This window comes from Suncus etruscus, chromosome 5, assembly GCF_024139225.1.
Source record: "Suncus etruscus isolate mSunEtr1 chromosome 5, mSunEtr1.pri.cur, whole genome shotgun sequence".
Classification (NCBI taxonomy): domain Eukaryota; kingdom Metazoa; phylum Chordata; class Mammalia; order Eulipotyphla; family Soricidae; genus Suncus; species Suncus etruscus.
The window spans coordinates 107,990,389-108,062,477 of record NC_064852.1 but is presented as its reverse complement, the minus strand read 5'-3'; the positions used below and the strand labels follow the sequence as shown (position 1 = coordinate 108,062,477).

At 37.4% G+C, this 72,089-nt stretch overlaps 1 protein-coding gene and 1 non-coding gene across 2 annotated transcripts; both read left to right on the top strand.

Moving 5' to 3' along the window:
• Nucleotides 1-16,552: 16,552 nt before the first annotated feature.
• HAS2 (hyaluronan synthase 2) lies at nucleotides 16,553-45,019 on the top strand. The gene is made up of 4 exons (XM_049773429.1): nucleotides 16,553-16,581; nucleotides 31,477-32,103; nucleotides 42,823-42,924; nucleotides 44,090-45,019. The coding sequence occupies exons 2-4, from the start codon at nucleotides 31,477-31,479 to the stop codon at nucleotides 45,017-45,019; spliced, it is 1,659 nt and encodes a 552-aa protein (XP_049629386.1). The 5' UTR covers nucleotides 16,553-16,581.
• A 19,719-nt stretch (nucleotides 45,020-64,738) lies between these two features.
• On the top strand, nucleotides 64,739-64,846 carry LOC126009890 (U6 spliceosomal RNA). Its single transcript, XR_007496065.1, has one exon. It is a non-coding gene; the product is annotated as a U6 spliceosomal RNA (small nuclear RNA).
• The last annotated feature ends 7,243 nt before the right edge of the window (nucleotides 64,847-72,089 follow it).

Below are 72,089 nucleotides of genomic sequence, written 5' to 3'. Positions count from 1 at the left end.
TTTTATAAAGAATATAAATTTGAAACTTACATTGCAAGATAAGTAGTTGGTTTTTGATGGAAGCACCATATTTTTAATTTATTTAAAAACTGTAGTTACAAGTTTGTTCAGAATAGTTTTTTTTTAATCAAAGTTTTAAAGTTGTTCATGATTGAGTTTTACTCATACAAAGTTCAACACCCTTCAGCAGTGCATATTTCCTGCCACCAAAGTCTCCAGTGTTCCTTCTAACCTCCAATGTCCTCTCCCTTGCCTTTCTCTGTGACATTTTTCTATTTTTTCTTCTCCTCTTTCTCTCTTTTCTCTCTCTCTCCTCTTTCTCTCTCTCCTTCCCTCCCTCCCTCCTTCCCTCCCTCCCCCCCTTGTTTCTCTCTTCCATTGTTTCCATTTAGGCACTGTGGTTTGCAATATTGTTGCTGAAGGTGTGTTATACATATTCCTCTATCTCTTTTCAGTACTTAGTTCTTGTCTTAGGGTGATCATTCCCAACTATCATTGTCAAAGTGATCCTTTCTCTGCCCAAACTGTACTCCTCCACTCTTTTTTGGCAAGATTCCGATGAATTGGCCCTCTTGGCATTGTCCCTTTCGGCTCTGGATATTATTCTCACAGTGTTTTTTAAATAATTCCACAAATAATTGAGATTATTTTATGTCTATCTCTCTTCCCCTGACTCATTTACCTCAGCATAATAGTTTCCATATCCATCCATGTATAAGACAATTTCATGACTGCATTTTCTTAACAGCTGCATAATACTCCACTGTGTAAATGTGTCACAGTTTTCTGTTCACAGGCACTGGGGTGTTTCCAGATTCTGGATTTTGTAAATAGAGCTATTATGAACATAGGAGTGCAGAGGGCTTTCCTGCATTGTGGTTTTGGGCTCCTAGGGTATAATCCTAGGAGTGGCATTTCTTGCTCACATGGAAGCTCAATTTCAAAAAGGCTGGACCAGCCAACATTCCCACCAGCAATGAATAAGAGTTCCTTTTCCCCAGATCCATTCCAGTACAGGTTGTTTTTGTTCTTTGTGATGTGTGCCATTCTCTGTGGTGTGAGATGATATCTCATTGTTGTTTTGATTTGCATCTCCCTGATGCAAATAGTAGTAATGTAAAGCATTTTTCATGTGTCTTTTGGCCTTTTGTGTTTCTTTGAGGAAATGTCTGTTCATTTCTTCTCCATAATTTTTGGATGGGGTTAGATTTTTTTCTTGCTAACCTCTACCAGTGCCTTCTATCTTAGATATTAATCCCTTATCAGATGGATATAGGTGAATGTTTTTTCCCATTCCATGAGTAGTCTTTGCTTCTTAGTCACTGTTCCTTTCAGATGCAGAAGTTTCTTACTTTTATGTAGTCCTATTTGTTTATCTTTGCTTTCACTTCCTTGGCCTATCATGTTTTATTCTTGAAGATGCTTTTAGCTTCAACGTCACGGAGTTGTGCTCTGCCTGTTTTCTTCTATGTACCTTATGGTTTCAGTTCTGATATCGAGGTATTCATTCCATTTTGATTTGACTTTTGTGCATGGTGTAAAGGAGAAGTCTGAGTTTACTTTTTTTTTTGCATGCAGCTGGCTGTTGGGGTGCTGAATCCACTCCAAACAAATGTTAGGGCTAATCTGGGTAGAAGAGTCAGAGCCAGGATTGTCCACATCAAGACATTTAATGAAAGAGTCTAGAGCAAGTGACATACAGAGAGTCATAGAAAGCAAATGAACACCACACAATTCTGGGACACAGGAGCAATAGCAATAGCAGGAGGAGGGCTCAGTGGCAGTTACGCAAGCAGAGAGGCAGGCTCTCTCTGGACTTGATTCACTGAGGCATCAGACTGGCAGGTAGGGTAAATAGACAGGCTCTAGCTTTATATACCCAAGTCCCAGCTGCCCTCCAACAGCAGTTACAGGGGCCTCTCATAACTGACATATTTAGGGGGTAAATATTTAAGTTAAATATTTAAATTAAAGTTAGTAATATCTTTTAATATTTTCAAAATTTGAATAATAATGATAATGTATACAGCCTCTTCTCTTTAGTTTAAAAGCAGGCATGGAATGATTTATCCTCATTGATTGTTTTGCTGGTGGTGGAGAACAAACCATGAACTTCATGAATATAAATCACTCTACCAGTGAGCTATATCCCAGTTCTAATATATCTTAGTTGACTTTATTCTTAATAAACCTACCAAAGAATTGTACTAGAAGGCCTAGGCAAAAATCCTTGATTTCTAATAGCTGATTCATTAAGCATAAACCAGGGCAGATCACTTGACCTCTCTCGAAGCAAGAGCGGATGAAAACAGATGCTCCATCTAAGTTTACTTCCTTTAGTAATTTAGTATTAAAAAAAATTCAATACTCTTAAGTGAGAACCTTAAGTTTTATTTTTGATTCTTTGTACAAATAGGATTTTGTATAATGTAGATAAATTTGGTGAGTACCAATTGAGAAGTGCTGGGGAAACAAATACATTACTTCATATGGGCAAAGCACACATTTTATGTTTCACACTGAGCAACAACCCCAACATCTGAAGAGAATTTCCTTTACAAATTAAAACAATATTTACCACATTTGTGTCTTGTCTTCAAGAATAGCAATTTTGAAAAAATTATTTGAATTCTGATCACAATATAGAGTTGAATTTGAATTCTTATACAATCTAGCTAGAGTAGGAAGCCTTCCAGGTCAATACAACTTGAGCAATTCCTTTGCAAATGAGGAAATGGTCACAGATACTAGTTGTATTTTAACTTCATTGTGCATTAACTCACATCAGTAAATAAGATTAACTACATAACTAGTCATCAGGGCTTTAAGTGAATAATTTTTATTTATAACCCACATGAACATCTAGGATACAATTTTAAAATCATCCCACTTTACATGAGGGAAAAAATTTACATGAGCCTTATATTAAGCAATTTTTCCAAGAGCACAATATTAATAAGTGATAGACAACCAAAACAGGTAGATCAAGTCTAAGTCCAAGCCTTTCCACTAATACTTATGTTTCACCTGTGACAGAAATCATTATGTCATCTGAAAACTTATTGATTATATAAACTTATATGAGATGGTAACTAGTGATAGGTTATTGCATTGCTCTTGGCACAGAAGATTGAACTGTGTGGAAAAAAATATGAATTTGAAGCTAACTTTGCTAAATTTTATAAAAATATATTTATCAAGGTAAGGAGAATTAATTTTAAATTAAATATAATTTTTATTTTAATCATAGTGGCTTACATATCATTGACAATAATATTTTAGGTACATATTAACATAAAATCAAGGGAATTCCCATCACCGAATTGTCCTCCCTCCACCTACCTCCGTTCCCGTCCTTCTTTCCATAACCTCTTCCCTGACCCCTGGGACTGCTAGAATAAGTGGTCCCCTCTGTGCCTAGCTTACTACTTAGTGGTCTTACACCTATTTGGTCTCGGTACCTCTCTTATCCCCACTCCCGAATTGGTAGGTGGGACTAGATAGTTGAAGTTATGCAGTTTTGTTTGAAGAAGAGAAAAGTAATAACCTGGAGAAAAAAAAAGAAAAAAGAATCAGATACTCTGGAAATGGGCAGAGTCCTTCTAGAGGCTCTCACCCTAGGTTTGAGAGATGAAGGGGAAAAAGAAGGTGAAACACCACAACAGTACATAAAGAACTGCCAAATAAAATATCCAGTGAGCATTCCAAAAAAAACACAAAGAAAACAAAACAAAACAAAAGGGTAAGCACCATATAAAAGCCATGGTATTGAGATAAAAAAATATGGCAGAGCACATAAGAAAAGAAAAGAAGAAAATAAATAAATATAAATGGAGACATCCACTTCAATAGCCAAACCACAACAATGCAATTAACAAAAAATAGATAAGTAAATAATAATAAAAATTGTTTTGTGCTTTTTTTCCCTCCTGCAGATGCACAGTAAATATTGGGGTCATTCGAAAAGGAATTTCCTTTGCCTAAGAGATACAGGGTTTCTCCACTCTTGAAGTTTATTGTCATGGGACTAACTATAGACTCCTTTCAGGTTCATTTACTCTCCCCTTGGTGCTTTTGTGGTGTATGGAAGACTTCTGCTCCGTCCTGGGTCATAACATCAGACCTCTGTATCTAGAGGTCTCGGTATCTGCACGAGTCAAGGAGTTGAACTTATGATTATGTCTTTCTTTGTGGTTCTAGAAGTTCTGTTCCCTCAGTGTCATTTTAATCTGTCTTCTGTGGTTGGCGGTCCTGGTCTTTGTGCTTATCCTAGGATGGGCCTGGTATAGCGTCTTCCGTTATGTTTCCAGAGGTCCCCTTCCATTGCAATAGTCTCAGACAGATCTCTGGAACTAGGGATCATAGTTGTTATGCAGGTGGTAGCTCACATCCTAGACTAGGGCTTTTTTATTGGTCCCAGGATGCATACAGTCTGGCCATGGTTCTGTCAGCCAGTCATCTGTAAATCGCGATCTTGGTATTTGGATAGATCAAAGGGTGACAAGTCTTCTGATTTTGTCTTATCATTAGCTGCTGAGGTAGGATAGCTTGCTCTTAGGTCAAGTTGTTCCCATTTTCCTTGTTGTCAGGGTATCATTTTAGGGCTGGCATTTGTTGGTGTCCAAGCACTGTTAAGGATGTCTCGGTTGGGATTGTTTCCTGTGGCTATTGTGAAGAAGTGTGTCATTTCTATGTCTGTGGTCCAGGGTTCAAGACTGGACAGTTGGTGTCTAATCACCTGGAGCATAAGTTGGGTCCACGTGACATATTTTCAAGGTGGGAGATACCCCTGTATTGTAAACAAGTATGAGTTCTTATCCCTAATAAATAAGAGCTCGTTTCTATACCTAAGATTTCCCCCTTTTTTTAGTGTGCCTTTGCAGGGAGAAATGGTGCTACATTATATTGCTGGTGCATTTGAGGGTGGAGAGAGAAGAAAACAAAAACATGTCACACACCCAAAAACGATAAAAATAGAAATAAAAAAATATGTGCTCACATATATATGACAAGAAAAAAGATTTTTAAGAAATGAAGTAAAAAATTGATTAAAGGAACAAGGTGATGCAAGAAAGTATCTTGCATTTGGGGAAAAGCAGGTAAAGAGGCAGTGTAATACAAGTCTTATACTTATGATGGTAGTATAGGTTTCCCCACTGTCTTTTAAGGCAACCAACTACCCTGCTAAATCATGCTGCGTGGTCCTCCTTACCAACCCTTCCTAACGTGGACTGTTACTTGAAACCGGACTTAGCTCTACAAGTATCCCCCAATGCATGAACTCTTCCTAAGAACTCCTTATTGCAAATCTTTTGCCAATCTCAAGAAGGTCAGGTTGGGAGATGGAAAGGTGCCCGGGAATCCACACACCACAAGAAGGAGAATAATTTTATTGACTACTGGAATAAGTTGGCCCATAAATATTAGGAATTAAGACATAACAAGTTAAACATGCTGCAGAGATCCTTAGGAATCTGGAACTAAAGTTTGTTAAAAAAATAGAATAAGGTAATTTAAGTTTAAGGAGAAAATCATAATTTAATTTTTTTGTGTAAAGCAAAATAGTAAATTGATTTATTTATCCCTTGAATAGAAATAATCAAATTGGGACTACATAATAATTTTGGAGAAAGCTTTCAAAATATCCACATTCCCAGGAATCATCACTTTAAAATCTGTTATGTAGGTGTGAATTTTTGACATGGAATCTATATTTTATGTAATCAATTTAGGTTCAACAACAGATAAATGTAATTATGTAATCAACTTAGGTTCAACAACAGATAAATGGATTCTGAAGATGTCTATATACATAATGATATCCTATGCAACTGCAGGGGAAAATGAAAGTATGCAATTTGCTGCAACCTGGTTGGAATTAGAAGATACCATGTTTAGTGAAGTAAGGCAAAAGATGAAGGACAAATACAGAGTGATCTGACATATCTTGTTATATAGAATAGCTGACTGAAGGAATGCAATGCTTTAAAGAAGGAATGTCTAGATAACCCTTCCAGAGTATATGAAGGAGAACAGAGAAGGCAAGAAATCAAGGGACAAAGGAAGACAAGAAAGGCAAGTAATGGGGAAACTGATGCTGAGGCTTTGCTTAAACAATTGTGTGGTAGAGTTCTAAAGCTATATATCCAAAATACAGCATCAATAACACTGAAAATATGAGATCCAAAGTACAACCACTAAATTTTATAATGGGCTTGTGAAAGTGGCAATTTGGGGCCAAAAGAAGGAATATGGGGACACTGGTAGAGGGAAGCAGACACTGGTGGTAGAACTGGTGTTAGAACTGAATTATAAATAACTTTGCAAGTTACAGTTCCTTAAAAATGAAAAATAATTTTTAAGTAGACTGTCTTCCTTAGTCTACACTTTAAGAAATTTCTACACTTTCTTTCACCCCTGATTGATGGAGCCAGTTAGCTTTTCCAAACAAACAATAAGGTTCCTTCCCAATTGCTTAAAAAAAAAATAACACATTAGGTGTGAACAAATAACAGGTGTTCTCTGTAAGAAGTGAGTCAACGACAAAAAAAATAAATTCTGGTTCTTGTCCTGAGCATAACATACAGACGGAACCATTAGGCATGCAGTCCTCAGCTCATTCTTTAAAATTCATAAAAATTTTAAAATTTATAAAAAGTGTTCAAGTATGAGGATAATATAATAGGAGAATAGGAGAGAGTGTTAATATACTTCAGGGAAAATGTAACCACTTAGGGAAAATGTAATGCTGAATAATTGCTTGCTTTCATCCTTGTTCTCTCATCCATAGTCGGCAGGATATGACTAATGCTATGTACAGAGTCACACTTTAAAATGGCAATTTTAGGATCAGACTAACAGTGACAGTACCAGCCTTCACAGACTATTGGAATGGTAAATCTGCTAATTGGGTCCTGGAGTTAACACCTTTCTTGGATGAAGGTAGGAAGTTTCACTTTACTAATTCAATTTCCGGTTTTTCCTCTCAAGGATTTTAGTCATTTGAAGGTCCATATTTGAAGGTGACTTTCTTACCTGGGAAGTTAGGATAGATTTGGATTTCAGGACCTAAAGTCAGGTTTCATTCAATGCCCAAAAAAAGAGGAAGTGAGTAGATTTTTGAAAAATCTTAAATTCTCAGTTTCCTATTAAATTTGTGTAGCTTTTTCGAAAATGTCTGATTATTAGTATTTCATTTGAAATTTTCTTTCCCCAAAATTTAGGCGCTAAAAAATATAGGGTGAATCATTAAAAAAAAATGAAAGGTTTGCTTAACATTTTTGTTTTTTGTATTATTAAACTATTTAATAAATTGTAGTTTTTTTCTAATTTATTAATAAAAATCTAGGATTATTTAGATTACTTTACCTGCCTAATTTATTAATAAAAATCTAGGATTATTTAGATTACTTTACCTGTAATCTGTGTGAGTAGGATTGAGTAAAAGCAACAGTTAAGACACCTGAAATTCTGGAAGCATAATTACTTTCTTACCAACTAAAATAAATCACATTAAGTATTAAGAACTTAACAGAAAAGTCTAATTACCAATTCTAGTAAGAAATAGATTAATTTCCATAAATTAAACATATATTTTGAAATTTTAAAAGCTGGAGTTTTATAAGCTTTTCAGAGTAAGCTAAGCATATTCTCTAAGAAATGTTCTTGAATAATGTGGTCAATCAATCTATTTTCACTATTAGCAATTGGTTTTGTGGGCAAATGATTGTCAAAATTTCTTTGGATAATGATGATTATTAAAATATTAAGTGACAATTAGATAACTAATTTCTTTAGGTTACTAACTCCTTGAGTGACACTTTAGGCTGCAATAATGTGTCATGAAAAATACAAACCCACATTGACAGAAGTTGTTGATATTTTAAATCAAGAATAGTTTTTTTTTCTGTAATCTGGGTCAGAGAAACACAAGTGATAAATTTGTTCATTAGGCTATCTAAAATAAACCCTCACCTCTAATCTGAATTACACAAAAGTAAGGAGGAAGATAATTGTTAAAACTAAATAGTATATTAATTTGAAAGTAATAGTATCACATAATCAAAGAAGTCAGTGATTTATGCTCCAAAAAGCATGGTTTGTTTAAAAAAAATACATGGTTGTGTTTAGGTTATCTTATCAAATCATAATATTTAACCTATGATATTTTTGAGTAGGCACATAAAAGGCTTACCTATATAATATCTTTTTTGTTTGTTTTTGTTTTGGGGGGCCACACTGGTGATGCTCAAGGGTTACTCCTGGCTATGCACTCTGAAATCACTCCTGGCTTGGGGAACCATATGGGACACTGGGGGATCCAACTGTGGTCCGTCCTAGGTTAGTATGTGCAAAGCAAACACCCCACAACTTGTGCCACCACTTCAGCTCCCCTATATAATATCTTAAAATTTGTTTTTGCCTATTGAAAGGTATTTGGAAGACTATTATATAGTAATGATGTTTGCATTTTGACACTTCCCTTTCAATTAGATATGCATACTTCTAAAATCTTAAAATCTAGTTTGAGATAATCAGTGATTAGTAAATAAACGAATAGTCTACTATAGTAAAATCTTAAAAAAATTGGAAATTGAGCTTCTATACGATCCAGCTATACCACTCCTAGGAATATACCCAAGGAACACAAAAATACAATACAAAAATACCTTCCTTACTCCTATATTCATTGCAGTGCTATTTACAATAGCCAGACTCTGGAAACAACCAAGATGCCCTTCAACAGATGAGTGGCTGAAGAAACTGTGGTACATATACACAATGGATAATACTATGCAGCCATCAGGAGAGATGAAGTCATGAAATTTTCCTATACATGGATGTACATGGAATCTATTATGCTGAGTGAAGTAAGTCAGAGGGAGAGAGAAAGATGCAGAATGGTTTCACTCATCTATGGGCTTTAAGAAAAATGAAAGACATTTTTAACAGTATCTCAGAGACAAGAGAGATGAGGGCTGGTAGGTGCAGCTCAGGACATGAAGCTCATCACATAGAGTGATCAGTGCAGTTGGAGAGATGACTACACTGAAAACTATCATAACAATGTGAATGAATGAAGGAAGTAGAAAGCCTGTCTCGAGTACAGGTGTAGGGGGGTGGGGAGGAGGGAGATCTGGGAAATTGGTGGAGGGAATGTTGCACTGGTGAAGGGGAGTTTTCTTTACAGGACTGTAATCATACAACTATAATTATGTTTGTAATCACGGTGTTAAAAAAAACATTGTTTATGCAGTGCTCCTTTGACTCTAAACCTTTAAGAGACCACTAGTAAAAGTATCTGGAACTGAAAAAAAAAATGGTTTACATTAGTGTTAACATATATGCTTTTAGTTACACTAGCATTCTGGGGGATAAAGGAGGGAGAAAGGGAAAAAATAAGAAATAAAATTCTACTTCTTTCAGTATCAATGCATTATTATTTTATAATGACTTATATGTGCCTTAGTATCTCCTATCTTGAAAGTTAGTGTTAACAATGGAATATTAAGCAGCCATCAGGAGAGATGAAGTCATGAAATTTTCCTATACATGGATGTACATGAAATCTATTAGGCTGAGTGAAATAAGTCAAAGAGTCAGAAGGAGTGAGATAGACACATCTATCTCTCATCACATCACTCATCTATGGATTTAAAAAAAAAAGTAAAGACATTATTGTAATAATTCCAGAGACAATAGAGAGAAGGGACAAAAGGAGCAGCCCACAATATGAAGCTCACCACAAAGAGTGGTGAAAGCTGTTAGGGAAATAACTACACTTAACAACTAGCATGACAAAGTTAATGAATGAGAGAAGTAGAATTCCTATCTCTAATACAGGCAGGGAACGGGGGAGGAGGAAGATTGTGGGCATCGGTGGTGGGAATGTTGCACTGAGGAAGGGGGGTGTTCTGTTTATGACTGAAATCCAACTACAATCATGCTTGTAATTATGGTGCTTAAATAAAGATCTTATAATAATTATAAAAAAAGAAATTTAGTGTTAAAACACAAATTCTTCACAAAATTTTTCTGAACTTATTTTAGAGTCTTCAGAGGTCAATCTTAGAATTAAGTGAACCTAGTCCAATCTCTATGTAATACTAGAAGTTTGGGGGCATGTGATGGGAATGACACACCAGTTCCAGTTGTGCTCAGAGATTAATCCTGGCTCTGTTCTTGGAGCTTACTCTTGATGGTGCTCAAGGAGCTTATGGGGTCCCACAGATGTAACTAGGTCAACTGCTAATGTAGCAAGGCAAATGTTCATTGTCTTAAACTATCTCCAATCTTGATACTGAAATTTTTATCATTAATTTTATACAGTATTATGGTATTATTTTGGCTTTGAAGCTATATCAAGGAGCTCCCATGACTTAGTCCTGTTTTTGTGCTCAAGAATCACCCCTGGTGAACCTTCATATCACCTGCATGCAAGATACAAACTTCTAGCCCACTGATATTAGAACACTATATAAATCGTTGCTAAAATATTTAAGTTTATAACAGACCAACACAGGGGCCAGAGTGGGTAGAGGGTAGGGCACTTGCCTTGCAAATGGCCAATGTGGTTTTTTTATTCTCTGGCAACGTACATGGTCCCACAAACCCCATCAGGTATAGAATCAACAATAGGCCTCAATACCAATGGACATATTTCAAAACCAAAATAATTAATGGGATAAATACATAAAATAAAACAGACCAAAACATTTTATTTGCATTTGCTTTGGGCCTTCCTAGTGGTACTCACGTGTTCCAGTGGTCATTTGTTTAATCAGCAGGAAATTCAAGATGAAGTTCAAAGTGGTACTGTTGGTGCTTTGTGGTGCAAGAGAGCATCACACTGGTAGGGTTCAGGTGTCCCACTGTTACATTAAGTGCTATTGAGGGCAGGGGAAATGTGATGAGAGATCAAACTAGGGTTGGCGATTTGCCTGAACCAGACCTACGCATCATAGTGCAAGATTTAATAGCCCAATACTTTAAGATCCAGTACTGCAAATTACCTTACTCAAGTTTTGTTATAGCAAAGAATAATATGTCTAAGTACACTCTCAACATACTTGACTTACCATTCTATCTCTATTTTAAGCCAGTTTATTTTTATTGAATCAACTCCCCTTTCCTTCTCATGGTGATGGGGGTCACAGTGCTCACCAGGAGTTCTAAAATTCAGTTGTGGGCTTGCACACACCTGTACTGAAGATTACCCACTTTGTTGTGGTGCTGAGGATCATAATTCAAGTTGTCCTTGGAATTACAGTTAACATGTGGGGCAGTGCCTGGAATCAAAACCTCCAGATTTAAATCCAGATCCCTTTAAAGCCAATTCAAAATGAATGTTGAAGGAGGTATGAAAATCCAGATATCTACTACTAAATCAGATGGCAAAAGAGCTAAATAATATAACATCACAAAAATATGTTAAATTTTCATATGCTTGATTTTGCCACTAACTTAAATGAATTAGTAAATACTTCAGGGTGGGAGAGATAGCATGGAGGTCAGGCGTTTGCCTTGCATGCAGAAGGTCAGTGGTTCGAATCCCAGCATCTCATATGGTCCCCGAGCCTGTCAGTAGCGATTTCTGAGCATAGAGCCAGGAGTAACCCCTGAGCACTGCCAGGTATGACCCAAAAACCAAAAAATAAATAAATACTTCAATTCTTTTTTAGCTGATTTTAATTTCTAATATGGAAAACTATAATAGACATAACTTATATTAAACATGGTTATTAAGTTCTCAATAATTAGGAGTTCAAAATCCAGTTTCACAAACAAAATAGCTTTAGGTATCATTAGGTATGCATGCACAATAAAAAAAAAAAGATAAACTTTACACAAAACTTAGAACACATATCAAAAATTATTAGAATATTTGTGGGCATGATTTTATTTTGGGGGGTGTTTGTTTGCTAACTTGGGTGACACTTGATAATATTCAGTGGTTATTCCTGACTCTCAGGAATTACACTTTTAGGTGCTTGAGTCTGGGGTCACTTGACTGCAAAGTAAGCACCCTCCCTACTGTACTATGTCTGATAATTTCTTTGTCCTTCCTCCTTTTCCTTCCCTTCCTTCCTTCCTTCCTTCCTTCCTTCCTTCCTTCCTTCCTTCCTTCCTTCCTTCCTTCCTTCCTTCCTTCCTTCCTTCCTTCCTTCCTTTCTTTCTTTCTTTCTTTCTTTCTCTCTTCTTCTCTCTTCTTTCTCTTCTTTCTTTCTCTTCTTTCTTCTTCTTTCTTTCTTCTTTCTTTCTTTCTTTCTTTCTTTCTTTCTTTCTTTCTTTCTTTCTTTCTTTCTTTCTTTCTTTCTTTCTTTCTTTCTTTCTTTCTTTCTTTCTTTCTTTCTTTCTTTCTTTCTTTCTTTCTTTCTCTCTTCTTTCTTTCTTTCTTTCTTTCTTTCTTTCTTTCTTTCTTTTTCTTTCTTTCTTTCTTTCTTTCTTTCTTTCTTTCTTTCTTTCTTTCTTTCTTTATTTCTTTCTTCTTTCTTTCTTTCTCTTTCTTTCTTTCTTTCTTTCTTTCTTTCTTTCTTTCTTTCTTTCTTTCTTTCTTCTTTCTTTCTTCCTTCTTTCTTCTTTCTTTCTTTCTTTCTTTCTTTCTTTCTTTCTTTCTTTCTTTCTTTCTTTCTTTCTTTCTTTCCTTCCTTCCTTCCTTCCTTCCTTCCTTCCTTCCTTCCTTCCTTCCTTTCTTTCTTTTTTTTTGTCACACCCGACAATGCTCAGGGGTTACTTTTTGGTTCTGCACTCATAAGTCACTCCTAGCAGGTTTTGGGGACCATATGGAATGCTGGGATTCGAACCACACTGTCTGTTCTGGATTGGCTGCTTGCAAGGCAAATGTTCTGCCACTGTGCTATTTCTCCAGGCCCTACTCTGCTCAATTTCTTAGAATATTTGTTTGGTGCTGTGAAAAGGAGGAGCTAAGACACAGGATTCTGCTAATTCACATAAACACAAGTGAATTGCTTACTTCTGAAGCTCTTAGTTTTATTGTAATGCACAGTTGAAAAAACAATAAGTATACATTATTAAAGTGATACTTTATCAAAATATCATATCAAAATATGTTATAGCAGCTCATATTTAAATTAAAACTAAAAATTATGTTTAATAATATATAAATTATATTTATACTATTATCTAATGGTATTTAACTATTTCATGGCATAGTTTCATTTTGAAACTGATCTTAAATATTCTAATTTGTGTTCCTGGATCAGTACTAAATGACTGGTAATAGTAATGTATGCCAGGAACACCAAAAATAATTAGGGTTAAATGTAAAATTTTTATCCATAAGCTCATAGAGTAAGACAGCTTATGAAACTCAATTAGGAGACAGTAGAAATTAAAGTCAAATGAGGGAACCAATGATGAAACTTTAATTTTATCTTATCATGAGTATAAAAAGGCAGCTTACTTATATTTTTGGAATATCCACAATGGTTATTTGAGGAAACATTGGGGTACATTAGGATTCTCTTCTGTAGCCTTAGACTTCAGGCACTGCATATTTCTTGAAATCACTTAGCACAACTCACTGCTAAAGATGGAGATTGAATCTGAAGTGTCTCATTCTGGATTCCTCCCCTCAGAAAATCTGATAGTTGTGCTAGCCTATTCTTTTCAGGATAAGAGAGCTGACAAGGAAAGGAATGTTGCATATGTTCATACACACGTATAACTTTATATTAATCTATATAGAATATTTAAGAAGAAAAATTAATTTATAGATTATGAATTACAATGCAAAAGGACAAAGCAAAACTGTGCTTTTATTTACTAAAGAAACAGTTTTGCTCAATGTTCTCATTGTTTGAATTTTTAGCAATGAAATGTTACTGTTATATTTGGCCATCCTGCATTTTACATAACATGTCATGCAATTTAATATTGTGTAAAATACGTTTAATATAATATATGTAATGTATGTAACATAATATAATGCATAGAATATTATTAATGTTGTTCAGAGGTGAGGTTAAATATCTAGACAGTGGCACAGCAAGATACTTGGCACTCCACAATTCCCATCCTAGGCCTCTATCAATTTAATCGACATTGTGTGAGATTACATAGTGAGACAATATATTTTAAATTACAATTTAGCATTTTAAAGGACCTTAAAATTAAATCACTGTATGGGAGTGTGTTTAAGTGGGATGAACTTGTACTCTGAAATTTAAACCAGTTCCTTTAGAGTTGAACCGTCCAGAGTATAGTTCATACAAAGGCTGAAGTCCAAAATGTTTATTCAGGGAGGTGTGTTTGTGTGTGGGGTCACCCATGAGCAATATGAACTTATCAGAAAAGGTAATATCTGGATTGGCCTAGGTGACCAGAAAGGTCACTCACTGTCTTTTGCTGGTCAGTTCCTGGGGACCAGACTGGCAGACTATCATATATACTGCAGTAAGATTCTTGACCTTCATCACACCCCACCCCCTCAAGCCTAACCCCTCCACCAAAGGAGGGAGGGAGGGACGGAGGAAGGAAGGAAGGAAGGAAGGAAGGAAGGAAGGAAGGAAGGAAGGAAGGAAGGAAGGAAGGAAGGAAGGAAGGGAGGAAGGAAGGAAGGAAGGAAGGAAGGAAGGAAGGAAGGAAGGAAGGAAGGAAGGAAGAAAGGGAGGGAGGGAGGGAGGGAGGGAGGGAGGGAGGGAGGGAGGGAGGGAGGGAAGGAAAAAAGAAAGGCAAAAAGAAGGGAGAGAAAATGACAGGAAAAAGGAGGAAGGATGAAAAAAAGAAGGAAAGAAAAAGTAAAGCAAAGAAAGAAAGAGAAAAAAGAAGAAAAGAGAAAAGAAGAAGAGTGGTGGGAGGGAGGGGGAAAAAAGAAAATCTCTTATTCCCTAGTAAGATACTTGGGAATCTGCGAAAACCAAATTTCCTGTTCATCTGTAATCTTACCCTCATTTTCTTCTAAACAGTGCCACCTACTGTCCATTTTTGATCATACTTTCGCGGAGAAAAAGAAAGGGTGGCGAAATTAACCTGGAGACCACTCTTCCCAGCTTTGAGATATTCAAAGAAAGATGAGAAAAGATTATTTCAAAGGAAAAATAAAACGAGACACGTTTTTTAACTCGGCATTGTCGCAGAAGACTCGCCCGAAGCAAAGCCAAGTAAGCCATGCCCGAAAGAATGACCCTTTTCAAAGCGCGCTATTTTGGAGTCCTGCAAAAAATAGTTCTTTTTTGCTTTCTTTTGCATTGACCACGGCATTTCTTGCGCACTTTCAGTTAGAGTACCTTCTAGAGTACCCCAACCCTCTCGGGTTGGGGCGACTTTTCTTCACAACCCCAAGGCTTTGTTTTGACACTGGTACATTAGCTCTGAAACTTTCGAGTTGGAGGGGTGAAAGGGGTAATCAGTGGTTGAGCAAACGCTGCTCCAGGTGTGTACACACACACACACACACACACACACACACACACACACACACACACACGACTAATACACATGTGCATGCACGTGCAAGCACGCATGCACAGAAGACCCCACGCGCGCGCACAGGCACAAGAACACGCGCGCGTTCCGCAGCTCCCCAAGGAAGCTCGCAGCCTCCGGGCATCATTTGGCCTTAAAAAAAATGATTTGAAACACTTTGGGGTAGCTTATCGCGAAGAGCCAAACTAGATGCCCTGACCCGAGGTCCAGATGTCTACACCGCCGGGCTTCCAGGCTCAGACGCTGAAGCAAAGGAGGGGATCAGGTGGTGGCCCCTCCAGAGCGCGCAGTCTTCCCAGCACACGTTTGCAATCAAATTAATCGAAGTCATTGGAGTTGAGGACCGACCGACTGGGCGCTCAGCGAGGGCTTTGAAAGGCTAAAAGTCTCCCCCTCTCTCCCCCTCCCCGCCTACCGCCCGCCTGCCCGCGCTCGCAAGTTCCCTCCCCTCCGGGTCCCCCAGTCCGCACCTCCCTCTCCACTCCCCTCACCCTCACTCCTCCTCCGCCCTATTAAAACACCCACCAGCTCACTTGTTAAGACCCCCTTAAGTTGGAGGAGGCAGCAAAGGCAACCACAGTGAGGAAGGAGAAGTCAGAGAAGTCTGGAAAGAATTACCCCGTCCTGGCTTCTAGCAGCCGGTGGAACCAGGGACTTGAACCAACCCAGCCCAAGACTTTCTCCCGATTCAGCGCTGGCCGATCCTGCTGAGTTTTCATCCGGCTTTTTTGTGATGCGATAGAGAGACCAGCCTGTGCGATATCTGGGAGGGGGACTGGAGGGAAAAATGAGAGATGATAATATAATATAATATATAAGTAATACAATTAATTTATTTTAAATACAATTTTTCTTTAAAAATTAGAAGTCTGAAGTACAACGGAATTATTGAAAAGTGGTGAAATTTCTTCTTTTTCTTTTTTTTTTTTAAGTGGGGGAAGGACCAACCGTTCGATTCCTCCTCCTCCCCTCCATTCTTTTTAAATGTTGTTTTTAAATTTTTTATTTTTTTTGGCCGGTCGTCTCAAATTCATCTGATCCTCTTATTACCTCAATTTGGAAACTGCCCGCCACCGACCCTCCGGGACCACACAGACAGGCTGAGGACAACTTTATGACCAAAAACTGAGCAAGGTAAGTTTCATTGCCGCCGTTTGATGAATGCTAAAGCCTCTTAAAAGAGGCTCTTGGAATCAGCCCGGGGAGGAAAAATTATCCACCTAACTTAAAAATATTATTATTATTAATCGTGATTATTATTAAATTATTAATCAATCAGCTCTCGAAAGAGAAGTTTAGATCTAACAGTCCTTTTAACAGAATTAAAATCAAGAGGGTATTTCAGATCTTTGCCAGGCAGCACAGCAGCTCCCAGTCTTTCTGATGCCAGCAGCGCTCGCCAGAAACCCGTTGCTTTTCTGTGAACACAGGTAAACTCCTCCTGGGAAAGTCTGCACGTCCCGGGATGTACTTTTCCATTCTGCATCACCCAGAGCCAGGAAGCTAGAATTTCCACGGTGCAAGGGGAAGTGCTTTCGGCACCGCATCCCTCTTCCCCCTTCCCTTCCCCTGCCTTCTCATTCTCCCCAGTCCAACTCCCTCCCCCCCCCAGGTGGGCATAACTCACTCCCACCCACCCCCTGCAACCGTCCTGCGCGTTTTACTCCTCTGGGTAGCTCGCTTCTGGTGGAAAGCAAGGAGTTAAAAAAAAAAAAATACAACCCACAGCCTGGACCTCAGAGAAGGAGGATCCTGAGCTACCCCCTCGCCTCTCTCAGTCTGACTCCCACCCCTCTTTTGCAAAGAGGCCTCCCGCTTTTGCACACCCTGCACCCCATCAAAGTGTCAGGCAAAGTCTGGGCGTCCTCAGCTCAGCTCCGGAAGCCTTTCTGGGTCCCCGGGGTAGGGGATTGGTGGTGGGGGTCCCCGACGCAGGCGGTGGCCTCCTCAGACACTGCATGGATGGAGGCAGCGCGCGGTGGGTCGGTGCGAGCTTGCAAGGGACCGCGCGTCCCAGTCCCGGGGGCCGCTTCCAACGTGGCGCGGGGCTCGCGGGTGCCGTGGAGGGGGTGAGAGAGCGGGAGGCGCTGCCGGACCTGGAGGGCTGCTGGCTGCGGGGGAAGCCTCGGAGCCCCGGGGAAAGTGGAAGTGGGAGGCGAGCCAGAGGCTGGGCGGGAGCGGAGACGCGACACCTTGGGCCGCATTCGTCACGCCACTTCCACGCCCAGCCACGAACCAGGGCGCAGACCGGGAAAGCCGGTGCACCCCAAAGGCGGATCTGAAAGGAGGGTTTGTGTGCGGGCGAGACCTGGGACCTGAGAGAGGCTTTTTCTTTAGCCAAGGAAATGCAGCCGAGGGGAAAGGGCGTTGAGAGGATAATTAGGGCTGGAAAGGGCTGGAAGCTTAACTAGCCCTAGGTTCGATTGCAAGGCTTAGGTGCCAGTTTTCACCAGCGCCTCTCCACCCCCACCTCACCCTCAACCCAACCCCCCCCTCAACCCCCCCCCCAAACCACGCCTGTGCCGGTTTCTTGGACCTTGGGCCAGCCTGCAGATGCAGCTGCAGCAGAGCTCCGAAAGTGTGGCGCTGGCCTCGAGGCCAGCCTGTCCCTCCCCGCCCCACCCCTGGGGACCGTTGCTGGCCGCTGTTTCCCCAACTCTGCCCAGAAACTCAGATTCTAACCCACGTGGCTGGCCTGGGATTGCCTCTGACGTCACACCGGGGGCGGTGTGACGCCATAGAGCGGGACGCCCTAATTGGTCTTGAAGGTTGCCCAAACTGGAGGCCTCAGTATTTAGGGCATCTCCACTCAGTCAGAAGGAAGCAAAGGGAGTGAGTTTTGAGCAAGGAGGAGAGAGGCAACTGACAAAAATGTTTCTGCCTACTGCAGAGCAAAATCCGTGAATGGTTTTGCTCCATTTCTCAGCCATTTTCTGCTTATGAAGGCATGTAATGAACCCCTGAAGACATTCAACAAGATTATGAATGTTTAGTTACTTTACAGCTTTTGAAGATCTACTCATTCAAACATGCTAATGTTAACAGCTTCACAATTTAAATGTGGGTTTATATAAAGTTGACTAGTGCAAATAATTATTTCTCTAGGTAGTTTTCTGTTTGAAGAGTTGGAAGTAACACATTCTTGATTTTTTTTTTTTTGTTTCAATGTGTATAAACTGACTACAGCATTGCATCAGTTAATATACGTATTCTGCATTTTCTCCTAGAGGCTTAATACAATTATTCATGTAGCAGCGGTACTGTTTTTTTAACTACTCATACTCCCATTAAAGATTTTTCCGGGCATTTTAACTATAATAGTTTCGATGAAAGTTTAGTTATTTTTAAATACCTTTTTTAAAGGTTTGACTATGTAGTCTAAGCATTTGCAATATTTTGACAAGTTCAAAATTCTACTTAAAAATTCTAGATTATATCATTATTATATTATATTATATATCATTATTATATTATGACTAATAAACTTTTTAAAATGTACCTGAATCGGGTTAACAGAAAAACGTATTCTATTTATATATATATTGAAAACTATGTATCAATTGTTGCTTTTTATTGGACTTAAAATGGATTCTTATTTTACCAGAATATCATTATTATCATATGCTTATATAATTTAAGGATTTAATTCAGTAACGAACATCTAATTTGAATGCATGTGTATTGCTCTCCACAAAGCTAAGACAGTATTTAGTCAGCTGACTTCCTATAAAATAGGAATTGTGCAAGAAATGAATGAGAAAGTCTTATTAGAAAGTTAAGATCTCTACTCAGCATTTTTATTAGTTGTATAAAATGTAGTCCCACACTTTGAATTTCATAAATAGTTCAACATACATGATTTTCTTATTTCATATTTATTTCAAAATGGTTATTTTAATTAAGTTTTTAATTCATTTTTAGCCACCCGCTACTGTGCTCAGGGGCTGCTTATAGAATAAAGTATGGTTGTCTCAGCAGTGCTTACGGGACCGGGTAATACTGGGGATAAGTAAGGTTTCTGCATGTAAAACCTGCATTTCAGTCCTTTGAATCATCTCCGAAGCCCCAGTTTTTTTTTTTTTGTTTTTTTTTTTGGTTTTTGGGCCACACCCAGTAACGCTCAGGGGTTACTCCTGGCTATGTGCTCAGAAGTTGCTCCTGGCTTGGGGGACCATATGGGACACCGGGGGATCGAACCGCGGTCCGTCCAAGGTTAGCGCAGGCAAGGCAGGCACCTTACCTTTAGCGCCACCGCCCGGCCCCAGAAGCCCCAGTTTTTAATAACATGCTTCCTATGGATTAATTCATTGTAACTTGTCATTGTGGGGAAGGAAAATTCTTATCTATAGAGGAATACACTGTTCTCTTTAAACCAGTAATATTATTGGATTACTTTTTTTTTTTTTTTTTTTTTTTTTTTTTTTTGGTTTTTGGGCCATAACTGGTGACACTCAGGGGTTACTCCTGGCTATGTGCTCAGAAATAGCTCCTGGCTTGGAGGACCCTATGGGGGGATCGAACCACATCTGTCCTAGGTTAGCACATGCAAGTCAAACACCCTACTGCTTGACCATGGCTCCTGCCCCTGGATTACATTTTTAATTCAGGGGCATGTAATTAAAATATTATTATCTTCCTGAATTTTACATGAAGTCAATGTAATGAGTTATTATAATTAGAAAATAGGATCTAAGCCCCATTATCCCTTTCTGGTTGCTATGATGATGATGATGATGATGATGATGATGATGATGATGATGATGATGATTTTTGGCCACACCCAGTGACGCTCATGGGTTACTCCTGACTATGTGCTCAGAAATCCCTCCTGGTTTGGGGGGACCATATGGGACGCCGGGGGTGGGTGTCTTAGGCTAGCATGCACAAGGCAGACACCTTACTATATGCGCCACCACTCGGCCCCTGCTCTTATTGTACTGCTGCTTATCTAGACTGTGTTTTACTAAAAGTCTGCAGTAAGACAAAGACATTCAGAGCAAACGATCTGACCACTGACTGGAGGGACAGCTCCCTGTAGAAGAATCTTTTTCATCATATTAACTGGTCCTAAATCCTTTCCTTTCTAACAACAATCTATATAGTGTCCTATAGAAATACATTGCCTTGCAAGCAGCCAGCCCAGGACCTAAGGTGGTTGGTTCGAATCCCGGCATCCCATATGGTCCCCCATGCCAGCCAGGAGCTATTTCTAAGCAGATAGCCAGGAGTAACCCCTGAGCGCCGCCGGGTGTGGCCCAAAAACAAACAAACAAACAAAAAACAAAAACAAACAGAAATACATATGAATTATAGAGTCCTGAATGGTGTTGGATGAAGGTGGATGGAGGGTTGAGGCCTTTCTTCTCCAGCCCACACACCTGCATCCTCTTCCAGCCAGCGGGTCTCAGGGTTCAAGGTAGAGGTGAGGAAATGATCCACAACAGTCAGACTTCATTCAGGAGACACAAAGTTTTATTAATAATAGGCCACACGTATGGCTTCTATTCTAACCTTTTAAGCTGACTCCATAAGCCACCCTGAATTTAAACCTGTTGCTCTCACCCCTTCAAGCTGCCTCTTCCTCCAGCAGCTTTCTGCTGCATTTGTCTCTTTCCTCCACCCCTCAGGCAACCCTTTAGTTACCTTCTGTAGACCCTTCCCAGAAGAGGGCTGGTCAGCCTCTCAGGTGATTTTAGCATTTTGGCCTGGAAGGGGTTATAGTGTCCCACTGCCTATACCTTGAGTTAATCATTTATATCTTGAATGTTATTCATGTAGAGTTCCTTATACTGCTTCTTCCATAATATAGAAGAGGTTACTGCCATCTGAGTTCAAATAAATTGACCAAGTTTTACATTGTTAGTTTACTAAAACTCTTATGAATGTCTTTTGCATGTGCACATTTGCATTATATAATATCAAAATGACTAAGATGCATTACTCTTTTTAAGTAGATTAATCTTACTGAAAATTAAAATGTCTTTTTGAGTTGAGTTTAAGGCAGAAAATAATGTCTTAAGAAAATCACATTGAGGGCTGGTGTGATAGTGCAGTGGTAGGGCATTTGCCTTGCACGCGGCTGACCCAGGATGGCATCCCATATGGTCCCCCAAGCCAGAAGTGATTTCTTAGCATATAGCCAGGAGTAACCCCTGAGTATCACTAAGTGTGCCGCCCATAACCCCCCCCAAAAAAAAAAAACAAAAAATGAAAATCACATTGATGCTGTTTTTTGTGATATGCCTGAGCTGTCTCAGCTACTAACAAATAAATTTTCTGTATATTACTTCTAACATTCTTTTCTCTGTTCCTCTAGTCTAATGCTTTATAGATCAGTCTTGCTTTGGGAAGATTTAGCAATTCAAAACATTAGTTTTAGGAAGGGTTGTAAATTGAACTAGTGAGCATTGTCCCCTTGACATAGACTGTGCTGCAGTGGAATAAAACACAATTTGAAAATGTATAATAACTTTATTTTTATTTTGGAGAGGATGGAAATGGGCCACACTCAGTGCTTAAGGCTGACTACTGGCTCTGGGATCTCTTAATTTTAATTGAGGTATCCTAGCTAACAGAAGTACAGTATTAAAGTTTTTATATTATAGTTGCAGAGCACTGTGCCATTCCCTCTACCAGTGTTTACATATCTACACCATTGTCTTATGGTCTCCCTCTCAACCCCTTTGTTCCCAGTTCTGTTGATCAATGTCTTCACATTTTGCATGAGCTGAAATTAAAGAGAAATCACAAGTGATGGAGGAAGATCATAAAGAGATTTGGAATTATCAATAAATGTGATTACATATGACTTCCAACTATGCAAATTTTGCCCGAGTCGAAAAGAAAACATGCAGCCCTAAAGTTTCACACCAAGACTTTGTGTTTTTTTACTAAGCTTCCCTATTTGCCACACCTTACTGAAGTTTAGGACATTGAAGTTCAGGATTCAAGAGGTGTACTGGGAGAATTGTTATCAGAGGAGTAATTGACCATTTCTGATGGTGCAAATGAAGAAAACTTGGAAATCTAGAAGTTCTGCATCCTGGCACAGTTAAGGTGACTAGCTCTTGAAAGGCCTTTCAAATTTTCAAGGATTGCAACAATTAGATGGGATAGGAAAAACAAACAAACAAACAAACAAACAAACAAAAGTTTCAGCTTCAAAGCCAGCACAGGAAAGGTTAGAAGGAGAATGTGAGGATCATATGCTACAATATGCCTCAGAAGGTGTGAGCCTTCATTTAAAGACTTTGAAGGATTACCCCTTCCCAAAGCTGAGGCATTATGCTTGAAGGATCTATAGCAATCAGTGCATATCCACCATCAACTATTTTTACATTTTTAACCCAATAAATGCCAAACTTAGTTGAAGTTAGAATTAATTAGAAGTAAAAAATTCTATTGAGTGGATTGCATCCTATTTTGATTAACATTAAAGCCATGGGAGTCAAACTGAATTTTATTGGTCTCTAGGTGAGTTGCATGTACTAAAGAATCAAGCAATTTCTTAATTCACTATTAACGGACAAGTGACCAGAATATTTGTTATTATTATCAAAAAATAGTTTTGTCTACTTTGCTATGGTCTTCTCCATACAACTGGAGGCTGTATCCTCCCATGCAACATGAGTTTTATAGGTAAGGGAATTCTGTAATCAAGGATCAGTTCTGCTATCAATTAGATATTATCTTGAGCAATGCATTGCCTCAACAAATATTCTTTAAATATTTCCTATTCTCCTTTTGCCTTTATAAGTATTGCCCAAGAAATAACTTAGATTAGTTTTGGGTAGATTTGTTTGGATTACTTTCAGGCAGTATTCAAGTCTTATACCTGTCTCTGTGCTTAGGGACCATTTAGGTGGGACTCATATATTATTCAGTAATAATAATCAAATTTTGGTCAACCGCTTATTGACCAAACAACAAGTTGTTGACCAAGCTCAAGTGATCTACTAGAGCTACTGTATAATCTCTCTAAACACCAATTTTAAAATCTAATTATGAAGAAAAATACAATTAAATTATTTTTAATATATTTTGAGTTTAGGGCCAAGCCTAGTGGTGGACAGGAGCTACTCCCAACTTTACTTGACATTGCATATTCACCAATGGTGATTGAACCCAGGTTCTTGTATGCAAAATGTATGTTCACTCTAGCTCTCTCACTCTCAGTCTCTTTATTTTTAAACTTAGGTTACTCTTCTTTTATACTAAAGGATAGAAGCTATTAACAACAATGACAAGATATTATTCAATTACTGGGCTAGAGAGATAGATTGAGAGAGAAAGGAAAATGGATACAGTGTACTTACCTAACTTCAGTATCCCTGTAAAATAATATTGTCTACATTTTGCATTTTAGGAAATAAGACTCAGAGAGTGGACAACAAAATAAAATTCCTCTCAGCACTCACCCTCTGCAGGTTAACATAATGAAGAGTTTCCTCATATTGCAACCTATATTCATATTTCTATACAGCTTTCAGTGGCAGCAGTGTGAACTTTAATAAAGTCTCAATCCTAGCACTCAGCTTTTGAGGTTGAGAAGTATTAATTGTCCAAGAACAAATAGACATTCACAGGACCCTCCGTTGGTTTGTCTAAAGTCAGAAATCTAACTGATATAGACTTCCTCATAGACTATATTTTTCTGCTGGGCCAGTTACTCCTTATTTCCAGGTAATCAACAGTGTAATAATCAAGAGAATCAGATTGATTTAGGTAGTTTAGATATTTTCTGGTAGGATAGTAACTAGCTGTGAAATAATATTACAGAGCTCTGTTAAGAATTCCATTTGGTGGGCCGGAGAGAAAGCATGGAGGTAGGGAATTTGCCTTGCTTGCAGGATGGTGGTTCGAATCCCGGCATCCCATATGGTCTCTCAAGCCTGCCAGGAGCGATTTCTGAGTGTAGAATCAAAAGTAATCCCTGAAAGCTTCCGGGTGTGACCCAAACCCCCCCAAAAGAGAATTCCTTTTGGATATTTAAATGAGTTCCCTCTTTCATTTTATAATCTGTGAAATCAATATGGTTAGCAACCTATACATTAGGAAACTGAAAAAGATAAGTATTATGTAATTTCTTTGTTACCCAGCCATTAAAGAAGGGAGATCTAGGATGCCAGGAGTATAGTTCAGCAGTAGAGCACTTACAATCATATGTATAAGACTCTGTGTTTCAGAATGGTCTTACTCATCTATGGGTTTTAAGAAAAATGAAAGACATTCTTGTAATAACAACTTTCAGACACAAAAGAGAAAAGAGCTGGAAGTTACAGCTCACCTCATGAAGCTCACCACAAACAGGGATGAGTTTAGTTAGAGAAATAACTACGTTTTGAACTATCCTAATAATGAGAATGTACGAGGGAAATGGAAAGCCTGTCTAGAGTACAGTTGGCGGTTGGGTGGGGAGGAGGGAGATTTGGGACATTTGATGGGAATGTTGCACTGGTGATGGGTGGTGTTCTTTACATGACTGAAACCCAAACACAGTCATGTATGTAATAAAGTTGTTTAAATAAAAAAATTAAAAAAACATTAAATAAAAAGACTGCGTTTGATCCTTGGAAAGGAAAGGAAAGAGGAAAGGAGAGGAGAGGAATGGAAAGGGGAAAGGAGAGGAGAGGAAAGGAGAGGAGAAGAGAGGGAGGGGAGGGGAGGAGAGGGGAGAGGAGAGCAGAGGAAAAGAGAGGGGAGGGGAGGGAGAGGGAGAGGGAGAGGAGAGGGACAGGAGAGGAGGGGAGGGGAGAGGAGAGGAGAGGACAGGGAGAGGGAGAGGAGAGGAGAGGAGGGGAGGGGAGGGGAAAGGAGAGGAGAGCAGAGGAGGGGAGGGGAGGGGAGAGGAGAGGAGAGGAGAGGAGAGGAGAGGAGAGGAGAGGAGAGGAGAGGAGAGGAGAGGAGAGGAGAGGAAAAAGAAGGATTTAAATTAAATCTGAATCCGCAGACCAATATATAGTAAGGAAATACTCTCAAAAGTCTCTAGATCTAAAATAAAGAGCAGTATATAAATTAATACATTAATCTCATCTTATGAGAACTGCAGCATTCCAAATGATTAAAGATGATCTCATTGTTCTTCTTTCCCACACTTGACCTCAGAATTTATAAAGTTGCTCAGATTGCAGTTTATTATTTCTAAAAATGCTTTCAATGATAAGTTGCCTTTTCTAGTGTGGTTAGCCTAGAGCTTTACTGTCTTAGAGAGTTTGTCTGTTACTCCCTTTCCACCACCCATATTTAGGTTTAGGTAACTGAACAATAAATTATGGGAATTGTTTATAATGAAAGGAAAGAAAAAGCTTCTGGATGAAGAGTACCATTAAGGATGCAGAATATGGGCTCAGTCCTTTCAGCAAAGATAGCATAGCAGCAGTGCTGTCAGTCTGCATTGATTGCCTGTGTCCCAGTGTACTTATTAATTCATTCAAAATGTACCAAACCCTGCATTGGGGGAAAGGAATGCACCAGTTGACTGAGACACACGAGTCCCTGTGACCTCAGAGTATAAGTAGAGCTACTTAGAATCCTGCAGGCTTAGGGGAGAGAGTGACAGGAAATTAGGAGAAAGCAGGATGGAATAATTGACTGGAAAGCTCTGGCCTGTCATAGGAGGCATCTTTTGACCTCATTCCTGCAGCCTTTCCCAGATGCTGACTCATTTAAATTCAATCTCAGCTTCTCCCACATTTGAAACAGAAAGATCATGTTAAGAAAGTTCTGGACACTCAGCTATAACTGCTGTTCTGTGACAGTGCATGCCCATTGTCCAATAGATTCACTGGTTAGGACTTCATTCCACATTTTTTTAGACTGTAGTTATACAATTAAGTTTATGAGCCCAATTATCTTCTCTTGGTACTGTTTGTTCTTCATAGGTACCTGAGCAAGTATCAATTTTCCATAATAGCATGAAAATGGTTTTAAAGGTCTTTTCTAATCTTTACTTACAGCACACATTTTGTTAGAATACAAATTTGTCCAATTATATTCAGAAATTTGATGAGAATATTGATAACTGCTATTATTATGCAAGTGAAGTGGATCCCAACTCCTGGTTTTGTGACTTTGGGCAAGGCACTTCAGTAACTAAGAGTCAATGTTTCCTGGTATATGTAATATATATTATGTAACCAGAGATTAATAATGTGTCTATAGTTATCAATTTAATATAAGACCATGTCATGCACAAATGAATCTTGCTTCACTGCCTAGGACCCAAGACACTGAATAAATGTTAGCTGGCATATAACAATGATTCCAAAGATAATGTTGATGAGTAAAGCTAAATTCATTCATCTCAGCAATATTTACTGAATGCCAATTATTATCTAAGGCAGGGGTCTCAAACTCAATTTACCTAGGGCCGCAGAAGGCAAAGTGGGGATGAGGCTGGGCCGCATAAGGGATTTCGCTTACCTAATATTCGCAATAAAAAATCGCATTAGTAAGAAAAAAAATCGCAAAAAATTGCATTAAACATTTGCATACCCCGAACGGAACTGCTCGGGGTATGCAAATGTTTAATGCGATTTTTTTCTTACTAATGCGATTTTTATTGCGATTATTCGGTAAGCGAATAATTGCGAATACTGCGATATTTGAAGGCTGGCCGCGGGCCACAAAATGTTGTACCGAGGGCCGCAAACGACCCACAGGCCGCGAGTTTGAGATCCCTGATCTAAGGCAATGTTAGATTCCTTGACACAATAGTGAAAATAAATTTAAGAAAATTAATCTGTTGACTTTATAGTGCTTACCATTATCAAGTGCTGAAGTCAGTACTTAATGGTTAGTTTTGTTCAGAATTTTCTGAAGACTAGTACTTGGCAAATAACTGGTATCAGATCCTATTGCAATTTAAAAATAAACTAATTGGATGATAACATCCATTGATTTAAATTTTCCAAATTTTTTCATGATAAATCTTATAGAAATACATTTTTCTGAAATGTTTTCCCATTGGCTCACACCAGTGGTGTTCAGGGCTTTCTCTTATCTCATTTTTTGTGGATCACTCCATTTGTGGTTCCAGAGTTTACCACATTTAAGGATACAAGACAAATGTCCTACCCACTGTACTATATCTCCTGCCCCTGAGTCATCTTTTTATATAAAAATAATTTGGGGGACTTAACATTGAACTAAACATTGTTTCCAGCTTAGCCATATTGCCATATGCCTGACTAGGAGTGTTTACTTATGAAACAAGGAATTTGGGGATTCTCTTAGAAAGTCTTGCACATATGGTGTCCATATCTGTGAATTTTCTCAAGGGAATTTATGAGGAAACACATCCTGTGTCACTCTTGAGATCCATTTTTCCCATCAGCAACACCCCAGCTTACTTTTATTGTCCTTCAGCTTGCACTGAAATGCCAAGTTTGTCATACTGGGCAATAATGCAAGACCTCCTGAATAAAGGTTCAGGGTTTTTTTTTTTTTTTGGTGGGGGGGCTCTGGGGGATTTAGTTCATTTTTTCCCCTAAAGGCTGCATTTTACTGCTGTTCGCTAACAGATTTTTCCCAGGCTTCCAAAGGACATTCTGTAGACCCTATGATGTCAGAGGGTGTTCCCACTTCAGTTGCGGCCAGCAGATGCTCTTGGCTGTTCTATGTCCACGTGTGCTGATAAAAGCTAGGAAAATGTGAATAATGGAAAAGAATGGCAGGGAGGAGTTTTGCTGGAGATGGTGATTTTAAACATAAGCGAAACACACTTAAACTTCTTCTTGGCAATATTTAAGTCTCCTTGAGCTTTCTCACACTTGTGAGAATGACTCATGTCTTGAAAATGACAAGGTCTGAGACTGGTGCTTCTAGTTCTGGCAATCATTGGTCAGTCAGTGTCCCCTTGCAGAGTTCCAGCATCCCCTCTGTGGTTCTGCTTAACAAGGGTGTTCTTTCTTGCCTTCCTCTGCAGTACCCATGAGCAATGTCAGCTTCTCTCCTTCCCCAGCAGCCCAGCTTTCTAGTTTGCATGTTGGCCACCGTTTTTAAGTCAAGAAACATATCAAAAATGCAAGAAGCATATTTGCTGCTTGTTGTTTTAGCTTCCTGATTATTTGACACTTGGAATTGTATATTTTTTTTTATAATTTCATAATAACCTTTAATTATGTTTCTCTTTAAGATATTTTTCTAGTGTCATTGACACATATTCCTATCTTTTTTTATTTTCTTTTTTTGACCCTTGGGAAAGAATTCCAAAGCAGTGCTCAGGGAGGCTGGGAGACACTTTTGAAAGTACTTGATCTGACTGTGCTTATGAAACAAGGGTTCAATATTTCAGACCTACAAATCTGTGTTGTATATTAAGGCCACTTCTGGTAGTGCTGATTGTGGCATGCCAGTGGCATGCTGGAGGATGAATTCCAGTTCTTTTTTGCTGGGGTGGAGGGGTGTGGGGCAAATCTAGTAGTACTCAGGAGTTATTCCTGGTTCTGTGCTCAGGAATGACCCCAGAAAGTACTCAGGGGACTATATATGGTGCCAGGGATCCAACTGCAGTCAGCTGGGTGAAGCGACTGTATGCATCTCAGGTGCCTTACCTCCTTATTACTCTGGCCACTGAACTTATCTATTTGACCAATCACCACGGGTTCTCCTATTAACTTATTGTACCAAGAAAAGTAAACTAGGAACCTAATCTTCAGAGCAGCCAATTACTAGTTAGGTGAGAATGAACTAAACCCCAAATGCATGATGTACATAAAAAAAACAAAAGGCAAACAAATTATTTTTAAAAATCAGCAAATGAGGATTATTTGCAACTGAGGTAATACTAATCAGCAGGCCTTCCTGACTATTTATCAATTTAAGGATTACACTCTCATTATCTTTGGGCTCTGCAGTGCCCTAGGTTTTCATGAACATCTATATCAAGCTTGTAAAAGGAATAAAAGTAGGAGGAGTTCCATGCTCACTTTTATTTATTGAATTTGTGAACCATATTTGGCTCAGCATAATGCTTGAGAAAAATGGTCCGGGATTATATAATGCCAGGTATTGAACCTGGGCCTCCTGAAAAAAATGTATATCTCTCCAGCTCCCCATCTTCTCCTTTAAAAGTGCCTATGGAAGAGCACTGTTTTTAATATCTATTGGCTGAACTGCCACAAGCATCTCATACATTGTGTGTTCAGAAGGAGAAGAGAAACAATTGGTTAACAGCCTCACCAGAGTTTTCCCAAATTATAAAGTATGTCCTCTCAATATCACATCAATGAGTGACAACAAAGACTAGGCTACAAATGGTCTCTCTTGATGTAATGAAAAATGGCCATGAAACCAGTAGCAACTAAGATTATATTTGGCATTACGTAGCTGCTACTCATTTTATGACCATTTTTCATTACATCAAGAATAAATGTTTTATAGAGAATATATCCAACAGAAGATTTTAGAGAGATAACTGCTTAGTCTAAGTTTCCACTTAAAACAAATCTACTTAACTTGCAAAAATTGGTTAGGGTCAAGGAGACTGCTCAAAGCATTAGAGCACATGGTTTGCATCTATGAGTCCTGAGTTTGGTCTCTGGTACCTCAGCATTGCTGCTGATGGTTACAACACCAAAACAAATAGCTCTCCTCAATTAATTTAATTAAAGGAAAAGATTACATTTATGTAATATATATGTACACAAAAATATAAATGTACTTCCAAGCTCTGAACTTAGTGTGTATGATTAAAAATGGAGAGCCTGTAATGGTACCAGTTTGGTTGCTTTTCATAGTTTATTCTTAAAAAAGGAATAAAATATGTCATGGAAAGATGCATCTTTGTTAAAGTCTCTTTCTACTTAGAATTGAAGATACTTTGGGAAATAAGACAGAGGATTGTCAAGGCCAGAGATTTTGCAGTCTAGAAGTCATTTGCCTTGCATGCAGTCACCCGGGTTAATCCTCCAATCTACATATGTTTCACCAAGTCTCCCTGAGGAGTGTTCCCTGAGCACAAAGCCAGACTAAGACCTGTGCACATCAAGTGTGCATCCCAAACAAAACAAAACAAAACAAAAATAAGACAAAAGACCCTCTTACCTAGTTGTTCAAGGCCTCAGCCTGAAGGTACACTGACTTTAGGGAGGAATGGAAAGCCTGCAATTAAGCACTAAATATTTTTGAGGTCTACTGTGTTAATAGCTTTTCATCTGGGAAATGGTTGTGTAAAGAAAATTCAATGCCTTCTTTAATTTTATTCATTCATTAACATTTGCTGTATGCCTATGTTTAAGTTTTCTGATCTGCAGGAGGTGATCATGTGGTATTAGTGATAAGAGATGGAATAAAGTGACTAATAGATCATAGCAATGCATATCAGAATTACAGTGTTATTGTTGTGACTATTGTTATAATCTTCTATACAGAACTCCTAGGCATAAAATATGTCATCACAGATTTTGGAAACAATTGTGTATAAACTCTTTTATTAGCAGATTAAAAACCCTATGTCCAGAGAGATAAGGTGACTCATATATAGATAGTTGAAGCAGGAGCTACTTCTGGTTTCAAGAAGTCCTCCACATTAAAGGGGGAAACTGAGATTTGAACTGGACATGCAATGAAATTACACTTGAGGAGCTTAGCAAAATCTCCTGCTGATATAGTCCTGGGTAATATTTTGGGTGAGGGGCTACATGATGTAGGAAGATTGGTTAGCTCTCCAGAAAATTGAGGTTTCCTGCCTGGCTATAACCACTTAAGAATGCATCATTAAACAAATGATCTAACACACTTAAAATACTGCTTCTGTAAATCTGTAGTATAATATAGTTTACAATAGCACTTATACATTATTCATCTGATTTGATTTTTAAAATTGTTCTATAAGGTATGCCTGAGGGGCACTCCTCCCAATTTTGCACATCTGTGGTCTAAATTATAGAAAATCAAAAAGCTAGTGACTTGAGAAACTTAGAATCAGAAGATTGGATGCTTTTAGTTGTTCAACCCCTGCCCAATACCCTGTGTGTGACTAGTGTGGGACATTATGTTAACCAAAAATATCTTTTGATTATATTACAGATGCATTGTGAAAGGTTCCTATGTATCCTGAGAATAATTGGAACCACACTTTTTGGAGTCTCTCTCCTCCTTGGAATCACAGCTGCTTACATTGTTGGCTACCAGTTTATTCAAACAGATAATTACTATTTCTCTTTTGGACTCTATGGTGCCTTTTTAGCATCACACCTCATCATCCAAAGCCTGTTTGCCTTTTTGGAGCACCGAAAAATGAAAAAATCTTTAGAAACACCCATTAAATTGAACAAAACCGTTGCTCTTTGTATTGCTGCATATCAAGAAGATCCCGATTACTTAAGGAAATGTTTGCAGTCTGTGAAAAGGCTAACCTACCCTGGGATTAAAGTTGTTATGGTCATCGATGGGAACTCAGAAGATGATCTTTACATGATGGACATCTTCAGTGAAGTCATGGGCAGAGACAAGTCAGCCACTTATATCTGGAACAACAACTTCCATGAAAAGGGTCCTGGTGAGACTGATGAGTCACATAAAGAAAGCTCGCAACACGTCACACAGTTGGTCTTGTCCAACAAAAGTATTTGCATCATGCAAAAATGGGGTGGAAAAAGAGAAGTCATGTACACAGCCTTCAGAGCACTGGGACGAAGTGTGGATTATGTACAGGTAGGTTTCCAAATTCCTGCCAGGGCAAACATACGTTTTAAATAAAGCCCCTTTTGTATCTCTCCAGTAATATGCTATAACCCATCCTAGTCCCTTCAGAATACAGTACTCCTTTCAGTTCATTTGAAAACAGCATGGCTATTGGGAGCATATTTTGAAAGGGGGGGTGAGATTTGAGAAACGGTTCAGACTATCTATGAAAATGTTTAACTTGTGCAGTTTAATTGGTTGAAAATCAAGATCATTTTCAACGGGAGACCCTTCCTTCTTCCTACTCCCAGCCCCCTTGCTTTCTCTGCCTTCTTAGTTCTGCCAAGTAAAATCCAACGTCATTTTCCATGCTCTTCAAAACTCTAAGTTTGTAAGAAAATAGAGAGCCTAAGCAAAAGGTCTTGAGAAAATCTGCAAACCCAAGTGAAAGCTATAATTGCATTTTGTAGTATGGGCAAAATAGGGGTGTGAGAATAATTTCAGTTGAATAGGATATGAATTGCCACCATGAGACATGGAAAGTAAAGAAAAATGAAAAGGGGGAGGGGAAAAAAGCTTCCCAGAGCTAAATCAAAGTAACGTTTATTTCACTCCCCAAATAGCATTACCTCACTCTTTGCAACTTGACCTTTTAAAGCGTTTGTGATGGTGTTTGTCTGAAAATGAGGCTGTGTCTCTCATTAATTTTCTGACTGGTCACCCTAGGGGTTCTCTCCGTAGAGTTCTCATTAAAATGTCCTTCTTTTAAAACATTAGGAAACTCCCTAGGAGTTTTGGAGCTGTAATTTTCAGCTGAGGTTTTGGTTCTATTTGGATCGTGATGGTATCAAGATGGGGAAATACCTCCAGTTTGAAAAATCACATCCATGCCTTTTCTCTTTTAAGAGCAGAACTTCAGTTTTTAGAAAATTCATTCTATTATTTAATTCCCTTTTGACTAGGATATATGCCATGGAGTCATTGTTTTCGGAATATGACAATGTAGTGGGATAAGAATAGGCACAGACTAACTCCAAGTGATGGAGACATTAGATGCGGGTAATACTATATGTTGAATGGGAGACCACCTTCTTTTAATTCTAAGATTGACCTCTGAAGACTCAAGTTCAGAAAAATTTTGTGAAGAATTTGTGATTTAACACTTTCTTTTTTTATTATTATTATAAAATCTTTATTTAGGCACCATAATTACAAGCATGATTGTAGTTGGGTTTCAGTCATAAACAGAATATCCCCCTTCATCTGTGCAACATTCCCACCACTGATGCACCCAATCTCCTTCTTCCCCCACCCCTGCCTGTATCTGAGACAGTGTTTCTACTTCTCTCATTCATTAACTTTCTCATGCTAGTTGTTAGTGTAGTTATTTCCCTAACAGCATTCAGCACTCTTTGGGGTGAGCCTCATATTGTGGGTGCCAGTCCTTCTAACCCTTCCCTTTATTGTCTCTGGAATTATTACAGTAATGTCTTGAACCCCAGTTCTATAAATAAAATATCACAAGAGGTTTGATATAGACATTTAAGATATTTCTGAGTGTGGCTCAGGAGACATTAATGGTATTAGTATTGTTATTTTTATATGATCATATATGTCATATGCCACCATATGCAGTATTAAGTTTCGTTAACAATACTTGACAGGGGGATAGAACAAGTAGGTACAGTACAGCAGGTAGGGTTTTTGCCTTATACATGGCAGAGTTTGGTTCTATTCCCAGCATTTCATATGGTCCTCGAGCATGCTAGGAGTGACCCCTGAGAGCAGAGCCTGTAGTGAACTCTGAACACCACTAGGTGTGGCTGCCAAACAAATAAAAAATGATAACACATTAAGGATTTTGAGGCATTTGTCCAGTTGATATAAATCTGTAATCTCTTTTCTGGGTAGCTGCCAGTTTCATCTCCAATTTTCTTTAGTTTCTAGAGCTTTCTTAATTAAGGTAGCTTTATGACCTTAAGTTTTTTGTTTTTATTTTTTTAAAAATATGTTTATGTAGTCAACTGCAGGTCCAGATGGGAGAATGAAATAATCATTTCAAAATAAGAAACACCTAGGGAACTTAATAGGACTGGCCAAATAGTTGTAAGCCTAAGATGAGAGAACATCTGTTTTCTTGTTTTGCTTTTAATTGTGAAAACAATGGCTATGTTTGTCATTTCTAATCAAGGATTTATTGTGTGGGTTTTCTTTCCTAATTTTTTTAACCTGCTCCTCCCAAACTTCCTTCTCCCATCATTCTTGTTTTGAATTTGCTTGTAGCCTTGACAACTTGATACTGTGCCTGTCTAGGAAAAAATTAATGCAAAATATGAAATGTTAAAGCAGTTCTACTGCTAGAGTCCTAATTAAACTTGGGAACCTTTCTTCTTTAAAGTTGAAAGCTTTAGAGAGGCTGAGTTGAGCAGCAATTGAGTCCTGAGTCTTCTTGGGAATTCTACTTTCTTCTAGACTCTCAAAGAAAGGGAAAATATAAAAAGTGCCTTTTATTTATTTTTTATAAAATAGTTTGTTCTATTCTCCCCCTCGTATTTAACCATACATGCTTTGTAAAATTGGAAATTCTACTAAGATTAAAAATAATAAGTTCTCATTTTCATTTGGATTAATTGGTCCAGGGCCAATTAGGAAGTTGCATAGCAGAATTTACAAAAAAGTCATGTGCTACTCAGCATGTAATTGAACAAGGAATGCAGATTGGTAGGAAAGAAAGGAAGCAAAATTTGGATACAAATAGGAGGTAAAGGTGTTTGAGGAGAAAACAAAGATGCCAATAGTCAGTTCACACACGAACCTAGCTGAAGAACACCACTTAACTGTAGATATGGCCATGATAACCAGTTTGCAAACTGGTCATATCTATCTTGTTCAGTATTCTTTTACCTTTTGTTATTTTGTATTTTCACCAATATCCCAGTAGCATAGTCAAACTCCTCTTTTAACTAACAGATAACTTCTTTCCTATGAAAGGCTAAATACTGATTCTTAATACAATTAAGTTCTCTACTCCTTCATATTTTTAGTTTTAAGAGTGTGCAACAAACCTTTCTTCCTGTCTTAAATATTTAACTTCTACCTTTACTCTGGCCTTACTTTGATCTTTCAAGACTTTCAAGAGAGGAGAGATAGTCCAAAGGGAAAGAGCACACTTACTACATTTGGGAGCCCTGCTTTCCATCCGGGCACTGCATAATTTACTAAACAGAAAAGCCTCCATGTACAGAGTCAGGTTTAGCACCCAGGTGCTACTGGACTACAAAACAAAACAAACAAAACAAAAGCTTGAACAAGGCTTTCTACCTCTATTTCTCAGTGTTCATCTTTAGTCTTCTCCACCATCTAGTATTTTATTGCAAGAATGCTGACATAGAATATGAATGAAAGTTTTAGTCTAGAGCAAAACCAGTAGAATTACAAGTTCATTGATGATGGTCGTGGACATTTTCAAAGTGAGAAGTGATAGGAAAAAGAAGAAGAAAAAGTGAAAATGAAGATGATGGAAATGAGAAAATGAAGGACATTTTCCTAACTTTGATTCAAAGTATGTTCTAGAAGAGCATTAAAAAGTGTTTGATTGTCTGGATATGGCTTAAAGTAGGGTAAACATGTGCTTTCACTATAGCCAGGCATTTTTGTGGCTTCTGGACAACACAATATCAATAGTATGGGTAAGAAGGACAGGAAAGGGAGGCAGATATATAAAACTGCTGCAAAAAGGGAGGAAAAATTTTCTTCTTACCTTTCCAAAATGCTAGGTATATTCACCTTTTTATTTTACTATATTAATATATTTCATTGTTAAAAACATAGAAAAGTACAATGAGAAAAATTTAAAATTATCCTCAGCAAAAGAGTGAGCTATAAAGAATCAAATTTAGTATCTGCCTGCATCCATATTTTTCTTTTTATTGGAACTTGGGTCCACATTCATCTGTGCCAGAACTTACTCCTGGCATTCCTGGTGGGTATCTGAGGGACCATATATAATACCAGGGATCAATGATTACACCGAGGTTGAGTGTATGCAAGGCAAGCTGCATACTCTCAAACCAATGTTTGTCTATTTTTTCTTAGCTTTATTTTCGGGGCCTAGAGTCCATACTCAGTGGTGCCAGGGTTACTTCTGGCTATGAGCTCTCCGTGGTGCTTAGAAAACCATATGGTAATGGATTGAACCCAGGCCTCCTGCATGCAAAGCAGCAGTCAGTTTCTCAAATTAACTTTCTGGCCTTTCTCTAGTTTTAAAAACTAGATAGTATATTTACCTTCTGTATCTTATTTTTTATGTATTTCAAAAATATAAAAATACCTTTTGGGATAGAGAGATAATATAGCAGATTATGTGCTTACTTTGTATGTAGCTAGCTGACTCAGGTTTAGTCCCTAGCACTACATATTGATTGCTTGAGCACCACAAGTAAAGTTTGCATTTCTGTCTAGGATTAACATAAAAAGGCTCTGTTGCCCTCTGCAGAAAATAGATTTATTCAATGATCTATATTCAGATGCCAGTTATAGAACTATTGGATCTGATGTTAATAAAATAAAAAGCATATATTAAGTAAAAGTATATTTAAATAGCAATAAAAAGAAAATAATGTTGTAACCAGAGGTATGAAGGAACTTAAAACTATTTCTGCTAGAAATATTTATGTTACCTGCTAATTTAATATTTATTTAAACTTTGTAAACCATAACTGCCTTAACTACTGAGACATCACCATATAACATGAAATAGAATTCTGTCCTTGTGGGAAGTCTAAGTAACTAAAATATTTTGAAGAACAGTGATAAAAAGATGTTTTTGTTTCTTTGTTTATTTAAAAGGATCAAATTGATATACATTCATATTATCAGTGAGAAAACCTAGATTTTAGATTCAGCTTTACACAGTATGGGCCTCATTTGAGTCATCAGTGAACAAATCTCTCTGAGATAATGCCAGCCAAGTTTAAGACTCTGATTCAGTATTGTTTAACATCTGACATTTAAATTTCTTTGCAGTAACATATCTTGATGTTGAAAGTCTGATGTCAAGAGTAAAAACAAAGAGTTTCATGTTTCTATTTCTCACTTTCATTTTCTATTTGCTCCTTTATCCAAAGTTGGAGTCTTTGTAAACTTTGATTTAAGAATGATTATTACAGGAAACTCCATTTCATTTTAGTATGCACTATTTGAAATAAGATTGTTTGCTGACCTAAGCCTTAAAACTGACTTTTTCCCTCTACTTTTCCAAGTGGCCTATTACCTGCTTTATATACCTTCTTTAACATAATTCATTTTCAAACATTCCTAAGAATAAACAAATGACTCCTTTTAAAATGCTTTTAAATCATTCTAGATTGACCAATGTCAAGAATTATTTTCTAGTAATTTAAATAATTTGTTCTACCATGAAAAACATACATCCTCCTTATCCCTTGTAAGAGGAGCAAAAAAAAAAATCCTAATTATGTAGAGGCTTTTCTCTGGGTTACACTTGATTCTAATTAAAACCATAAAGCAAATTAAAGAACTTCTTTTCTGATTTACTTTTCCAGGGGTCCTCAAACTTTTTAAACAGGGGGCCAGTTCACTATCCCTCAGACCACTGGAGGGTCTGACTATAGTAAAAACAAAACTTATGAACGAATTCTTATGCTCACTGCATATATCTTATTTTGCAATGAAGAAACAAAACAGATACAAATACAATATGTGGCCCGCAGGCCATAGTTTGAGGACCACTGCTCCACAATATTCCAAAAGATATAACATTACAATCCTTAAAAAACATTTTTGAGGGCTGTGTGTGTGTGTGTGTGTTTATGTGTATGTGTGTGTGTATTTGATGGTGGGGGGTCATTGATGCTGATTTAATTTCAAGGGCATTTTTAGTTTTAAAATAGGTTGTTGCTGTTGTTGTTGTTGTTGTTGTTGTTGTTTTAATTTAGTATATGCCTTTTGCCTTTCCCATCATTTGCTATCTTGGGTTAGCAAGGCCATGCATGACCCAGGGTAAATTCTAAACACTGTTGAAAGAAATAGTTTTACTTAAGTCAAGTTTAAGATGAAAGGTCAAGGTTAGGAATGAATTGAGCCTTACATGCAGGAAAAGGGTGAAGGCAGTAGCAATAGAAAGAGTCTTGATTGATTTTCAACCTGTTTCCTCTTCAGAGGCAGTAAAAAGTAATTAAGATTTCCTCTTGCTGTGTAGCTCTCTGTCCTTTGAAGTGGTATGGTGCTGGCTGAAAGGATGGAGGGGGGGTTCCATCTGTGTGTCTGAACAGAAACATGTTAAAAAGTCTCTCAGACATTGAGAGACAAATATTGGCATTTTAGACTCAGAACTTGGAATTTGAAAGGCATTTGATAGACAAATAACAACATGCTAGGAGGCCTGAGCGGTAGTGCATTTGCCCTGCACACTCTAACCTAGGATGGACCTCGGTCTGATCCCTTGGTGTCTCATATGGTCCCCCAAGCCAGGAACGATTTCTGAGTGCATAGGGAGGAGTAACCCCTGTGCATCACCGGATGTGGCCCTTCCCCCCAATAAAAACAGAATGCTTGGAATAATTTTTACTTAAATTGCTGTAAAGATTAAGATCAATAAAGGAAGTAGAAATGAACTTTTAGCTAGTAACTGATAAAGATGGTAGATGTTAATCATCTGTAACAGTCACCACGGAAGTAGTAGCTATCTAGACACTCGACTAGACACATTTGAATTTGTTCAGTGTGATAAGAGGATCTTGCTATGTAATTAATCTCCTGTTTCTTTTGTTAGCCTCTTGACTGAGCCATCCCATTGAGATATTTATGATTATTTAGTATGAATTGACTTTTGAAAAGTACAAATGTAAAGATGAATGTGAAACTTACATGAATGTAAAACTTCTGCATGGTACTTTTGAGTTCATAAAGTACTTCTATGGGCATAATTCATTTACTCACCAGGATTATGGTCAATGTATTTTTCAGTGTTATGAAAATAGAAATTAATGGCTCAACATTTATTTGAGGCTTCTTGATTCTAAGGGTGCTTTATATAACCACCAAATATTGTCTAAGCACCAATATAAAATATAAAAAAATATGCTATACTTTTAGGCAGTACTGCTATTTTAAATGCGTAAGTCAGAGGTACACGTAAAAGCCTACAAAGATTAAAGCTGGAGCTTAAAATATTTAATCACAATTTAAAACAATGTTTTTAAAGTGAGCTTTCTCCTTTACAACTAATTAATTTAGCCCCAGAACGGACAAATCTTGCTAGGAAAAGGCCTTATAGAAACTAGTAACCTCGGCGAACTGTTTTATCTCTTTTCCAACTCCAATTTTGCTGCATAAATGTGAAAATAGTCACATAGAGTAAGAATGTTAATGTAACTATTGGGTTCCAATAACACTACTTAGGGCAACTGAGAAGATATATTAAAGGGTTGGAGGCCCAGGTTCAATCTCTGGTACCATATGGTCCTCTGAATATCACTACAATAAGACTAGGTACCAAACTGGAAAAAGTCCTGGGCATTGGTGGGTATGGACCCATATTAACAGCAAACAAACAAAAAGCCAAAACTTAATTTATGGGCACTAAAATTTGAACTTTATGTAATATTCATATGTTACAAATAATTTATTTTTATTTTCTTCAATTACTTTAAAATATAAATACATTTTTGTCACAGTTCAGAATAAATGGCAGCATAGACTTGTGCTGTAAATGTTTTTTGTTTGTTTTGTTGTTTCATTTTGGGGAACACACCTGGCTGTGCTCAGGGCTTACTTCTGGCTCACCACTCAGGGATCACTCCTGGCAGACTTGAGGACCATATGATGTCAAGGATTGAATTGGGTCTACCATGAGCAAGGCAGAGCCTCTACCTGCTGTGCTATCCTTCCAGCCCCTGTAAACTTTGTTTTTACTTCTGTTTTGATAGGAGGAGGGGTTGGTGAGATTCTAGTCAAAACCTATTTCTTGGCTAAAAGAGAGGAGGAGGAAGGGGGAGTGGTCCTAAGAGCTTTAGTGAATGACTGAGGTTAAGACTGAGATGCTGTATCTTCCTAGTACTGTTTTTCTCTGGACATGCCCCCACTCATTTAATTAAAAGATGGTGACTTCCTTCATTTCTCTATCACCTAGAGACAACTCTGACAACTAGTATTCATGTGGTCTGAGCCAATTGCACTCATTCATTCACTGTGGCCAGAAAGACATTCTGATTATTTTTAATTGTTTCCTGTGTGCAGAGCAGGCCTTGTAGGTTTTCCTATTAGCTGATGCCTGTGCCCCCAGACCTTCAAGCCCAGAGCTAAATTAACAGCATTTGTGAAACCACATACTTGCTATTAGTTGGTGACGAGACTGTAGAAATCAGTTCCAAGTATCCTGATTTGGAGTAGGGCTTAAATTACCCTTTTGACACTCTTGCAGATAAATTTGATGATGCTCAAGGACACACATGCTTTCAGCCTGCTAACACTCAGCTTTCTAGTTGGCATGCAGTCACCAGGCCATATCCAGAAGTCAAAGGCCTTTAAAACTCTTTTATCCTGTTGTGACAAACCCCTTCCTAAGAGAGCTTTCCCTTTTGACACAGTTCTATTCAGCATGTGAACAATCTTGCTCAGAGAACTAACTTCTGGCACTTTGCTGTTGGAAACTGGGAGGGCCAGTGACCAAATTAAATATGCACGACCTCAGAAGTTTGGTTCCAGTTTAGTCATTTCAAAGAAGCAGTTCCCTTGGCTTGTTTCTACTCACAAGCAAGCAGAGTTATTTGAACATGAATTCTGGATTGCCCCCTTCCTGTTGTTTTTAGGCTTATTTTAGCTTTATGGTTTTACCTTTCCCACTTTAAGTAAATAAGGGTGGGTGTGGCCATAAAACTCAGAGACTAGATTCTAAAGAAGGGTTGAACTTGAGCCTTCACCTTTCTTTGCCTTCACCAGCCTCCAGCTAAGTTTTTCATCATATGTAAACCTGCAATAAACAAGGCATGAGTGAATTAAAACTTGGTCTTTAGAAAAAATATTTTAAAGCTCTGAGGCTTGAGGTACTTGTATACCGATCCAAATATTACTAAACATTTATTTTCTATAAGAAAAAATAAATAATTAAGTACAAATCCAAAATTATTTTATGTAATAAGAAAAATGATTGCCCAGTTTATATCAAAATGTCTTCTCTAAAGAGTAGAGATAGTTCAAAGAGCTGAGCAAAAACTTGACGGAGCGAAAAGCTTGACTTCCCTGCTACCACAAGTTAGCCCACAATGATAGGAGTGACCTCTGTGCACAGAGCTAAAGAGCTAAGGTTGGCCTTTGAACACTTACAATTATGGCTTCAAAACAACAATTTAATAAAATACATTTATGAGATTCTAATGACCAGAATGGAATGCTAAGATAACAATAAGTAGAATTTTATTTTGAAAATGAATACTTTTAAATTAGCAAAATAAAAACTTTAAAACCCAAAGCAAATCCTATAATTAGCTCAATCTAGAACAGTGATTAACTACACTTTTATAACTGCATTTCCACATTCTCCTTAAGTCATAAATTCTAATAATGCATTTAAGTTGCTGCTTGTACCAAAATAACAATTTTAGGAAATAATGTGTTTAAAATAGCTATTTTAGAAAAAAAATCTATTAAATAAAATTATAACTATATTCTTTTTTTTTTTTTGGTGTTTCAGGCAACACCCATTTGATGCTCAGGGGTTACTCCTTACTAAGCATTCAGAAATTGCCCCTGGCTTGGGGGGACCCTATGGGATGTGAGGGGATCAAACCGCGGACCTTCCTTGACTAGCACTTGCAAGGCAGACACCTTACCTCTAGCGCCACCTCGCTGGCCCCTATAACTATATTCTTTTAAAAGTTGAGATTTCTTAGTTAATCATATGAAAGGTTTATATTTTGTGCATTTACACTAATCCTCTTAATACTGTAAAAATTTATGATTCTAAAAATTATCCTTTTGCTTTTGTCCTTTGCTTTTGCCATTCTATTCCATTCATAACTGTTATATGAAAATCTTTGTAATTTTCATTTTGCTATGCCTCCTTTTCAGTACTGTCACTGGAGTTGCCTATCATCATTGGAAGGGAAGGGAACATTTGTTTAAAAGCCTTTTTTAAGACATCTGAATGAGGTGAGGGTGGGTAACTTAAAGGTGAAAGTGATCAGTGTTCGATAGAAAGTCTGAAAAACTGGGATGTACCAGGGACATGAGCTTTCAGTGCCGACATAGGAACATCTATAGTAGACAGGGACACACAGAAGACCTGATAAAATATACCTAGCACACCACTTCTGCTATTATCTTCTGCCTGCCATTAATTTAAATCTCAAGTCTACTAAAAAACAATTACACAAGTATTGACCATAATTTGACAAACTCGCAGATCTACTTGTACTACTTGCTCACTGTTCCTGTGATGAAAAGATTGAATGTACAACATATATATTCATTTTTCTTTCTTTTGGTTTTTTGGGCCATACTCGCTTGATGATGCCCAGGGGTTACTCCTGGCTCAGAAATTGCCCCTGGCTTGGGGGGACCATATGGGAGGCCAGAGGATGGAACCGAGGTCCTTCTTTGACTAGCGCTTGCAAGGCAGACACCTTACCTCTAGCGCCACCTCTCCAGCCCCATATTCAATTTTGATTCATGAAGTATGCTCCTAGTTTTTGCCTTTCTTAAATTTAATTTCTATTTTCTTGTTTGTAGGTTTGTGATTCAGACACCATGCTTGACCCTGCTTCATCTGTGGAAATGGTTAAAGTTTTAGAAGAAGATCCCATGGTTGGAGGTGTTGGGGGAGATGTTCAGGTGCATTTGATTCGGTTATCCTATTTTTTCATAAATTTCTTTTACTATTCTTTGAATACTTTTACTAAATAATTCATTAAGTATTAAGTATATAGTTACTTTGTGCCTAACTATATGCCGTGTATTATTTTACACATAAAAAGTGCTTTAGGCTCATCTCACTGCCTATTCTGTCTAAATGAAATATATTGATTTTGGGGTAACATCCTGTGGCACTCATAGATTACTTCTGGCTTTAAGCTTAAAAATGACTCCAGGCAGGCTGAGAGGACTAAATGGAATGCCAAGGATTGAACCTGGGACAGACGTGTGCAAGGAAAATGCCCTACTCACTATGACTATGCTATTGTTCTGGCCCCGAGAGAGTATTTATTTTTTGGTTTTGTTTTGTTTTGTTTGTTTTTGTGCCATACCTGGTGAGCCCCTCAGGTAAATTCTGGCTTTGTGCTCAAAAATCTATCCTGACAGACTCAGGGGACCATATAGGATGCCTGGAATCAAATCTCAGTCTTTCCCAGGTTGGCTGTATGCAACGCCCTACTGCTGTGCTATTATTCTGTTCCCAGGTATATTCTTGATTTTGGAGTGACAACTGGATCAGGGTTTATCCCTGACTTTGTACTCAAGAATTATTCCTGGAGGGACTCAGGGAAACCATATATGGTGCTGAGAACCAAGGTAGACTGCTTATAAGGCAACAGGCCTATTTGTTGTACTTTCTTTGACCTTGAAGCAAACAACAGTGAAGACAATTCAAAGTTTATGGGTGAACCTGTGTGCAGATTCAAAGAAATGCTTTGTAAATGTGCAATTAGATTTTAGTAAAAGTGAGAACCACATAAAAATCTGACTTTGACTTTTTGCCATTTCATTGTAGTAAACTCTATCTCCTTCCTGCCTTTAATCTCATTATAAAAATAAGAAAGAGAATATAGCAAAGTAGAATAAAGAATGAATAGAAAAATATCATCATATATTCCAGTACATGTACACAACTTATAAAAGTGATCTAATACAGAATCAGATAAAAGTATAGTTTAATCATTTCACAAAAGAGATCATGTAACAAATTTCACTATAGATGATAACTCAGTTGGTGCAGATTTTATTGGTAATTTTTAATGTAGCCTTTAGGTTTTATTTGCTCTTTTTTATTTTCTTGCAGATTTTAAACAAATATGATTCGTGGATCTCCTTCCTCAGCAGTGTTAGATATTGGATGGCATTTAACATAGAAAGGGCCTGCCAGTCTTATTTCGGGTGTGTCCAGTGCATTAGTGGACCCCTGGGAATGTACAGAAACTCCCTGCTACATGAATTTGTGGAAGACTGGTACAATCAAGAATTTATGGGCAGTCAATGCAGTTTTGGTGATGACCGGCATCTAACGAACCGGGTGCTGAGTTTGGGCTATGCAACAAAATACACAGCTCGATCGAAGTGCCTTACTGAAACACCTATAGAATATCTCAGATGGTTAAACCAGCAGACTCGTTGGAGCAAATCCTACTTCCGGGAGTGGCTGTACAATGCCATGTGGTTTCATAAACATCACTTGTGGATGACCTATGAAGCGGTTATCACTGGATTCTTCCCATTCTTTCTCATTGCCACAGTCATCCAGCTTTTCTACAGGGGTAAAATTTGGAATATCCTTCTTTTTTTGTTAACTGTCCAGTTAGTGGGTCTCATTAAATCGTCCTTTGCCAGCTGCCTTAGAGGAAACATCGTCATGGTCTTCATGTCTCTCTACTCCGTGTTATATATGTCAAGTTTGCTTCCTGCCAAGATGTTTGCGATTGCAACGATAAACAAAGCTGGGTGGGGCACATCTGGAAGGAAAACCATTGTTGTCAATTTCATAGGACTCATTCCAGTATCAGTTTGGTTTACAATCCTCTTGGGTGGTGTGATTTTCACCATTTACAAGGAATCTAAAAAGCCATTCTCAGAATCCAAACAGACTGTTCTAATTGTTGGAACGTTGCTCTATGCATGCTATTGGGTCATGCTTTTGACTCTATATATGGTTCTTATCAATAAATGTGGCAGGCGGAAGAAGGGGCAACAGTATGACATGGTGCTTGATGTATGATCTTATATTGCTTGATGTTTGCAGACACACATGCAGACACATACAAACCTTAGTTCCTCAAGGAACTGTACAATATTGTGGCATAGGATAATGCCAACAAAGGAGACATATCACTGCTGCTGGGACTTAAACAAAGACATTTCTAGGGATTATGTTGATTCCGCCAAAGTAAAACAATCCACCAACAAGAAGAAACTTTTAATTTGTTATTTCTATGAAAATAGGACGAATTCTTTGTTTATGCACTTTTTTTCCTTACTGTACATCTGCCTAACAGTGTTTTTCCCTATATACCTCACTAGCCATGCTTTATGTGGGTAACCATGGAAGAAAATGATTTTTCAAACTCAAGGAAAAGATCTTTCAACAGATACAACCCAACTTATGGACTGTTTTAATAGTCTTATTTTTTTTCTTTAGAATTCTGTTTAACTCCACCAAATAAAATGCCAAAGGAAATTTTAAAGGCCATTGGCTGTGCTGTATTTTTATATAAATGTACTGTGTTTTAAAATTTTGTATGCCAATTTTAAAAGGAAATTTTGAATATTTTATATTTTATTTCTTTGCACCAAAATACACCTGTTCTTCCTCCCATTTTTAATAAAACAGATTTTGAAAAATTTCTCACTTAAAAAAAAAAAAACCTGCCCAAAATGTGAAGCTTTGTTGGCTGATGTTGTTCATGATAGAATAAAATGTTTTTCTCTTTTTACCTTTTAAGATTGAATAGATTATTTGATTATTTCTGTGAAAAATTAAACTTTCAATGTTTCAACTTTTTTTCCTATTTTTTTTTAGAAAGGGCCAATATGCCTGTTATGCTTTGGGAGTAAAAATAAATACTAAGTTTACAAGAAGAAAATTATTGATACATGGGGCTAAAGGGGTAGATTAGTACAATTCTTTTTATAAGATTGAAAGAAAAAATAGCTGGTTCTCATAAGAAAATATTTAGTGTTTAGTGGACCATGCATACATATCAATGAAGAATGATTTTTGGAGTATCTGGACAGTGCCCTCCCAGGCTAAGTAAAAGGAAAAGTAGAAAAATATTACTTGAATAATTTGGATAAATACAATGCATGCATCTTCATCATTTTGTTCTGTAGCCTGAATTGACCTGATCCTGGTCTACACATATTGAATATATTTTACTTGTGTCTTACTTTAGCATGCTAATTTACTTTACATGTTAGTATAAAGTTTACATGGTTAAGTTTGATAGGTTATAACAAATATAAACATATGAACTCAAATTTGGCAGATTCGTGTTCCAAGTGTCCCTTTTTACTTTGCAGGGAGGAGTTTTTTTTCTCCCTAAATTATAAGATCATTGCTTCACCTCTGTTCTTGGCTTATACAAATATGTTTACATAGTAGAAATTATATCAAGTTTTCATAAATCACATAAAAATTAGCACATATAAAGCCTGATAAACTAGAAACCCTTATCTCTATTGATCTAGTTAATCCAGAACCTCAGTTATCCGGTTTAAATTTGGATAAGACCTATCTTGTCTTGTAGCTGGTGCTGTATAGACCTGTGTTAAGAACTTAACTGAACGTATGAGTGGTTCCATAAAAAGTATGTAATGGATGAAGCAGAAAGATGAGAGATAATCAACCATGTTCTGCTTCACTTACATCTATTCCTCATCTATTCTGCCTAAGAAAAGCTTCACACTGTACCTTTGAAGTACAAAAAGATTCATGACATCTTCAAATCAAACTTTCATAGACTAGAGCTCATGAAAAATAAGTACACCATGCCAATAAGTGAAACTGAAACTTGAGTTTTGCCTTTTTAACTATTTATGTTCTAAATTAAGCTTTGATAACTGTCAAATGTCAAATTATCTCATTCTTATAAAGATTGAATTAATTGCCTGTATTTATTTTAGCAATTATTCAATGTATTTTCAGTATAGGATGTATAGTATAATTGATTTTTTGTAAATAAAATATTTTTGATAAAATTATCGTCTTTTATTCTAAGGGAGGGGAAGTTTTAAATAAAATTTTAGAAAAGTGTCAACTTTCAAGTGTGAACTTAAGAATGGGGTATAGTATTTCCAGAAAATAACAAATATGGTTGGTAAAAATGAAAATGAGGTAGTTTGATGTTACCCAAACATAAGATAGAAAAAAAATTCTGCCATCTGGAATAATTCTGAAAATCTGATAAATGACAGAAGACAGAGACATAGAGATAGAGAAAATCACAATCAATTTAACTCTGTCTCCAATCTGTTTTAATTTTCAGGAAGCAAACTCAAGCTTAGAGAAGTCATTTTATTATGATAAATTTCACAGCCTGAAAAATATCATAGATTTTCAGAAAAACCATAAACAAGTATTTTAAATTGAAACATCATTAAGTGATATTTAATTTAAAGTTGAATAATGAGTATAGTAGTTAAATAATTTATTTCTAAAGAAGCATTGGTCATTAAATATAATTTTCTCAGAGAAAACTAGGATATTGGAGATATGTTTCGTTAAAGAAATATGTAATTATTTGTATTGTAACAACCCAACTTTGTAAAACACCAAAACTGTGTTTTGACTATATTAAATATTGGGAATATGATTAATTTATATTTTGCATATGTTTTTGTATTCTCCCAATACTATAAAGATGTATTACATTTATAATCAGAGAAAGGTCAGTGCATACTGCCTAGAAAAATAGAGTGGTTTGGGAACAGAATTGAAATGGCTCTAACGATTACTAGAGGTGGAGGGAGTTCATCAATTTGATGCTGGGTCTGAAGTTACAATTTACCTTTGAAGAGGTATGGAATCATTTATGAAACATACAATATTGTAAATTTATCTTACCTCAAAAAAAATAAATGATTTTAAATAGAAAAATTATAATAATTTACTATAATAAAATTATATACAAAATAAAAATTTAAAAAGTGAGTTGTGGGGCTGGAGTGATAGTGCAGCTGTAGGGCGTTTGCCTTGCATGCGGCTGATCCAGAACAGATATGGGTTCGATTCCTGGCATCCCATATAGTACCCCAAGCCAGGAGCGATTTCTGAGTGCATAGCCAGGAGTAACTCCTAAGCATCACAAGGTGTGGTCCAAATGCCCTCTCTCCCCAAAAAAGTGAGTTGGGGCATCTAATATCATTTCTGGAGAAACATAACTGGAGAAACTTTAAGCATAAAAATTATTTCTTTATCCACATTTTATGCAAGCTTACCATATTTTTCATTAATTTGTTAGACAATTTCTGTGAATTGTTTATTACTTTGATACAAATGTAGCAAAAGGAACGTTAGTCTATGAACACCATTCCAATTCTAGGCAGCTGTAATATTAATGATTCCTTAAAGTCCAGTGGTCCTCAAACTATGGCCCGCGGGCCACATATTGTATTTGTATCTGTTTTGTTTCTTCATTGCAAAATAATATATATGCAGTGTGAATAAGAATTCGTTCATAAGTTTTGTTTTTACTATAGTCAGACCCTCCAATGGTCTGAGGGATAGTGAACTGGCCCCCTGTTTAAAAAGTTTGAGGACCCCTGCGAAACAATTCATTGGTAAAGCCACTGGTGCTATATTAGAGATTGGAAACTTTTAACAAAGATCCACACTGTGTGTGTATAGCCTGCTTTTATTATTTATATATATATGTATATATACCTATATACCTATATATGATAATTGGAACTGATCACTTGGACCAATAACTGGGATTTGGATGGAGATAAAATGATATGCATGGTAGATATGCCCAGTTATTTCCTGAGTACTCAGTTCCAATTATCATTGTCAAAGTGGTCCCTTCTCTGCCCTAACTATACTTTCTCACTCTTTGTGCCAAGCTTCCTACCATGGACTGCTCCTCCTGGCCCTCCTTTCTATTGTCTTTGGATATTATTACCACAGTATTTTTATTCTTATATTTTATAAATAAGTGAGATTATTGTATGCTTATCTCTCCTACCTAAGTACAGCTCCAAGAGAATGGGTCTGAAGCAGGAACGCCACTAGAATTAAAAAAAAGTGACAGACATTAGAGAGATAGCATTGAGTCGGGGGCTCACTGCCTTATAGATTGAGATCCTCTACTGTCCAACTTATAGGACATTTATTGTTCAATAATAATTGGTCATAGAAAGAAGGGCTGATAAAAAATTATCAATGAATACTAAGTAACATACAGGGGCCCTTTATATTTTGTAAGAGAATGTGAGGAATGAAGAAGCTAAAGTATAATCTCTGAAGGTTGTCTTCTTCCCGGGAAATGTGGCAGATAAGAAACTATATAGGACTCCCACCCAACTGTATTCCCTGTGGGGCACCAGCATTCAAGTAATTTACATTAAGAATCTTCAGTACATTATATACATCTTCTCTTTGATCATGTGTCCTCTATCTAAATTTGTTTATTTCTTCCACTACATCCCTCTGACTCAGTATTTCCTCGGCATAATATTCACCATATCCATCCATGAATAAGTAAATTTTATGACTTAATTTTTCCTAACAGCCACATAGTATTCCATTGTATACATGTACTATAGCATTCTTCTTTTTTTATAAATTATATTTATTTAAACACCGTGATTACAAATATAATTGTAGTTGTATGATTACAGTCATGTAAAGAACACTCCCCTTCACCAGTGCAGGATTCCCACCACAAATTTCCAGATCTATCTAATCCCCACCCCACCCAAACCTGTACTCGAGACGAGCTTTCTTTTTCCCTCATTCATTCACATTGTTATGATAGTTTTCAGTGTAGTTATTTCTCTAACTGCACTCATCACTCTATGTGGTGAGCTTCATGTCATGAGCTGCACCTACTGAGAAGATAGGGGGAAATAAGGGTTGGGACTGAGGCAGTAAAATATTAGAAATGAGATTTGTAGGGCAGTATCAAGGTCACAATACAAGATGGATGTTATGGATATATAAAATATATGCATACAATACTATCAATAGGAAAACAAGGAGAAAAAAATTCCAGTGACTGTCCCAACATAAACCAGTACTAAAACAGCCCGCCCTCCTCCCAAAGTGCATTTCCATTAGTGTAGGGAGAGGTAGGGGGTTAGCCTGAGGACCCTAAGACTCCACCTGAACCCACTTCTGGCCATCTGAACTGGCACCCAGGGAAGGCCTGGAGTCAGGGGAAAAAGACAAGAATGGCTGGGGGCCTGCCAAGCCTCCCAGCATTCCCCAGGCCAGGGAGAAGGGCTCCGGTATGGGGCCTAGCATTCTTAATCACTCATCTGTTCTCAGGCACATGGATTGTTTCCAGATACTGGCTATTGTAAATAGTGCTGCGATGAACATAGGAGGGCAGAGGGCATTTTTTGTATTGTGTTTTTTGTGTTCCTAAGGTATATCCCTATATACTTAGGGTAAATGTATCTAGGGTAAATCCCTAGGTATTTCTTGATCATAAGGAAGCTCGAATTTCAGGATTTTGAAGAATATTCATATTGCTTTTTAATTTTCCAGGTTTTTGAGGACTGTCCATATTTTTTTTCCAGAAAGGCTGGACAAGTTGGCATTTCACAAGCAAAGAAAGTCTCTTTTCCCCCACATTCTAACCAGCACTAGTTGTTATTGCTGTTTGTGATGTGTGCAAGTCTCTATGATGTAAAATGACACCTCATTGTTGCTTTGATTTACATCTCTTAGATAATTAGTGATTTGGAGAACTTTTTCATGTACCTTTTGGCAATCTGTATTTCTTCTTAAAAATAAAGTCTGGAAAGCCTTATCAATAAGAGATATTGGAAAAACTGGTCAGTTACATGCAAAATAATGAACTTAGCTCTCTATTTAACACCATGTGCAAAAGTCAAATTTATAATACTTCTATAATAAAGACTAAGCACAAAAGTCAAGTTTATAATATTTCTATAGTAAAGTCTATAGTACTTCTGTGCTCATAAGTGTTCTTTTCTGCATGTCTAGGTTTTCAATGAATCCCCGCCTTCTTCTCTTCACTTTCTGTTTCTGTCCCTACAGTTAGTTCGACACTCACAATTACTTGATCTGCATTAAGACCGAGTAACCTGTGAGCCAAGACCAATGTGTTCCCCACTGGGTGGCTGCACATAATTATGTTGGGTGACCAGGGGATCACAGGCAGGGCCTGAGGTATGGTCCCTCACATTATAGGCTGAGCCATAAATTTAAATCCTAGTGATGTGACAGACATGTTTTTAAACTCCTGCTTTCAGTTAGTTATCTACTATGTGGCAGTAATAACATCACCTGGGAATATATTGAAAATGCAAATTCACGGTTCTATCCCAGACATACTCAAAATCTCTCAAGTTGGACCCAGCCAGGATTCTCTATAAAGTAATATCCCTAGGTGACTATTAAAGCTTAAATGTCAATAACACTGTTCTATTCAATGTCTCCTCAGACCAAGTCTAATTCTTGATAGTTTATTTAAATATTTGTAGTTTTCTACGAAACTTTTTGTTTTTATTGTACCTGATGGTACTCAGGGGCTACTCCTGCCTCCGCACTCAGGAATCCCTTCTGGTAGGCTCAGGGGAACATATGGGATGCTAGGGATTGAACCCAGAAGGGCTGCATGCAAGGCAAATACTTTACTCACTGTGCTATCACTCTAGTCTCATAAACTTTTTATTTTAGTAAGGTATATGAATGATTGCATTTTTAGTTTTATTTATTATTTATTTATTTATTACTTATTTATCTATAGCTTTGAGACTTCACCCAGCCAAGCTCAGGAGTTAATTCAGGTGTGGCATACTGGAAATACTCCTGGTGGTGCTTGGGGGATCAACTGACTTGATTATATGCAAGGCTAATAAGCTACATTCTGTATTGTTGATCTAGTCACAAAATGTCTGGTTTAAAATGAGCAATCAATATGTATGCATTTTTTACAAGCAGAATTTATAATTGAATAAGAAGAATGTCAGTACAGAAACATTTATGCAACATAGAATCATAAAGATGGAAAGAGTTGCATAAGGAAACCAAAAAATAAAAATGAGCAATTAGTTCCATCATAAAAAGTTTAATATAGTGAGGTGAGAGAAGTAGTGGGTGGAGGGAGATGGGGGTGCACTGGTGGTGAGAATGTTGCACTGGTGAAGTGGGGGTGTTCTTTTTTTTTTTTTTTTTTGGTTTTTGGGTCACACCCAGCAGCAGGAGAGGTGTTCTTTTTGTGACTGTAACCCAACTACAGTCATGTTTGTAATCATGGTGTTTAAATAAATTTAGAAAAAAGACTGCAAATTTGGATAGGAATGAAGGACTTTCCAGATAGAAGAAATCATACATGTAAGTATGTCCTTTCCACAGGTATGTTTTCTAACAAATGGTTAACAGTACCCTGCAGTGCATAGTTTAGGCAGTATAGGTATTGAATTCCTGACAGTATAAGTTGGGTTTGTTAAAACACAATGCACAAATGCCTTCCTTGCACCTATATTCATTGCAGCGCTATTTACAATAGCCAGACTCTGGGAACAACCAAGATGCCCTTAAACAGATGAATGGCTAAAGAAACTGTGGTACATATACACAATGGATCACCATGCAGCTATCAGGAGAGACGAAGTCATGACATTCTCCTATACATAGTGTACATGGAATCTATTATGCTGAGTGAAATTAGTCAGAGGGAGAGAGATAGACACAGACATTATTATAATAATATTATAATATTATATATTATAATTATATATATATAATAATATTATAATAATGCCCAGAGACAATAGAGATGAGGGCAGAAAGAACTGGCTCACAGTATGAAACTCACCAAAAAGAGTGGTGAATGCAGTTAGGGAAATAACTACACTAATAACTATCATGACTTGAATGAGAATAGAAAGCCTGTCTCGAATACAGGCAGGGGTGGGGGAGGAGGGGAGGCATTGGTGGTGGGAATGTTGCACTGGTGAGGGAGGGTGTTCTTTATATAACTGATACCCAACTACAATTATGTCTGTAATCAAGGTGCTTAAATAAAAATATTTTTAAAAAGTTGCGTTTGTTTTTATTCAAGATTTGGAATCAACACTCAGATTTAAATCTTTACTTGAATAAAAAGCTTCATGTGTGCAGACCATAGCACTAAGAAGGAACATTCAGGTTCATTTGGTTCAGCTACAGTAACAGACTCTTCTCCAGAATTTAATTTATTCATTTGCCCTGAAGGGAAGTTTTATATTTATAGACAATTCTAAGTGGCTTATTGCATCATTGATAGTGGGGCAACAATGAAGTTAATCTTAATACAAGTAGAAAATGTATAGTGAATGAGTTAGCCTAATATTTAAAACAGTTTTGGGTAATATATAAGAACACTAGTTGAAAAGACGAAGTTTCTTTCTTTTTTTTTTAATGATCCAGAGTTTTTCTTTATTCCTGGGTAACGAACAAATTTCCAGAGATCAAACCTTCACTTCTGAACCCTACAAAAGACCAAGTACATTTTTTTTATTTAAACACCTTGATCACATACATGATTGTGTTTGGGTTTCAGTCATGTAAAGAACATCACCCATCACCAGTGCAACATTCCCATCACCAATGTCCCAAGTCTCCCTCCTCCCCACCCGACCCCCGCCTGTACTCTAAACAGGCTCTCCATTTCCCTCATACATTCTCATTATTAGGACACTTCAAAATGTAGTTATTTTTCTAACTAAACTCATCACTCTTTGTGGTGAGCTTCCTGAGGTGAGCTGGAACTTCCAGCTCTTTTCTCTTTTGTGTCTGAAAATTGTTATTGCAAGAATGTCTTTCATTTTTCTTAAGACCCATAGATGAGTGAGACCATTCTGCGTTTTTCTCTCTCTGACTTATTTCACTCAACATAATAGATTCCATGTACATCCATGTATAGAAAAATTTCATGACTTCATCTCTCCTGACAGCTGCATAATATTCCATTGTGTATATGTACCACAGTTTCTTTAGCCATAGACGAAGTTTCTTTTAAAACCAATGAAAGGACTTTATTCTCTGTTTTGCATTGAGTCAATCGTTGAGTTGCAAAATCAAATGACACCAGAATTAAAGAGGCATGAGCATGCTAAGGAACTATAGAACCCACCTTTTCAGGCACAAAGAGGTGCCTGTGCCATCAATGACGAAGAAAATCATAGACACATGTTTTAAGGGAATAACGATCTTAGTAAATAAACATCACAAATGGAAATAGGCAGTAGAGGTCTTGGCTTGCATGTGACGTTTCAACACTGCTACAAAATTAAACCAAGTAAAATGGAAAAAAAAAAACCCCAACAACCTAGAAAAAGGATTTAAAGAGCTAAAGCTTAATGATCATTTTTATGAACCTACTATAATCAATGTAGAAAGAAAAATGAAAGAACATCTAGTCCAAATCAGAAACCTGACATATTTGTTGTTATGAGGCAAGAAAGAGAAAGAAGCAAAGCCAGACTCCATAGTTCAACTGCAAGCAGGTTGATTGTAGTGTTTTGTTTAAGGTTGTTGCACAAGTCACAGACACATAGGCTAGCCACAGAATCTTTTGTACCCGAATGTCCCAAGATTACCATATTTTTCGGCGTATAAGACGACTTTTGAAATAAAAAAAGTCAACCGAATATCGGGGGTTGTCTTATACACTGAGTATATCCTGAAAAATGTTTCAATATGCCGCTAACCAAAACAAAAAAAAATCAGGCTACAGAGTTTTCAAATCTCTTTCTTGGGGCTCCCAAACAGTATTCAGGAGATCTGGGGGCCACTTCTGGCAAAACCCAGCTAATCGTGTTGGTGGTTCAGTGCTAGGGTCCGAGGATGGGGTGTTGTTTGGTTCATATAGTGGGGGTAATTAATTGAGGCCACCAGGGATTGCCAGAAAAGGTGCCTATGATAAGGGACCAATCACTGCAAGGCTGCTCCAACCGCCTCTCTAACTCAGCCAATCCAAGCAGGCTTCTTATGCATGCAAATTAGATAATGTTCTGGACCTGAATCTACACTGTAAAAAGCCTGCTCAGATTGGCCAGAGTCAGAGAGGAAGTCTATTACAGTATAACCTTTGAACCTTTGCTTGTTGTGATTGGCTCACTGGTACATACAGTTGCAGCACAGAAACGTTCTGTCTGATACAGCGAATATAGGCCTAAATCTATGTTTTAACTGCAAAATTAGGGGGTCGTCTTATACGCTGGAAAATACGGTAGTTTACAATGATGAAAACCTCAGGACCTGCGAGGTGGTGCTAGAGGTAAGGTGTCTGCCTTGCAAGTGCTAGTCAAAGAAGGACTGTGGTTTGATCCCCCCCCACCCCGCGTCCCATATGGTCCCCCCAAGCCAGGGGCAATCTGAGCGCTTAGCCAAGAGTAACCCCCGAGCATCAAATGGGTGTGGTCCGAAAAAAAAACAACAAATACAATGATGAAAACCTCAAGGTAACTTTTCTATTCTTAAACTTGACATGTTGAGACTATGTTTAATTCATATTGATTGAAAATGTTGCACTGGTGATGGGGGGGTGTCATATTATATGACTGAAACCCAACCACAATCATGTTTGTAACCAAGGTGTTTAAATAAAAAATATTTTTAAAAAAGGAACTGATTGTGCATGATAAACTCTCAGACTTTGAGTCTTTTATATTTAGCTTTTAATTAAAAAGAAAGTCACTTTACTAGGGTTCTTGAAATAAGCACCATGAACATATACTATTACATATCAAAACCAGAGATTTTTATGAGCCAGAGACATAGGCAGTATATCAGGGTAGGGCTCTTGTTTTGCAAATGGCCTAACAGGATTTGTTTCTACATTTCATAAGGTCCTCTGTGCCTGACTCAGGAGAGTTGCAAGAGTATAGAACTGGGAGTAACCTCTGAGCAAAGCTGGGTGTGACCCACATATGAACATAAAAAAAAAAAAAAAAAAGATTTTAAAGTTCTTTTCCATGCCCCAAATTCTTGTCATATTATTTACTCTGGATGCTAATTCAGCCAGGACAAGTTGTACTACATAAAATTTATTGTATATTTTATTTATTTTGCAAATTGTTGTGTCTCCAAGCTCCTCTTTGCTACTATCAGTTGTATTAGCCTGAGAAAATTATACCTCCTTGAGCATGCTCTCCTTATCTGAGTAAGAAAGAATAATGAGAATGTTACTCCTCACATTTATGTTAAGATACAAATTCCCCAGAAAAAAATAGTGTGGGAAAAAAAATGCTTACCAGATAGCATGAATTTAACACTTTCTTTTTTTGGTTTTGGGGCCATACCCAGCAGTGCTCAGGTGTTACTCCTGGCTCTGCACTCAGAAATCGCCCCTGGCAGTCTCAGGGGACCATCTGGAATGCCACAGCAAGGCATTACCCACTGCGCTATCACGCTGGCCCCAAAGACATTTTTTTCTTTATCCCTCCTCACAATTCATTTAACAGGTGTTCCCTTTATCTTTATTTTTTTTACCACTTCTCCTTTCTTCTTTTTGCTTATTTCCCCACTATCTTAAAATATCTTTTTCAGCACATCACTGGACCAAGCTCTAGAATATTTTTTCCAAGCATCACCGTTTTTTAATTCTTAATAACTCATTTTAGGGGCCGGAGAGATAGCATGGAGGTAAGGCATTTTCCTTTCATGCAGAAGGTTGGTGGTTTGAATCGCGGCATCCCATATGGTCCCCTCATTTTTAATTTACCTCTTGTAAACTTCTGTAAAGCCTAATGATATTTTTCTCCACTGTGCTATCATTCTGGCCCCAAAGACAATTTTTTTTCTTCATCTCTCCTTACAACTCATTTAACTGGTGTTTCCTTTATTTTTCTATTTTACTCTTTCTCCTTTCTTTTTTTTTTATTATTTCCCCACTATTTTCACTCTGTGCTATCACTTTGGCCCAAAAGAATTTCTTTTTTCATCCCTTCTTACAACTCATTTAACAGGTGTTCCCTTTATCTTTCTTTTTCACCCCTTCTCCTTTCTTCTTTTGCTTATTTCCCCACTATCTTAAAATATCTTTTTCAGCACAACACTGGACCACGCTCTAGGATATTTTTTTCCAAACACCACCGTTTTCTTAAAAGTTTCTTAAAACTCATTTTAATTTACCTCTTGCAGACTTCTGTACAGCCTAACAATATTTTTCTCTAGAAAAAGGCAGAATTCTTTACATAAAAGTAGGTAAATTATTATCATTGATTAACTCCTATGTTCTCTCTTCTCAGAGATCATTTAACACAAATTATTTTATGTGTGATAAAGCAAATGATAGGGAACATAGAAAATAAAATAGGTGTGCAGATAGTAAGAGAATGACTTTGGAACCAGATGGACTGGACAATTGGATCCACCATATTCTAGCTGAGATAGTAGATAGTCAAATATCTTCACTTTATTTTTGGGGGTGTGGCACACTTGGTGACACTCAGGGATTACTCCTGGATATACGCTCAGAAATCACTTTATGCATGGGGAACCATATAGGACACCCACCAGGGGATTGAACCGAGGTCCTTTCTGAGTCAGCTGTGTGGAAGGCAAACGCTCTACTACTGTGGCATTTCTCTGGCCCCAAATATCTTCACTTTTAAAAGTATAAGATTGCCTACAAACTTTAATGTGTATAAAACTCACTGAGTTTCTGTTAAAGGCAATAAAATAAAATGAGTCAGAAAAAGAAAGATAAATACACAATAATATCACTTATATGCAGTGATAACTGCATGAAGGAATGCAATGGTTTAAGTGGGGTTGTCTAGAGCATTCTTGGCCCTAGAAGTATAGTGAGAATGAAATAAATTGAGCACAAGAGAAGAAAATCAGATGTGAAATAACAGGGGACAGGGACTCAGGTGCATTGGTAGTGTTAAGAAAGGACAAAACTGAATATCAAAACTACAGAGTCAATAACAATGCAATTATGAGACCCAAACTTTAACAGCCAAACTTTAAAAGGTGCTTGTTACTAAGGAAGCTAGAGCAGGATGTGCTGGTATGGAATGGACTCTGGAAATATTGGTGGAGGGAGGTTGACATTGGCGATAGGATTAGTCCTGAACATTGTATGTCTAAAACTCAATTATGAATAACTTTATAAATCACAATGCTTTAAATTAAAAATTAAAAAGAAAAAATAATAGAAGGAAAAGGCAATTGAAAATTTAGAAACAAAAAGCTATTTAGTTATTTTTATTTTAAATTTCAGTCAGCATACCCTTAAATACAGTTAGTTTCAGAGTTGCATGTACACAATGTCCCAATAATATATTCTCCAGTAGACTGTCTTCTCCACTTCAAGCGAGCAGCCTCTCCTCCTCACCTCCCACCATGGTAAGCTCAAATCTGTAGACCACTTGTCAGTTTCTTTGGCCATTTGTTATTCCTTGGCAATGCCTTTTTATATTCCACATGCAAGAACTCATTCTGTATATGGCTTTCTGTCATCTGTTCTTGGACACTTGGGTAGTTTTCAGATTTAAGCCATTATAAATAGTGTGACAATGAATACAAGAGCACAGATTTTAAAAACAAAACTCTTTATATGTGAGTTTCTGCTATGAATTCTAAGCATTAAAGGAAGATTATCAGATTTTTGTCAGAGCAGAGGTCAGACTAAGGTGTTGAGTTCTAATAAATGCTTCTTTTTATTTTTATTGCTATCGCCTGAGGCCCATTGCTTTTGACAGGAACCTTTCGTCAAGAACATCTGTCAGGAATCTTTGTTAGAACAGCTGTTTTCTACTTTTGTAATTTTCTTTTCTAAATTATAAAGAGTAAATTACAGCTATCTGTTTCAAAAATTCCAAATGACTTAAGTTGGTATACCAAATTTTGTCAGGTGAAGATTAGCCTTCTATTTCCTTCTATAGTTTCTTACTGAACTTCTCTTTTTTTCTGATAATAATAATTTCTGGTATATTTTATCTTCTTCAATCAAGACAAAGTTATTCCCCACTTTAAGATATTTACCTAGTGCTATTTACTTTTATAAAAGCAGGCTTCTTCAAGAATTTAACATGATGACTTTAAATTTGTTTAAATCCTAATTAAAATAGACTATTAAATTGAAATTATAAGAATTTGTTTGCCTTTAATGCTTATTTACTTGTAATACTTTGTCCTTAAGGTAATACCTTTGCATAAGAAAGCACTGATACATTAAACACAGAAATATAAAATTTCAGAATCAAAAGAGAGATCATTGGGTTTGGAGCAATAGCACAGCAGTAGGGAGTTTGACTTGCACTCAGCCAACATAGGATGGACCTGGTTTTGATTCTCAGTATCCCATATGGTCCTCCAGCCAGGAGCAATTTCTGAGCGCATAACCAGGAGTATCCCCTGAGTGTCACTGGATGTGGCTGAAAACCATCCCCCCCAAAAGAGAGAGAGAGAGAGAGAGAGAGAGAGAGAGAGAGAGAGAGAGAGAGAGAGCACTGAGTCTAATGTATATTTGAAGAGGAAATAGTAAATCTGAAAAGCAGTTTAAAAAAAAGTGACTTCCAGGAAATTTCAAATCATCTTTATTTACCTATTATAAATAACTGAAATTATAGGTTTGTATAAAATATATGATTCTTGGATTTGAAAATAATGGGGCAACCTATATAATTCTCATCTTGTTCATATGTGAGATTCTTTAAGTCACTATATACCAGGAATTTAATGGGTTTGAGTCCTAGCCTAGGTATTTTAAAAATAAGTTGTACATCAAAAAATGTCTAGGAATTGTCTACAAATCAAAAAATGCTTAGCCAGTTTCTGAACAAAGAGCTCTGTGGACTGGTCTGCATCTAAAAATTACAGAAAACACAATGAAAACAAAAAGGTGGAGAGTGCTGACTTCATTCTTAACAGCCAAAAATTCATTATTTTATAAAACCATGAAATTAAAGGAATTTTATAAGGATACTTAATAACTTGTCTAAATTTTTGGAACAAAAGAAAGTCCCAAATTTTTAAAGAAAAAAGCAACCATATGCCATCTACACACTGCCTTCTAAAACACCCAATTTAGTACCCTCAGTTTCTTACAACAGTTAAGAGGTGTGGTTCTGGCATCTTGCCCCTTTTACAGAGCTTGTGTTCAGACTTTAGGATCCCTCAGGGCAGTCCATGATGGTTTTCATTTAGGCCTGGTTGGGCCCCACAAGTTGAAGGCTTGTAGATTGTTTCTAAAACAACTCTGTCGTGCCATATTTGGGGCTGGGAGAAGCAAAACAAAAAATCTTGTAGTCCAGAAAAGCTTAGCCTGGACCTATGTTCACTATAAAAAAAAAAAACTAAAAAAGGGGAAAAAGCATGTGCTTGTTCTTATAAAATATTGAGTTGATGACTTGATTTATCACTAAACTTCTGTATCAAAATCCAGTCACACTGTTGCTTAAATCTAAGTGAGAAAGAACTGGAGGGATTAGTCCCTATTGGGTGAGATGTCACATTCAGTTTAGTAATTTAAGAAAGTTCAACCTCTGCTCTTCACCCACTCTCAGAACAGAATGTCCCCAGGCTTGGTCTATTGAAACCAAGAATAAAAGAAAGGCGAAGAGAAATTTCTTTCTGCCCTTTAAATCTCTAGTTAAGCCCAGGCTTCAAAAGACAATGAGAGATTCCTACATCCCATTTCTTGACCTTTTCTGCAATTCTTAATCTGAAGGATTTAAAGTCTATGTGTCTCCACCCTATTTGGAGAGTGTGCTGAAAATCTAACAATGTTGTATTTCTCTTTCCACTCCAACCTGTGTGAATGCCTTGTCAGCTTCTCTCATTTGTGCCAGTCTATAACCCTTGGGTTTTGATGATAATGAATACAGCTCTTCAATGTTTGATAAATTTTGTGATTAATGTAGATGTTGATTGTAGCAGGGGTCTCAAACTCAATTTACTTGAGGGCCGCAGGAGGCAAAGTCGGGTGATCCTTGAGTGCAAAGTCAGTAGTAAGCCTTGAACATTGGGAGGTGTGACCCAAACAACTAAAACAAAGCAAAACAAAAAAAGATTCCTCGGGGCCGGCGAGGTGGCACTAGAGGTAAGGTGTCTGCCTTACAAGCGCTAGCCAAGGAAAGGACCACGGTTCGATCCCCCGGTGTCCCATATGGTCCCCCCAAGCCAGGGGCAATTTCTGAGCGCGTAGCCAGGAGTAACCCCTGAGCATCTAACGGGTGTGGCCTGAAAAACCAAAAAAAAAAAAAAAAAAGATTCCTCTAGGGCAGGACCACAAAATGTTGTAAGGAGGGCCGCAAATGGCCCGCAGGCCGCGAATTTGAGACCCTTATAAGGTTTTGAATGCAAGTTTAAGAATTAAATTTCCTATAGGCAGCACTATTGCAAACTGCATAAACCCAAACTAGTCTTCCAAGTATGTTTCTCATCTAAAAGATAGATATTAGAACATTTACTGAATTCTTTTTGTTTGCTTGTATGGGAGTGCATATCCAGTGTCTTCAGGACTTACTCCTGACTATGACTTAGGAATCACATTTGACAGGCTTGAGGGTTCTGAAATGGAATATGGATTGGCCACATGAAAGGCAAGTACCCTTCTCACTATCATACCAGCCCCCACTTATTGAATTCTTATCCTGTTATATGTTCAAGACATTATAGGATTTCAACAGTGTGTAGTCATAATTTCTTATTCTATTAAAGATCGTAGGATTTAAACCTATATATTCTTCACTATATTTCTATAAAGCAGGTACTTATAATTATTAACCATATTTTATTAAAATTATATAGCATGGACCAGTTAATTTACAGATCCCAAGAGACAGGACATCACAGAACAACCAGGATTTAGACCCAGTTAAACTCTCCTAACTGTAAAAATTTTATGCTTTTGTGCTTTTACAATTTTATAAAATAATTTTGGGTCACTCTCAGCTATACTCTAATCTTAGTCAGGCTCTGTGCTCAAGGATTACTCTTGGCAGTGTTGGGGACCATATATGGTGCCGGGGATGAAATCCAGGTCAGCTGCATGGTAGGCACATAACTTGGCTGCTGTACTCTCTCTTAAGCATTACTTCTACAATTTTGATAGAATCATGCCTAACTGAAAAAATTTAGAGATTCCCAAACTCATTTGTCCTACTTCTTTTTAGAAATAAAGAGTACTCAGGAACCAGCTGAATAGTACAGTATGTAAGGTATTTTCCTGATATGTGGCCATCCAATTTGATGAGTGGCAGTTCAGAGCACTGCCAAGAGTGACCTCTGAGTACAGCACCAAGAGTAAGTATTGTACACAACAGGTCACAAATTGACCCCTATTCAGACCCCTGCACACGCACACACACACACACACACAAACACACACACACACTCAAGTTTTCTCTGAAAATCTACCTTTTTTAAGCAAACAAACAGAAAATGCACCCAGATCTACTGTGACCCTCTGCATTATTCTAGTAACCCCTATCCCCATATTAGGTGATATGATTCATTTTAGAACACTGGATTAGATAATACTGAGATGAATGTACAGGAGGATTTTAGCAGTAACTAGATCACATTAAACATTAATATATGTTGACTATAATTGTTATTAATGAGTGTGGTGGTGGCAAGACCTAAGAACGTGATGATGGCAGCAATTATGAAGCTGGAAGAAACACCATCTCTTTTTTTTAAGCACATGTCATCTTCTTAAATTCTTGAAGACTGTCAGAGAGTTTTAGTGTTCTGAATGGGTTGAAATAGAATAAATCTCTTTCTTCTTTAAACATTAACAAATACTTAGTGTTCCTATGATCTACAAATAATAGAGTGAAATAGAATAGAAAAAGAAAAAAATGAATAAGAATCAATTAATAATTTCCCTCTTCTGCCCAGCCTTCACCTATATTTTTGTTGTTGTTTGAGCCACACCCAGCAATGCTCAGGATTACTCCTGGCTCTGCATTCAGTAATTATTCCTGATGGTGTTTAGGGGACCTAATTAAATGCAAGGGATCAAACCCTAACTTTGCAAGGGATCAAACCCTAACTTTCTGCAACTGTACTATCTCTTGGATCCAGACCCTGCATCTTTGATCCACATTTCAGGCTCTCTACAAGGTGATTCTAACAACAATCGACTGGGGGGTGGTCATTTTACAATTTTACCAATTGAGAAATGTGAATGTGACTATTGAAAAAGTCAAGTTGAAAAATGACAATTAAAGAAATTTGCTACACCTTACCATCAGAGAAACAGTGAGCCAGAATTTAATCTAAGTTTATGTAAATTATTGGAACCAAACTGAATTTTGTTTATCTTCATGCTAAGAAACTTCCCTTCTTTTTGCAGCATTCCCAAGAAAACATTTATGGTGTGTCTTGTAGATAAGGAAGCCTGGGTTTCCATGGCCTTGCATAGCAGATGTCCGGAGTCTGGTCCATGCAGCACAAGGCTTCCGAGATGTTGCAGCAAGAGGTAGCTGTCCAGGAAGATATTAAACAAGCATAGCAAAACATAATTTGAAACAGTTGGGAGCCTTTGTTTTATATGCTCTTCAGTTTCTCTTACATTCTCCATATGTAAAAACAGCTCTGTTGCCAGGAAACTTAAGAGTGGTGATAAGTTTTCACTAAACAGATACATAAATGTATTGCTACACTCAACTCTACAATATAATATATGTATAATACAGATTGTTCATTGACGTTTCAACTTATGTTTGCAACAGCATAAGATGGGTCTATTTCAGTACCCTTAATGTTTTTCTGTTAAAATACTATAGGAAAATACACATGTCTCACAAATGAGAAGACATTATCTTCACCAATCTCATATGATTTATGAACTTCCATGTCTCCCCAGAGACTATGTCTTTCAACATAGATTAAGAAAATTGTCTTGAAGGAAGACCTGACATATTTCTGGGTCCCCCAAACCCAATCATGCCTCTTTGGGAGTTTTTTATTTTTTGAAATTTTGATTTGTTTTGTTTTTGGTGTTTCTTGCAATTCACTTGACCACTGTGTCAAGAGTGATATAAGGGAGGGAACAGAAACACATGGACTTGGTGCTCCGTCTGTTGGCTTGGCATTCCTGGGGTGGGGGTGCACACATTTTGGGATGTGCTCACACACACTCTCACAAGATTTTGAACTAATTTTGTGGTGCTGCCTGATCAGCATTCTCATTGTGGTGTTTAGCAGAGATCACTTTGAAAATGACACACAAAGTGACAGGAGAGTCACTTGATACATGCATGTCTTTATTTGTGGTGCCTGCCAGGACTTGCCCTCTTTGCTGGCAATACTGCCCTATGCTTGGTTGCTGCACATTGGTTGTCTTTCTCTCTATTGTGGCACCCAAGCAACAGAGCTTTAAGCACCATGTTTAGCATCTATAATCAGATTTATGACATCACATTTGCAAAGGAACATCTTGTGTCACTTAGTTATTTTCCAGATCAAAAATATGGTATTTTTATGGATTGAACTGTATTCCCCAAAAGATATGTTGATATCCTCAGACTCAATACTGAGAATGTGGTCATATTTGAAAACAGAGTCTTAATGGGTGTCATGAAATTAAGAAGAGGTGGTTTTAAAGTAAAAGAAACCCTAGATCTAATATAAAATGTCAAGATTAAAATAGATCACAGTTTTAGCTTGTAGAAAATGATACAATAGAAACTAGTTGGAACCTAGAAATTGGTAAAGAATTTGTATGTGAGATACAAAAGTCAGCAGCTTTAACAGAAACAATGATTAACTGAATTTTATTGAGCATAAAGCTTTTGTGTGCTCACTTTGGCAACACATATACTAAAATAGGAACCATACAGAGAAGATTATTATGGTTCCTGCACAAGGAACATAAAGCCTTTGCTTTAAGAAAGACACTATTGAATGGGTATAAGATTAGTGACAAGTATTTGTAAATTTGAAACACAACTAATATTTGAATTATATAAAGAATTCAGTTTAACAATATGAAAAGACAATCCAATCAGAAACTGGGCAAAAGTCAGATAAAATAGGATGTATTTCATGATGAAGGATAATTTGATGATAAGTAAACAAATGGAAAAATGTTCACTATTACTTACCATTAAGAGAATAAAAACAGCTTTTTGCTGCTGAGCCAACCTAGACATACCAAGGACCATAATCTCTCCAGGACCCACACCCAGTAAGATGTCCCCACCCAACGAATGTGGGGCCAATTCCTGCTGTGTGGTTGGGCACCCAGAGACTTAAAAGGGACAGTGGCCATGCTCTCTGCCTTTTCCCTGCTGAGCCAGCCTAGACACACCAAGGACCATAATCTCTCCAGGACCCACACCCAGTAAGATATCCCCACCCAATGAATGTGGGGCCGATTCCTGCCATGTTATTGGGTATGGGGTTTGGAGAGGCCCCAAACCAGAGGCAGCCTCCCTCCATACTCCAGGGTGGAGGTGCATGGGGAGGAGGGCGGCCAGATATCTGGCTTCCGATTTCCTCTTTGATTCTGGAGGCCAGCTCTTGCCAGGTATGGGGTTGGGGGAGGCCCCATGCCGGAGGCCCTCTCCCTAGCCTGGGGCATACTGGGAGGCTTGGCGAGCCCCCAGCTGTCCTTGTCTTTTTCCCCTGACTCCAGGCCTTCCCTGGGTGCCAGCTCAGATGGCCAGAAGTGGGTTCAGGTGGACTCTTAGGGGTCCTCAGGCTTCCCCCATACTCCAAGGGGGAGGTGCATGGTGAGGAGGTTGAGCAGATATCTGGCTTCTGATTTCCTCTTTGATTCTGGAGGCCAGCTCTTGCCAGGTATGGGGTTTGGGGAGGCCCCATGCTGGAGGCCTTTTCCCTAGCCCAGTGAGAGCTGGGAGGCTTGGCAGATCCCAGCTAACCCCCTTTTTTCCCATGGACTCCAGCCTTCTCTGGGTGCTGGCTCAGATAGCCAGAAGTGGCTTCAGGTGGATTCTTAGGGGTCCTCAGGCTTTTCTCCTCCTTCTGTACTCCATGGGAGAGGTGTATGGGAAGGAGGGCGGGTATATATCTGGCTTTAGGTTTCCCCTTTGATTTTGAAGGCCAGCTCTTCTCAGGTATGGGGTTTGGGAGTCCCCATGCTGGAGGCCTTCTCCCTAGCCTGGGGAGTGCTGGGATGCTTGGCAGGCCCCCATCCATCCCTCGTATTTTCCCCTGGACTCCCAGCCTTTCCGGGGCACTGGTTCAGGTGGGCTCTATAGGAGTCATCAGGTTTTCCCCCTACCTTTCCCCACAGTAATGAGAATGCACTTTGGGAGGAGGGTGGGTTGTTCTAGCACTGATTTATGTTGGAGCAGTCACTGAAAATTTTTTCTCCTTGGTCTCCTATTGATAGTATTGAATGCATACAATACTATAAATATATATATAATATATAAATACAATTTATATATGCATAATATTCATTTTTTATTGTGACCTTGATACTGCCCTTACAGAGCTCATTTCTAATCTTTTACTGCCTCAGTCCCAACCCTTATTTCTCCCCATCTTCCCATGTAGGTGCAGCTCATGACATGAAGCTCACCACATAGAGTGATGAGTGCAGTTAGAGAAATAACTACACTGAAAACTATCATAACAATGTGAATGAATGAGGGAAATAGAAAACCTGTCTTGAGTACAGGTGTGGGTAAGGTGGGTAGGAGGGAGATCTGGGAAATTGGTGGTGGGAATCTTGTACTGGTGAAGGGGGGTGTTCTTTACATGACTGTTATCATACAACTACAATCATATTTGTAATCATGGTGTTTAAATAAAGATAATTTAAAAAATAATAATAAAAAGAAAAGAAAAAAAAGAAAAAATAATAAAATAAAATAGTTCTACAAAAAAAAAAAGACAATAAAAACAAAGCCATAATAAGATACTGCTATGTGATTTTAAGTAGAAATCAAAGCTCTGACCATCCAAGTCCTGGTGATGATGCAAAAAAAAAATGGATAACATATATCAGAAAAGAAGTACAACTACTTTAGAAAACCTTTGCAGATTCCTACGATTTCAGAAATAATTTGCCTCAAAGGAGTGGAGTACATTCCGGAAATTTTCTAGACTCTGCATTATCAACCCATTTTCTCATACACATAGAAACTTAGTGATTCATTATCCCTACACCTTAAATTTCATTTAGATTATCTTCTCAGTTTCCTGAGTTTCATTTTTTTTAACAAGTGATGATCTTTGTATCTCAAATACAATGACAAGGTGATTCTAAAATCAAAGGCCATCCACCAAATGGGAGAATCTATTCACCCAATACCCATCAGATAAGGGGATAATATCTAAGCTATACAAATACTGACAGAACTTAACAAGAAAAAAACAATCTAACCCCATCAAAAAATGGAGAGAGGAAATAAACAAATACTTCTTCAAAGAAGAAATACAAATGTCTAAAAATACATGAAAAAATGCTCCACATCACTAATCATCAGAGAGATACAAATCAAAACAACAATGGGATATCAAAAAAGAAAAAAAAGAAGAAACAAGAACAATCAGTGTTGGCAGGGATGTCGGGAGAAAGGAATTCTCATTTGGTGCTGGTGGAAATGCCACTTAGTGTAGCCTTTATGGAAAACAATATGGAGTTTCCTCAAAAAACTGAAAATTTATCTCCTATATGATCCCATATATATCACTCCTACGGATATACCCTAAGAACACAAAAATGCAATAAAAACAATGCCTTACGCACACCTATCTTTATTGCAGTATTACTTACAATAGCCAGAATTTGGAAACAACCCAGATGCCTGACAATAGATGAGTGGCTAAAGAAAATGTCGTACATATACACAATGGAATGCTATGCAGAAATTAGGAAAAATGAAGTCATGAAATTTTTCTATATATGAATGGACATGGAAAATATTATGCTGAGTGAAATAAGTCAGAGAGAGAGATAAACATAGAATAGTCTCACTCATCTGTGGGATTTAAGAAAAATAAAAGACATTATTTTAATAATATCCAGAGACAATAGAGATGAAGGCTGGAAGGACCAGTCCATGGTATGAAGCTTACCATGAAGAGTGGTGAGTGCAGTTAGAGAAATAACTACATTGACAACTATCATGACAATGGTAGTGAGTGAGAGTATAGGCACTGGTGAAGGGGGCATGTTCTTTTTTTTAACTGAAACCTGATTACACATGATTTTAACCATGGTGCTTAAAGATATTATTATTAAAATATATTATAATTAAAATAAAATAAAAAGAATGAATAAATAAAATAATAAATAAATAAATAAATAAATAAATAAAACAAATGTCTTCTAAAGGAAGACACTAAAATAAAAGTATTAAAAGAATTGACAAATACAGTCTGATCCCAACTATTCTGGTTCAGGAAATCTGTAAGTAGTCATTAATGAATTTCTAACAAGGTTTATGTAATGCTGCTGGGAACTGAGCTTAAGACCATATGAGTAGTGTTTTGAGTGGAAGGTAAAGACAAGAAACATTTCTACTCTCCATAAAATTAATCAGGATACATAATCATTAGCTTTCATTTTGTTAATACTTTAGAAATTTCATGCAAAGAATTATTGTGAGTGAAAAGAGAAAGGGTCAGGCTTAAAATAAACCCTGAGAGAGCTCAACAGTACTGCATTATTGATTATTAATGTTGCAATTGGTTTGTCTGAAGCATCACTTTACCACATAGAAAATATAAAATTTTGAAGTACATTTCTCTTTACAGAAAGATTAACACATATAAAACCAACATTTACAATGTATTTGTCCCTGTCACACCAGGCATATATTATTGTCGAGGTTATTGGTTGTGTTGGTAGTGGTGTTTTGTGTGTGTTTGTGTATGTGTTGTGTATGTGTCATGTTTTGAAGTACCATGATGATTATATGGCAGGATGTTATGTTCATTGCTTGGTTAATTTTCTAACTAACACGAGTAGTCTCAAAAAACTGTTCCCAGATCTATTACTTTCTGGGATTATTTTACAGATAAATCACTGAGGAGACTGTGGATAAAAGGCATATATATATATATATATATATATATATATATACATATATAAGGCATTATATACTTAGGCCTTTCTTCCTCAAGATGTTTTCTTTCCATGAAATGCATTGATTTATCTTGCCTACAGGGTTGTATGGTACCATTGTGTGTTCCATAAGAGCTTGTCTCAAAGCAACTTCAAATATTTTAACAATCACACCAATCCTCAGCATGATAATTTGGTCACTTGATTAGATTAGATAATACCAATCATATATTGGGTTTCAGTCAAGTCATATTGTCTTTATTTACTATGTATATTATTATACCCTCTGATCCATTTTTCAAAACTTAGCACATTTCATGTGATTCATTAAAAGTTGCTCATTTGCTACTGGAAAGATAGTACAAAGAATAAGGTGTTTATCTCAATTAACCTGGGTTTAATTCCTAGTTGTGTACAGTACGGTCATGAATGGTTTCTGAGCACAAAGCTAAAAGAAAGCCCTGAACATTGTAGAGATTTGGGCTCCAAACAAACTAGACAAAATTACTCTTTTGAAGTAAATACTCTAACCTTAGGCAATCACCAATTACAGAAGACTGACTACAACCATGAGCAGAACTTTTAGAACCATAAAGAAAGACTCCATCCTATATTTCGTCCTATGACCTGATCTCTGATAACAGAGTACTGACTTTGTCAACCACAACTGAGCAGAATGTTTCCTGGCTTCATTAAAAGGACTTTGGGATTTGATAATGAGCAGTCCAGAGCCTGTATTCTTTCCCATGACAGTATGCTTCAGGGATGGAGAAACCTGGTATCTCTTAAGCCAAGGGAATTCCCTTTCTAATTTCCTCAATACTTACTGTGCTTATGAAGAAAAAAAAAACGACATGAAACCTTGGTACCCCAGCCCTCCTCACCCCCATTTTTTTCCTTTCTTCTTGTTGTTACTTTAGTTGTTGATTTTTGTTTTTTTTTGTTTTTTTTTTTTTTTTGGTTTTGGTTTTGGGTTACACCTGTTGACGGTCAGCTCAGGGATTACTTCTGGCTATGTGCTCAGAAATCGCTCCTGTCTTGGGGGACCGTATGGAAAGCCTGGGATGGAACCGAGGTCTATCCTAGGCTAGTGCTGCCAAGGCAGGTGCCTTACTACTATATGCCACAGTTCCGGCCCCAATTTTAGCTGTTTATTTTTTTATTGTTGCTGTTGTGTTTTTTGTCCTTGCCTGCATTTTTTGTCTTATTTTTCTTCTTTTTCCCAACAGAATCACAGAGCTTGAATCATTTTGTTTTGCCTCATAAATTTCAGGGTGGGGAGGGAAATGTGGTTGGTACCAGGAGCAAACAGTTGTATGAACATTGGTGGAAATAAAAAATGATCAGACCTAAACACCAAACCCAAAGTCAATGACAACATAATCAAGGTACCACAACAGAACAATATACAACAAGTAGAACAGAATCAATCTACAAGTCATATACAAAAGGGACCTGTTACACAAGCAGTCCAGGTTGAAAAGCGGGGGCTATGGAATGCATGCTGGAAACGGGTAGATGGAGGACAACATTGGTGATGGGAATGGCCCTAATTCACTATCACTATGTATCTTAAATATAACTGTGAAAGACTTGTAATTTACATTGATCACAATAAAAAAGCAGAAAACTATGTGCTTTAAATATTTTTTAAAAGTTACTCTTTTGATAGGCACAATTAGAATTTCTGGGTTAGTACGTTTCAATGATTTATTGAGTTATCTATTGAGTTTGACATTGTTCTAGAACCTAAAACCACATAATCATACTACCTAGTTTAATTGAGGTTCAGAGTAAGAGTCCTTGTCCTTAATCCAACCTAAAGCTAATTTCCTAGAGTTGCATCCTTTTTAAGTACTGGCAAGAAATAGCTATATTACATAAACTATGCCTGAAATCCAGATGATTTGAAAGTAAAATCCTTGTTTCTTCATTTACTTTCTATGTATCTATGTAGAAAACAATACCCGTTATGTCACTATAAGACAGTGATATAGAACTTTAAAGGTGGTCATAAAATAAATAACATAGGTAAATAATGTGCCTAAATCTAAATCAACATAACAGATGTTCAGAAAATATTAATATGCCTGTATTCTGCCCCTATTGCTTTGGGAGAAGAAGGTATCTTTCCCACTGAGGTACCTACTGGAATCTGGAATGAATGAGGCAGAGTAGGTTACCAAACTAGCAAGCCTACAGTAATTATTAGCCTTGAGTTTAAGAATTCCCTAGAGTTTCTCATCTGGAACCTTTACAGAGAGAATAAGGAAGCAGATAATTTTTATAATCTTTTTATTCAGAAGGAGAACAGTAGAAAAAAATGCTAATTTATTAGGCAGGAGAAGAGCGCACAATTTAGAGATGAGCTTATTATATTAACGAAATGGATTGTCCAATACTTATATTTAAAACCATAATTATTTTTCTCCTCTGCTCTAAGACTTACACACATATAATTTTAATTTATATATAAATATTTGTATTTTCAGGATTAGATATGTGTTTTATTTTTTTCAGTATCTGAGTGATAATAAGTGGGACAGAAATATTTCTTTTCTTTTTTTTTTAATAGTTTTTGAACTACACCTGAACAGTGCTCAGAGGTTGCTCCTGGCTTCTGCACTTAGAAATTACTCCTAGAGGGTTTGGGAAACCAAAGGGTTTCTGGGTTACTGGGAGTTAATGGATTAGTGGAGATCAAACGTTAGTCAACTGTGTGCAAGGCTGTATTACCTTACCTGCTGTATAATCTCTCTGGCCCCCAAAGCAGAAATATTTCCGATTCTATTTTTCTGAGAAAATTGATAAGGACCTAAAAACAAAGTATATCTTTCTTCTATGTTGAGCTTAGACATTTTTATAGTCAACCAGAATTGAATTTAGATTTTTTCTGAACTTTTGTACCAACAACAAATTGGTAGCTGATCCAGTAATACCCAATAGCCTATTTGGAGCTATAAACATTTTTTTATTGCAAAATAGCAGACTCAAGCCCATAGATTTTAGCACTTATATCTTACTTCAACACAAAACCATAAGCACTGAATCCAAGAGTTGCATGTCCAAAATAAAGAAATTATGGAAGTTAGGTAGATTGGGAAG

What these genes read in the sequence shown, in the direction of transcription:
- HAS2 (XM_049773429.1), top strand. Translation starts at nt 31,477, where the DNA reads ATGCATTGTGAAAGGTTCCTATGTATCCTGAGAATAATTGGAACCACA. An exon ending in GAAGTGTGGATTATGTACAG is followed by an intron (nt 32,104 to 42,822) that starts GTAGGTTTCCAA and finishes TCTTGTTTGTAG; the next exon opens with GTTTGTGATTCAGACACCAT. An exon ending in GTGTTGGGGGAGATGTTCAG is followed by an intron (nt 42,925 to 44,089) that starts GTGCATTTGATT and finishes ATTTTCTTGCAG; the next exon opens with ATTTTAAACAAATATGATTC.